This window comes from Homarus americanus, unplaced genomic scaffold (assembly GCF_018991925.1).
Source record: "Homarus americanus isolate GMGI-L3 unplaced genomic scaffold, GMGI_Hamer_2.0 scaffold23578, whole genome shotgun sequence".
NCBI classification, from domain to species: Eukaryota; Metazoa; Arthropoda; class Malacostraca; order Decapoda; family Nephropidae; genus Homarus; species Homarus americanus.
The window spans coordinates 3,284,336-3,356,424 of NW_024733231.1; the positions used below are offsets into that span (position 1 = coordinate 3,284,336).

Consider the following 72,089-nt stretch of genomic DNA (forward strand, 5'->3'; position numbering starts at 1 on the left):
ACATTAACCTCGTATGTTATAGCTTAATACGACTTAGTATGTTAGTGTTACTTAACCTGGGCCACTCACTCTATCTATGTGAACTGACGTATAAATGCGGTGCTCCTTTGCATTGTGTCTCTGTTGTTGCTGGGGTGTTGCAGGCGTGTTACTTGTTGGTGGTGGTGGTGTGTTGCAGGTTTGTTGCTTGTTGGTGGTGGTGGTGTGTTGCAGGCTTGTTACTTGTTGGTGGTGGTGGTGTGTTGCAGACTTGTTACTTGTTGCTGGTGGTGGTGTGTTGCAGACTTGTTACTTGTTGCTGGTGGTAGTGTTGATATGTTGCTTAAACAAGGTCAGATTGGGACTTCTTACTAACTGGGGTCCGTAAGGCTAGACGTCCTCCTAATGTAACTTAGGTTAGATTGGGGCCTATTAATAGGACTTGGGGCTAATGGGACTTCTGAACGGTGGCCTTCCCCTAGTTGTCCATGTCTTACTCTTGATAGTTAGCTAAATTGACCGCCAAATTCATTACGCCCCGGAAGTTTGTCAGGATGTTAAATTGGCCTCTTGGAGAAAATTTTTGTTTTGGTTAATTTTGATAAAGACTTCGTTGTCCTGTGATAAGTTTCTTACAAAGTTATCCCAAATCCGTAGATCCCCAAAAAAAAAAAAAAATTCGAGTTTCTCAGAATTTTTCAAGTTTTTTCCGTACGTTTCTTCCTAAGTTTTCCCCAAATTTTTCCCCAGTTTTCTTCCTAAAGTTCCCCCCTCCCAAGTTTCTTCCCTAGAATTCCTCCTTTAATTTTCTTCACATTCTCCCAAAGTTTTTTTTTTTATAAGTTTCTTCCAGTTCTTCCCTAAATCACAGTTTCTTCCTCAACAAATATTTCTCGCGTGTGTCTGTGTCATCAGGGATAGAATTGGGGACTGTTTCTACCATACCTGACCTAAATTGTGTCCGTGTATTGCCCTGGGTCAACTTTTTCCTTTCTATGACCTAACTTGTCGGGGAGGAAGTTGTTCTGTGGGGATAACAAGCCAGAGAGAGAGAGAGAGAGAGAGAGAGAGAGAGAGAGAGCACGTATCTAGTTAAGGTAGAGTCTCAGTGTTAATTTTGTCTCCTAAATGGTGCTAAGTGAACGTATCTAGTTAAGTGCAAATGTCAAAAAAATATGAGCGGGTCAGCACAGGCAGACGGTGGGCGAACGTTCGTCTGGCGTATAAGGGCAGAGACGTTGGATGAAGGGCAACTGTAGGTAATATTGATCGCTCGTTAGGTTCTGTCTACCTGGTTCAGTCCATAGTATGTGTCGGAAGTCTGTGGGCAGTGCATGATGATGATGATGATGACGATAATGACGATGACGATAATGACGATGACGATAATGACGATGACGATAATGACGATGACGATAATGAAGATGACGTGATTAGTTTAAATAATGATAATAATAATAATTCATAAATCAATGGCGTCAATTTGTAGATGATTCAAACGATGCTTTTTTCTTTTTTTTTCTTTTTTTTGTTTTTTTTTACTGCGTTTCATTCAGGTCAATACTCGGCCTTCCTGACTTGACTGGTATTGTTTATCACTTTCAGGGACTTGGTTCTGTATGCAGTCTAAGATTAACCTCACCTAATCTGACTGCCAGGTTAGGTTATATTTTTTCCTCTTTTCCTCGCCATTTTGTGTGTGTGTGTGTGTGTGTGTGTGTGTGTGTGTGTGTGTGTGTGTGTGTGTGTGTGTGTGTGTGTGTGTGTGTGTGTGTGTGTGTGTGTGTGTGTTATAACAGGGCCACGCTACCGGACGTACACGTTGCACCATGTTTGGCCAATTAGGTGAAGATGAGTTTGATTGGCACTCAGCACGAGGGCCACACCTGGCACCAACCCCTCCCATGGCACCCCAAGAACCACTCACAGTTGTACTCGAGGCAGATATGACTTGGGCAGCACCAGGTGTAAGGAGAGGTGTGCTGGGCTGAGAGAGTCACATGTGCTGTGTACTTGACCTATGGGTATATGATCAGTCCTACGTGGGTGGTGGTGTGACGCATGACTGTGTAGTGTGACGCATGACTGTGTAGTGTGACGCATGACTGTGTAGTGTGACGCAAGACTGTAGTGTGACGCATGACTGTGTAGTGTGACGCATGACTGTGTAGTGTGACGCATGACTGTACTATGACGCATAATTGGGTAATGTAACGAATGGCTGTGATGTGTGACGCATGATTGGGTAGTGTGACGCATGACTGTGTAGTGTGACGCATGACTGTGTAGTGAGGAGTATTATAGTGGAAGGTGGAGCTGTGGTGTATAATATAGTGTGTTGTGGTGGTCACTGTCAGGGAGGAAGAAGGGAGAAGGAGGAAGAAGAAGAGGGAAGAAGGAAGAAGAAGAGGGAAGGAAACAGAAGAGGGAAGGAGGAAGAAGAGGGAAAGTACAGTGATGTATCCCTTACCTGTTAAAGCCCATTCCAAAATTCAGTGACACTCCATAAATCTCTCTCTCTCTCTCTCTCTCTCTCTCTCTCTCTCTCTCTCTCTCTCTCTCTCTCTCTCTCTCTCTCTCTCTCTCTCTCAGCATCTTGCACTTGCCACCTGTTGCTTGGCACGCCGAGACAAGCCGCTGCCTCCAGTTTAATATACTTGAGAGCCGTGTTAGTATTAGCCGACGTGTCCTGGGGTACAGAAATGTGCTCGTAACTCTTGAGAGATGTTCGTCGAAAACCCACAAAATGATATAATGGATGAACTTGTCTGGTTAGGTTAGGTTAGGTTAATGTGTTGGTTAGGTTAGTTTTGGTTTGGTTAGGTTAATGTGTTAGGTTAGGTTAATGTGTTGGTTAGGTTAGTTTTGGTTTGGTTAGGTTAGGTTAATGTGTTAGGTTAGGTTAATGTGTTGGTTAGGTTAGTTTTTGTTTGGTTAGGTTAATGTGTTAGGTTAGGTTAATGTGTTAGGTTAGGTTAGTTTTTGGTTTGGTTGAGTTGGTTTTGGTTTTGGTTAGGTTAATGTGTTAGGTTAGGTTAATGTGTTGGTTAGGTTAGTTTTTGTTTGGTTAGGTTAATGTGTTAGGTTAGGTTAATGTGTTAGGTTAGGTTAATGTGTGTGGTTAAAGTCATCTGTCTGACTGTTGCAATTAATCGTCTTCTGCGAGTATTATATTTGTTCATTTGTTACGTTGTTCATTTGTTCAGATATGTTGTTAATTTTTCCAAGTAAGTTGTTCAAATACGTTGTTCAGTTATTCAAGTTCTGTTGTTCTTGTATCTCGTTCTGGGATGTTATCCAAGGTACGTAATTTGATAACTTCTTGAAGAACTTTTCTTTTATTCAGGGGCCTATTAGGACAGGGACCCATTAACAAAAGAGAAGGACCCATTAGGTTAAGTGAAAAGCCCATTAAGCAAGGTAAGGGCCCATTAGGATAAGGTAAGGGCCCATTAGGATAAGGTAAGGGCCCATTAGGATAAGGTAAGGGCCCATTAGGATAAGGTAAGGGCCCATTAGGATAAGGTAAGGGCCCATTAAGACAGGTTACTACAATGTGGGTTCATTCTACGGGCTACCTGACCCAAGTTTTAGTAGCGGGGTGGAGGGAGGGAGGGAGGAGGTATTGTTTAGACTCTTCTCTTCTCTTCTCTTCTCTTCTCTTCTCTTCTCTTCTCTTCTCTTCTCTTCTCTTCTCTTCACAGACAGACAGACAAGCAGGGTGGTCATCAATATTCCCAAGTCAATCAGTGTTTATTACCATGCCTTGTTCTCCCTCTCTCACTCACTCCCCCCCTCTTACCTGCCCTCTCATCCAGCCCTCTTACCTGCCCTCTCATCCAGCCCTCTTACCTGCCCTTTCATCCAGCCCTCTTACCTGCCCTCTCATCGGCCTCTTACCTGCCCTCTCCATCCAGCCCTCTTACCTGTCCTCTCGGCTCCAGCCCCTCTTACCTGCCCTCTCATCCAGCCCTCTTACCTGCCCCTCTCCTCTCATCCATCTCCCCAACCCTCAACCCTTCCACCTCCTCCTGATCTCATTCCATACCTCCTTTCCCTTCTCTCCAATCCTCCTCCCTCCTCCCTTCTCCCTCCCTCCCCCTTCCCTCACCTCCATCAGGTTATACGCGCGTGTACCTGAGCGCGCGTCCTAGCTAATTACCGTGTGTGCAGGTAGATTCTTTCTTAGTCAGACAGTGGTAGTGGTGGTGCTGTGTGTGTGTGTGTGGTGAGTGAGTGAGTGAGTGAGTGGAGTGTGAAGTGAGTGAAAGGGTGAAATTTTGTGTAGAAGAGAGAGAGAGAGAGACGGTACCCCGTTCGACTCACGTTACAAACTGAGTGTTATAATGGGACGGAAATATCTCTCAATGTTGTCGCCCGCCGTGATTACTTAAGCAGTGCCCCTCTGACGTCACCGGTGTTTAGGTGACGTCACTGTTTCTACGTCAGTGTTTTGTGACGTCAGCGTGGATGTACACAGCGTAAATATATAAAAATATCCTTTTAAACGTGATATTTACAGTTAATTTACATTAGTTATATCGAGTTAAGGTACTGTAAATAGTTTTTCGTTTTATTTTTTCCCGTAGGAAGGATAAAACACACACACACACACACACACACACACACACACACACACACACTTACACACACTTATTGGCTTAAGTTTGTGTCTTGTGATGGGTGGCACTGGCTCCGGGTGTCTTGTGATGGGTGGCACTGGCTCCGGGTGTCTTGTGATGGGTGGTACTGGCTCCGGGTGGCTTGTGATGGGTGGCACTGGCTCCAGGTGGCTTGTGATGGAGTGGTACTGGCTCAGGGGTCTTGTGATGGGTGGCACTGGCTCAGGTGGCTTGTGATGGGTAGTACTGGCTCCAGGTAGCTTGTGATGGGTGGTACTGGCTCAGGGGTCTTGTGATGGGTGCTGGCTCCAGGTGGCTTATGATGGAGTGGTACTGGCTCCGGGTGACATGATGGGTGGTACTGGCTCAGGTGGCTGTGATGGGTGGCACTGGCTCCGGGTGTCTTGTGATGGGTGGTACTGGCTCCGGGTGGCTTGTGATGGGTGGCACTGGCTCCGGGTGTCTTGTGATGGGTGGCACTGGCTCCGGGTGGCTTGTGATGGGTGGCACTGGCTCCGGGTGGCTTGTGATGGGTGGCACTGGCTCCGGGTGGCTTGTTGTGGGTGGTTGTGGCCCCGGGTGGGTGGCTAAGAGGCCGCCCACCCACTAAGGGATGATGGTGGATCATTCACTCTCTCCTCATTTCTTCTCTCTATTCCTCTTTTATCTTCCTCCTCCTCTCTCACCTCTTTTACCTCCCTCTTCCTCCCTCTTCCTCTCTCACCTAACCTAACCTAACCTTCCTCCTCCTTCACTTCGCTCTTACCTCCTCTCGCTATGTTTGTGCTTGGATAGGTTAGGTCAAGGTCACTTAATTGACCTTTTGTTAGGTCAAGTTAGGTCAACGTGGTTAATCTCCAAGTGAAATAAGCTGGGGTGCCTAATCTTCAGGTGATCCTATAATAGCCAAAGTAAGTGTCTCTTGTCCTAGGTCAAGATCACAGCGGAAGGTCAAAGGTCAGATCTGTCAACGGCTGTGGTTGTTGGTGGTGTGTAGTTTACGTTTAGTTTACCTGTAGTTTACCTGTAGTTTACCTGTCGTTTACCTTGGGCCGTATAGGAGGTCACAGTACCCCTGACACACACACACACACACAGACACACACACACACACAGACACACACACACACACACACACACACACACACACACACAGACACACACACACACACACACACACACACACACACACACACACACACAGACACACACACACACACACAGACACACACACACACACACACACACAGAGGAATACCAGTTGTTGATTTTTGTTTAGTTTGTGTCCTGAGGGCGAAGACTGTCCCTCACACTTTGTGATGTATTGTGTGGGACGAATAGTTAACGATATATCTCTCTCTCTCTCATATTAAGGCGGACAGTAACGATGAATCGAATGTCAGGAGTTGAATTAGAAGCTTGAGGCTGTGTGTGTGTGTGTGGAGTGAGAGTGTGTGTGTGTGGGGGGAGGGGGAGCAACAGGTTGTGGCAGTAGTCCAGTACTAATGTGTGGTGCAGTGTGGTGTGTGGTACACCTCCCAGTCCCCCCTTCCTCCCAGTCCCCTTCTCCCCAGTCCCCCCCTCCCAGTCCCCCCTTCTCCCCAGTCCCCCTTCTCCCAGTCCCCCTTTCCTCCCAGCCCTTCCTAGTCCCATTCACACCATCATGACCTCGTAATATAATCTAATACGATTGGTGACTGCTGTAGTGTCACCCGGGATCGCCTTCAGCTGACTGGCCTGCAGCAGTACAGTGCCAACCCTAACCTGTCCTTAAAGCCGACCAACCCATGGCATAATCTCGGGAAAACCTAACCTTAAAGTAATTTTAATCTACCACTCTCGTATTGACCTCTAGTTAATTGACGTGTTCGGGGGATGACAAGTCGATGGCACTTCTCACCTTGGGGTGATGGCACTATGATAGAGAGATGGGATTATGACCTCTTATTGCAGCCTCTTATTAGTACAGGTAGCACAGGTGACATGATGTCCCTCTTAGGCGTCTACTACAACACCATTGTACAGTACCTGATGTGTTTATCTGGGAGCAAGAGGTGGGTACAAGTGACCTCAGTGTCCCCTTGACCTATGACTCGTGACAGACTCGAACTCTCCATGACCTCTGACCTCTTGATGCCACCACCAAACAGGACGTGACCACTTAATCATCTCTGATATAATTACACACATCAACCTAACCTAACCTATCCTATCCTATCCTATCCTAACCTATCCTATCCTATCCTATCCTATCCTATCCTATTCCTCGGTTATCCTGTTGCATTGGGGCATAACAGTCGACTTCTAACAGCAGGATCCGGGTTGGATGTTTTTTTTGTTATTTTCTGCAACCACTGAGCGGATGTTGTGATAATTGGGACAGATATGGCTCTCTCTCTCTCTCTCTCTCTCTCTCCGGTAACTCAACTTTTACTCCAGTAACTGTAACTCCTACTCCGGTAACTCAAACTCGTATTCCGGTAACTCAAACTCGTATTCCGGTAACTCAAACTCGTATTCCGGTAACTCAAACTCGTATTCCGGTAACTCAAACTCAAACTCCAGTAACTAAAACTCAAACTCCGGTAACTCAGGGACTCTTCAGGACCCCAGCGAGCGAAGGTGGATCTCGGAGGCGTTATTGACCAGGAGGACAAACATGAAATTTCTCTATATCTTGAAAACTTGTGGAAATGAAAGACCAGTTTTATTTTTGTTGTGGGTCGCGGGGGAGAAGTTTTATTCCTGTCACTTGTTTGTGTTTGTGAGTCCTGATAGTTTTTTTTTTTTTTTATTCCTGTCACCTGTTTGTGTTTGTTGATTCCTGATTGTTTTTGTTTTTTATTTAGTAGTGTTTTTTTTTATTTTTCGTTTGTTATTTAATGTTTTTTCTTTCTTTGTTTTTCAATTAGTTGTATGTTGAGGTTAGGTTAGGTTTTCAGTTTGTTGTTTTTCGGTCTACTTAACCCAACCTAATCCAGCCAGGTAGCGTTAAGGTGTTTAATTAGTTATCAGGTGAAATAAATTGGGGGTGCTTAATCTTCACGTGATCTAGTTATTTAGTGTTAGGGAACTGAGTGTGAGGAGGGGGGGTGAGGGGCTGAGGGAGAGGGGGATGAGGGGTTGAGGGGATGAGGGGGCTGAGGGGGGGAGGAGGGGTGGGGTAGAGTCTTGTGTAGGGGGGAAAAGAGTTGAATTGTTCTTTTAAGTGGCGAAGTAATGACAGTTACCACGAGAGAAGAGTTGATGGTAATGAAGATCTAACCAGACGTGATGAAGACTGGCAGTGGTGTGGAGGCTGTCAGGGGAGGAGCACCCAGCTGTTGTGTGTTCTGAGGTGCTGCTAAGGTGCTGTTAAGGTGCTGTTCTCTGTGTGTGTTCTGAGGTGCTGTTAAGGTGCTGTTCTCTGTGTGTGTTTTGAGGGGCTGTTAAGGTGCTGTTCTCTGTGTGTGTTCTGAGGTACTGTTAGGTGCGTGTTCTCTGTGTGTGTTCTGAGGGCTGTTAAGGTGCTGTTCTCTGTGTGTGTTCTAAGGGCTGTTAAGGTGCTGTTCTCTGTGTGTGTTCTGAGGGGCTGTTAAGGTGCTGTTCTCTGTGTGTGTTCTGAGGTGCTGTTAAGGTGCTGTTCTCTGTGTGTGTTCTGAGGGGCTGTTAAGGTGCTGTTCTCTGTGTGTGTTCTGAGGGGCTGTTAAGGTAGTAGGCACCTATCAAACAGGGAGGTACTACCGCCTGGGAAGATATTGGAAGCATAATGTGTTGTCTAATGGTAGACCCTGCATATGGCATCACGAAAATTGTGACCAAGTCCCAGGTTGCTGATCTGACTTTCTGCCTCATTTACACTTAATTGCAGGGTCTCAGTTGTTTCTCTTACTATTGACAACACAATATACATACTGTATTTCTCACTCTTGATATTTTTTCATTTTTTCTAAATTGTTATAATTGTTATTTATTTTATTAATTTTATATATATTATTATTATTATTATTATTATTATTATTATTATTATTATTATTATTATTATTATTATTATTATTATTATTATTATTATTATCATATTGTTGTTTTATTATACTTTCGCCCCCAAGGCCTTGATGTGGGTCATTAAAAACGACCTGTGCCTGAGTGGGTTAATGACCGTAAAAAAAAAAATAAAAAAAATCTACAGACTTCAGAAAATTTATTACAAGACCAAGGGCGACCGTACCACTAGGCTAACCGTACATGACAAAACACCCAAATACACAGATGTTACGAAATCAGTGAAATTCGTATTCAGACTCAACCTTAAAGCCTTTGAGAGAGGATATACTTGAATATCCTAGCTGTGGTGGGTCTTCCAATAGGGCTCAGGAACCCACTTAGACGGACAAAGGCAGTGAAGGCTTATCTGTCCTGAGGGAGGTAGAGAGATATTGTACCGGGAATATGAAATAAAAATATTTTGTTAAGGTATTGCATCCAGATTATCTCACGTCTGTTTATTTTTACCTTACGATTAACTCACCTTACCTAACTCAACTCTAACCTAACCTAATTCTTAACTCTAACCTAACCTAACCTGTGTTTTGTCACCGTGTACTGGCCGGGTGTATCGTGTCAACATGATTGGTTGTTGTGACAGGTATAGTTCTGTACCCCCACACTGTCTGCCCAGCTGTTGTCCGTGCCCACCCACCCCACCCCACCCACCCACCACCCCACCCACACCCCGTCTTGCTTCGCCCTCCTCACCCCCCTCCTCCTCCTCCTCAGCCAAAGATCATCCTGGCTGACGGTTCATTAACAAAAGTAAGGACATCACTAATTGGATTCATTACCTGAGATTACTGTCTTACAGGTGAGGGGCTTCTTCTGGGTGTTGTCAGGGGTGGTTTGGTGGTGTCAGGGGTGGTAGTGTCAGGGGTGGTGGTAGTGTTGTCAGGGGTGGTGGTAGTGTTGTCAGGGGTGGTGGTAGTGTTGTCAGGGGTGGTGGTAGTGTTGTCAGGGTGGTGGTAGTGTTGTCAGGGGTGGTGGTAGTGTTGTCAGGGTGGTAGTGTTGTCAGGGGTGGTGGTAGTGTTGTCAGGGGTGGTGGTAGTGTTGTCAGGGGTGGTGGTAGTGTTGTCAGGGGGTGGTGGTAGTGTTGTCAGGGGTGGTGTTAGTGCTGTCACTAATTGGATGGCACCTTCTCCAGCCACACGTAAAGAACAAGAATGTAACAGGTGTTTTAATTAAAGGGTTTGTGTTAACTTTCCTAATTAATATAGAGTGGTTCAACATTTTCTTGTCATTAATGTAGACTGTTGGGGCCACTTCTGTTTGGCTGAGGCGTGGACAAATCTCTCTCTCTCTCTCTCTCTCTCTCTCTCTCTCTCTCTCTCTCTCTCTCTCTCTCTCTCTCGTTGAATTGGATTAGGTTTGGTTTCAGTCAGGGTAGATTAGGTTGAGGTCGATTAGGTTATAGGTTAAGTTGGGTAGATTAGGCTGGGTTAAAGTTAAGTTAGGTTAAGTTAGGTTAGATTAGGTTAGGTTAAAGTTAAGTACATTCTCAACATCACCTATAAATAATATTCACCACAACAGACACTCACTCACTGACAGCTGGACCCTAACAGGAACTCTTCAGTCGTCACAACATCATTGCCACCATAAGCTCTCCCAGCCCCCCCCCCCCCCCCTTGTGTTACTGCAGATATTAACCACAAACCCGTATATGCAAAATCCTTTCATTAACATAATATCTCTTTAATATATTCACATTTTCTGGTAATTGCATCATCAGCATATTTACGGTATTACTGCCTTTTGCATAACATCTTGAGCTAGCCGGAGAGAAGAGGCTGATTTGCATAATAATTCATTACTTTGGGGTATTGTTTTAAAAGCTGCATCAAGCTGTCGTTAGACCCATAAGTACGGTGATTTAATTCTTTGACTACAACGTCGTTTTACTTGGAGGAATGGGTCGTGTTATGGTGTTTATGATGAAGGATTAAGTCATTGTATTCACTGGGTTTAGTTCATCGTACTCAAGGGGTTGTTAGGTGGAGGTGTGTTTGTGTGGTGGTGGTGGGTTGAGGTGTGGTGGTGGTGGGTTGAGATGTAGTGGTGGTGGGTTGAGGTATAGTGGTGGTGGGTTGAGGTGTGTAGTGGTGGTGGTGGTGGTGGGTTGAGGTGTAGTGGTGGTGGTGGGTTGAGGTGTAGTGGTGGTGGGTTGAGGTGTAGTGGTGGTGGGTTGAGGTGTAGTGGTGGTGGTGGCAGTAATGTGTGTGTTTGTGTCGGCTACCATTCAGGCTACTTAGTATTGCGGGGTTCCTTAGTTGGTTAATCTGGTAGCTCCACCCAGCCACTTGCCTCGTCCACCACTCGCACTAAACTCACCACAAGTCTGCCCTGTACCCTAACTCACTCACTCACTCACTCACTCAAGGCCACTTACTCACTCACTCACTCAAGGCCACTACTCACTCACTCACTCACGCCAAAAGTCTATCTGCTTACGAAGGATGGGTGGAGAGACAGGTTACAGCATCACCTGGGGATTCACAGGATTGTCCGAGGAGTCCTAGAGGAATGTTGGGGGTATTAGGAGAGAGTCGGAGATCGTAGGAGGAGAGTGTTGGAGGTCGTAGGAAAGTGTTGGAGATCGTAGGAGGGTGTTGGAGGTCCTAGGAGGGTACTTGAGGTCCTAGGAGGGTATTGGAGGTCCTAGGAGGGTACTTGAGGTCCTAGGAGGGTATTGGAGGTTATGGGAGGTCCTAGAAGAGTATCGGAGGTCTTGGAAGCGCCGAAGAAATCCTTGGAGTGCCACACGGGAAATTAAAGAAACTTGGAGGACTTGAGTTACACTGAGGAAGGATGAGGGAGAGGTGAGGGAGGATGAGGGAGAGGTGAGGGAGGATGAGGGAGAGGTGAGGGAGGATGAGGGAGAGGTTAAGATTAGGTCAGGGTAATTCAGGGAGGGTTAGGTTAGGTCAGGGAGGGTTAGGTTAGGTCAGGGAGGGTTAGGTTAGGTCAGGGAGGGTTAGGTTAGGTCAGGGAGGGTTAGGCTAGGTCAGGGAGGGTCAGGGTATATCAGACTCAGCGGGTGACAATGAAGGTTGGGTGGTGTCAGGATTCATGTTACTTTAACCATGTTTGGCGGGTCGTCTGGCGTGGTCGTGGCAGTGCCCTCTACGACCTCCTGCTGGTGCTGAGGTCACTCCTGCTGGTGCTGTGGTCCTCCTGCTGGTGCTGTGGTCCTCCTGCTGGTGCTGTGGTCCTCCTGCTGGTGCTGTAGTTTTCTCTCTATCACACGTATATATGTATGTGTCTGTCATTCCCTTTAAGTTTATATCTCTCTGTCTCCTCTCTCTCTCTCTCTCTCTCTCTCTCTCTCTCTCTCTCTCTCTCTCTCTCTCTCTCAAGCTATGGCAATACTGGTTTTTTACTGTACGTGTTCTGTTGTAGTAGTGTGTGTGTGTGTGTGTGTGTGTGTGTGTGTGTGTGTGTGTGTGTGTGTGTGTGAGAAAAGAAGAAAGAAGAAGAAGAGAAGAGGAGGGCTGGGTTATGCCTGACTCACCTGACACATACCATTGCTCTCCCTTATCTAAAGGCGTTTCTCTCTCCTAGCCCATCCCTCCCCAACCCCACCACCCCTACCCCTCACCACTCCCCTGCCTCCCCACCACTCCCTGCCTCCCCCCCCACCACCCCTGACCCCCACACTGACCCCCCCACCACCCCCTGACCCCCACCACCCCTGACCCCCCACCACCCCTGACCCCCACCACCCCACGCACATCTCTGTAGTAATATAATAATAATATACACGGTTCTTAACCCTGTGGAGGTGAGGGTCAGTCTATTGTGAGCGAGGGTGTGGCTGTGTTTACATGTGCCCCCTCACTCCCCCCTCCCCTCCCTCCCCAACCCCTCCCCTGTATATCCTCATTTAAAGGCACTACATCACCACAGTAATTCACCCTAAGCTAACTTACGTCTTTACACATTTTTTTATCATAAATTGGCCCGAAATACATTATTCTTCGTGGTGGTAGTAGTAGTGTTAGCGGACTCTTGATATGCCTCGTGGTTTTTCCAGTTCATCTCTTCAACATTCACACCTCCATTCGTACAACAGGTGATTTTTGTTATTTATTAATATATATTTATTTTATCACTGGTAGAGGTTAATATAACGCCTGTGTGGGGGAGTGTTGGAGGAAAGATAACAGGAGTGGGGGAGAAATTGAGGGAGATTGAGGGGGGGGCAGGAGGAGGAGGAGGAGGAGGGGTTAAGAAAAGAGAATAAGGAAAGGATTAAGAACAGGGAGGAAAGGAGAGATGATGGAGAAACAGAAGGGAGGCGATGCAAAGGGGAATAAACCCACTCAGACAAGGGTTGGAAAGGGTTAGCTCATTATGCATACTAACCCTTTGACAACCAGTGTACTCACCTGCTTAATGGCGTCGGCAAGGAGTCCTCACTACCCTATTACCTGAGAGACTTTTTGGGCATCTCTCCCCTCCCTCCCTCCCTCCCTCCCTCCCTCCCTCCCTCTCTCCAGGGTACACAGGGAGGTAGGTTGAGGGCGTTGATGTTTACAGAAGCAATACCTACTGTCTTGTTTAACGAGACCATTCTTCTCTCGGATCACCTGAAGATTAGTTCCTCTCCTTCAGGTTTATTTATCACCCTAGTTACCACTGTTAACCTTATTTGAGCTATTCCTAACCTACCCTACCCTAACCTACCCTACCCTAACCTAACCTAACCTACCCTACCCTACCCTACCCTAACCTACCCTAACCTAACTAACTCCAGTACACAAGATGTAGCTGCTGTGTTGGTAAGACTTTTGTGTGTGTGTGTGTGTGTGTGTGTGTGTGTGTGTGTGTGTGTGTGTGTGTGTGTGTGTGTGTGTGTGTGTGTGTGTGTGTGTGTGTGTGTGTGTGTGTTCTCTCACTATCTCTCTCATCCTTACCCCTCCCGCCGCCTCCTTATCACTTACATTAGTGGAGAATTTATCTGTAAATATTGCTGAGAAATATTTAAAGCTGGGAAAGATGCAGCTTGAAAAGAAAACTGTGGAGGACATTGTGAACATGAGGAAGATTCATGTAAGCTTGTCAGGCATTACAGCTTGATCGTCATTATCTTTATATGGAAACATTAGCTCATAAAAACGACTCATAAACCTGTGTTTTTTTTAATCTTGTTTTTACTGTAGTGATGATTAATACTCTTTTGTTTTTACAGGTGTGTGGAGGTGTCGATGCTGAGGCGTAGGAACGTAGGTAGACCCGAGTTACCTGATTGTATCTAGTTATGAACGTGATTTATACAGGTATGAGGTATAAGAAATTTTTTTTGGGCCAGGAAGACGAATTATAGTCAGGTAGCCTTTATAGACAGGAGCTGAAGATTAGTCACCCTAGCTTCTTTTACCTGATTGAACATCCTAACGCTATTTGGCTTAGGTTAGGTTCTTATGAATTGATATGTGTCGTGTCTCTTGAGGGTTGGTGACTTATATTAGTCATAGTGGTGTTTTGACGCCATTTTTTGTTATTATCGTATGTTATGGCTAAATTATTCAGGTAGAAACGTTCTCTTAATGATAGAACCTTTGAGAATCTATCTTTGTCGTGAGTTCAGACTCTTAAGATGCTTTCCCTAACCTAACCTAACCTAACCTAACCTAACCTAACCTAACCTAACCTAACCTAACCTAACCCCCCCCCTTCCTCAGGTAGCATTATGGTGTTTAATAATCAGGTGAAATAAGCTGCAGGTGTTTTAATTATCAGGTAATCCCCGTTATGCTATGTAGTGACAATTGTTGTTGACTTGTCGTGAGAGATTGAGATTATAATTTACACAGTATTAAGAGTATTGACTTAGATGATACGTTTGATAACTCTCTCTCTCTCTCTCTACCACTTTTTGGATCACAGTGTTTAAACAGGGTGGAAGAGGACAGTGGATTGTGTTGTGTCTAACTATTTGTTGAACATATTCTGAAACTTGACACTAGGGAATAGACGTCATCGTGCTGGTGGGAAAAGTTGGCGCGTTCTCTGGTTTTGGCGCGGATTAAGTGACAATTTTTAGCCCCTCGGTTTCATTTGGCGTTGAATTTTGGCGCCACAGATAGTAAATTCTTGAATATTTGGCGCTTTAGTCGCGAATTCGAGGAAAAAAAATAGCACTATCTTGTCTGAGAGTTGGCGCCATGACTGTGCTTTTGTGAATATGGAATGACTTTGAGACTTTAATGAGAAAAAACTGTTGGTGTGTGTGTGTGTGTGTGTGTGTGTGTGTGTGTGTGTGTGTGTGTGTGTGTGTGATCACCTGCCCTGAGAGTCGCTGACATAATGTTTACCTCTGACGTCATTATAGAGGGAGGGGGGTGGAGGAAAGATGCTAAGAAAGGGGGGTAGGAGGGGGGTACAGATCAAATCCCCCCCCCTGTAGCCATTACTATCAGGGCCCGTTAGAATAAGGGCCCATTAGGATTTGGGGCCCCATTTAATCCCTTTAATTGAAGACTCTGAGGACGCACCACCACTGGGGAAAATGACGTCAGGACTGGACAGAGTTGCGTCACTCGGGTGTTACGAGAAACACAGACTATAGGAATGCTTGAGAATCCGACCTGTGTGTGTGTGTGTGTGTGTGTGTGTGTGTGTGTGTGTGTGTGTGTGTGTGTGTGTGTGTGTCAGAAGGTCACACTGTTGAGTTTAACTTGACCCCTGGGGTGTTGATGATCGTCATGGTGGGGAGAGGTTAGGAGGAATCTACCACAGTTTGCCACTACCACTACACTTCCTTATGTAGAGTCTGTGTGTATGTTTGTATATATGTTTATGTATGTATGTGTGTATAAATTGTATGATTTTATATATATGCCTTTGTATATATATATGTATAGCTGTTTATGAAAGCTCTCTATTCATATCTGACTTTGTATGTACAGTGCCTTTATATACACCTGTCTGTATATATCTATCATTGTTCGCCTCTAGTTATATATATCTTCATTTATATACAATTTTCAACACGCAATAGCTTATTTTACCATTATGATGTGGTGGGTTAGATAATAATAATCATAATCGTAAATAATAATAATGATGATGATGGCGAATACTTTGGCGAATATTTTAAGATGTAAACAAGATAGTGTTGCCAAATTCCACCGCTAGATGTCACGTCAGTAAACAACTAGGGGATACGAACTTACACTATATATATTTTTGTTGTGATAACTTTTACAACAAAATAGAGTAACATTCTTGAAATATTTGTGTAAAGTAGTGATCTATTATTATCAAAAGGCTAATAAATTGTAGATAAATAGATAATGATGTGGAACGAAGTATATGCGATAATTTGTAAAGGGTGAAGTGAGTTGATATACATAAGCTCTTAGTGTTCGTGACTCAAGTGAAGTTTATAAAGGGAAAGATATATTTTTTTACTATATACAACGCGATGCTTATAACGATATATTTTTGTTGTGTAAAAGATATACAAACGAGGCTGTATTTTTCACTGCTCGAGGCGTTAATAAAGAATCTAATTTATTTTGTCATACACGAGAGATTTATAAACAATCATTGAGTAAACAAAGGCGAGGGAGGTAAACACACTGGGGAAAATAAACAAATGAAGAACGACGAGGCTAACGCAAGTGGACACCTGCCACCCCTTGCCCCTGGCCTACCACCACCCCCTGCCCCTGGCCTACCACGTCCTCCTTCGGGCCTACCACCACCCCCTGCCCCTGGCCTACCACCCCTTGCCCCTGGCCTACCACGTCCTCCTTCGGGCCTACCACCACCCCCTGCCCCTGGCCTACCACCCCTTGCCCCTGGCCTACCACTAGTCCCTTGCCCTTGGCCTACCACCCCCTGCCCCTAATGGTTCAGACCCCATGACAACTACCTGGTGACACCCTAATGACCCAGACTATAGCATGAACAGATACTTAAGGATATTGTAGGATACTTAAGGATATTGTAGGATAGTTAAGGATATTGTAGGATAGTTAAGGATATTGTAGGATAGTTAAGGATGTTGTAGGATAGTTAAGGATATTGTAGGATAGTTAAGGATGTTGTAGGATAGTTAAGGATATTGTAGGATAGTTAAGGATATTGTAGGATAGTTAAGGATATTGTAGGATAGTTAAGGATATTGTAGGATAGTTAAGGATATTGTAGGATAGTTAAGGATGTTGTAGGATAGTTAAGGATATTGTAGGATAGTTAAGGATATTGTAGGATAGTTAAGGATATTGTAGGATAGTTAAGGATGTTGTAGGATAGTTAAGGATATTGTAGGATAGTTAAGGATATTGTAGGATAGTTAAGGATATTGTAGGATGAGTTAGGGACATTTGAGACCGTAGAGAGATACTGTTAGGACATTAGTTGGAGCTCCACTAGTACCAAGGGCTTAGATAAGACATATCCAGGTTAGACTAGGGTAGACATACGTCGTTAGGCTCGGCTAGGCACCAGGCTCAGCTAGGCACCAGGCTCAGCTAGGCACCAGGCTCAGCTAGGCACCAGGCTCAGCTAGGCACCAGGCTCAGCTAGGCACCAGGCTCTCAACTAGGGCACCAGGCTCAGCTAGGCACCAGCTCAGCTAGGCACCAGGCTCAGCCAGGCACCAGGCTCAACTAGCACCAGGCTCAACTAGGGCACCAGGTTCAGCTAGGCACCAGGCCTGGGCCAGGCACCAGGCTCAGCTAGGCACCAGGCTCAGCTAGGCACCAGGCCTGCCAGGCACCAGGCTCAAAGGCTAGGCACCAGGCTCAATTCAGGCACCAGGCTCAATCTTAGGCACTCAGGCTCAGTTAGCACCAGGCCTGGCTAGGCACCAGGCTTGGCTAGGGACCAGGCTCAGCTAGGCACCAGGCTCAACTAGGCACCAGGCTTGGCTAGGGACCAGGCTCGTCTAGGCACCAGGCTCAGCTAGGCACCAGGCTCAGCTAGGCACCAGGCTCAGCTAGGCACCAGGCTCAGCTAGGCACCAGGCTCAGCTAGGAGGAACACTCACACCATCTTGACTCCAGCCATTACTACAGAGTATTTTTTACACGAGTTGAGGAATTGTGGCGTGAAATTACCCAAGTAAATGATGCGGTGTAGGTGGTGCTTCCCGGGGTGCTGCTGGCCATGAGGAGGAGGCGGGGGAGGTGAGGAAGGAAGAGGAGGAGGAGTGGAGGGGAGGGGAGAAGGAAGAGGAGGAAGGATGGAGGGGAGAAGGAAGAGGAGGAGGAAGAAGGGGTGGTGGGGAGAAGGAAAGAAGAGAAGGAAAACGAAGTATCGGGGTAGAAGGTGGAGGAGGAGGAGAAGCTTGGGAGTGAAAGAAAGAAAGAAAATAGAATGACAGCAACAGTGACAAGGAAAAAAAAAAGGAGTTTCCCGTCAAAATTAAGCTGCTTATGTTAGGTTACATCAAGTGCTTTCAAGTAATCTTGGGATGATGTCTTTAAGTTTTATGATTTACAGAAATACGTCGCTAAATTGAAAGCTCAACTTTTACTAGATACGTTCACTTAACACATCAGTTAGGAGAGCAAATTAACACTGAGACTCTACCTTAACTAGATACGTTCACTTAACACACCAGTTAGGAGACAAAAATTAATAGAAGTTTTATGCGTTTTAACCCTGACGAGGAAACGCTGCTCCCATGACAAGGTTAGTGTGTGTGTGTTGCTCCCAGCTGTATGTGCATATGTGTGTGGTCTCCAGCTGTGTGTATGTGTGTGTGTGTGTGTGTGTGTGTGTGTGTGTGTGTGTGTGTGTGTGTGTGTGTGTGTGTGTGTGTGTGTGTGTGTGTGTGTGTGTGTGTGTGTGTGTGTGTGTGTGTGTGTGTGTGTGTGTGTGTGTGTGTGTGTGTGTGTGTGTGTGTGTGTGTGTGTGTGTGTGTGTGTGTGTGTGTGTGTGTGTGTGTGTGTGTGTGTGTGTGTGTGTGTGTGTGTGTGTGTGTGTGTGTGTGTGTGTGTGTGTGTGTGTTTAATCGCTGGAGGAGGAGATGAATGTTGACACCCTCACCAAACATTCACACTTAACATTATCCATCACTCAAGTGTCGTCTTAGGCTTGGCTATTGATCTGCCCTTCCTCTGACCTCACCACCATTGACCTTGTTTTTAGAGCTGAAGTTTTCCTCATTTAAGGTCACCTGGAGGATGTTAAATTATGTATCATGTTAAAGTAAAGTTTCTCTCTAACTTTTAATGCTATTTTGTACACCATAATTACTGTTTGTTTTATTTACGTGGCATTAAACGTAGAGTCTCAGTGCAGTTTTGACGTCATTTAAAACGTCATACACTCTACTTTTATGTTACGTTTTTGTATCTTAGTTAACGTAGAGTCTCGGTGCAGTTTTGACGTCATTTAAAACGTCATACACTCTACTTTTATGTTACGTTTTTGTGTCTTAGTTAACGTAGAGTCTCGGTGCAGTTTTGACGTCATTTAAAACGTCATACACTCTACTTTTATGTTACGTTTTTGTGTCTTAGTTAACGTAGAGTCTCGGTGCAGTTTTGACGTCATTTAAAACGTAATACACTCTACTTTTATGTTACGTTTTTGTGTCTTAGTTAACGTAGAGTCTCGGTGCAGTTTTGACGTCATTTAAAACGTAATACACTCTACTTTTATGTTACGTTTTTGTGTCTTAGTTAACGTAGAGTCTTTCGGTACAGTTTGACGTCATTTAAAACGTAATACACTCTACTTTTATGTTACGTTTTTGTGTCTTAGTTAACGTAGAGTCTCAGTGCAGTTTTGACGTCATTTAAAACGTCATACACTCTACTTTTATGTTACGTTTTTGTGTCTTAGTTAACGTAGAGTCTCGGTACAGTTTTGACGTCATTTATGTTACTTCTCATCATTCCTTTTGATTTTGGTGTCATAGCCAGTGTCATAGTATGGATGTGTCATGGCATTGTGTCATGGTACAAATCCAGGACAGTTCACACTTGGCCTTAACGAGGAGTTGGCATTTTATGGCATCAATTTGAATGTTAATGGAGACGATAATACTGCAGTAGTGGTTCATAGTGAGTCTGTCTGTCTGTCTGTCTGTCTGTCTGTCTGTCTGTCTGTCTGTCTGTCTGTCTGTCTGTCTGTCTGTCTGTCTCTGTCTTCTACCTGTCTGTTATTGTTGTGATCTGGGGGGGTGTAATGGGGGTGTTGTTGTAGGGAAGGTGATAGACGGGTTGTAGTGTGAGGGGAAGGTGGGGGATAGGGAGTGTGACAGTGTGGGGAGGTGGGAAGGACAGGGAAACAGTGTGGGGAGTGTGGGGTCAGGAGCAGGTGGGGGAGTCAGGACAGGGACAGGACAGTGGGGAGGGGCAGGGACAGTGTGGGGAGGAGGACAGTGGGACAGGTCAGGTGTGTTGGGAGGTCAAGGACAGTGTGGAGGAGGAGGGTGGGAGGAGGGACAGTGTGGGGAGGTCCAAGGCCAAGGACAGTGAGGTGAGGGGGAGGGGAGGGACAGTGGGAGGGAGGGCAGTGTGGGGAGGTCAAGGGCAGTGTGGGGAGGTCAGGGACAGTGTGGGGAGGTCAGGAACAGGGAGGTCAGAGAACAGGTGGGGGAGGTCAGGGACAGTGTGGGGAGGTCAGGGACAGGGGGGGACAGGGGAGGTGAAGGGAGAGGTGGGAGGCCAGGTTCAGTGTTGGGAGGCCAAGGACAGTGTGGGGGAGGTGGGGAGGGGACAGGTGTGGAGGTGTGGGGAGGCTGGCGGACAGAGGTGAGGAGGTCAGGGAGCAGTGTGGGAGGTCAAGGGCAGTGTGGTGGGAGGTCAAGGGCAGTGTGGGGAGGTCAGGGACAGGAAGGTCAGGCAGTGTGGGGAGGCTGGGGACAGTGTGGGGAGGTCAAGGACAGTGTGGGAGGTCAGGAACAGTGTGGGAAGGAGCAGGGACAGTGTGGGGAGGTCAATGGAGAGGGGAGGTCAGGGGACAGTGTGGGAGGTCAAGGACAGTGTGGGGAGGTCAGGACAGTGTGGGAGGTCAGGAACAGTGTGGGAGGTCAAGGACAGTGTGGGAGGAGGTCAGGAACAGGGGAGGTGTGGGACAGTGTCAGGGACAGTGTGGGGAGGTCAAGGACAGGTGGGGAGGCCAGGCCAGGACAGTGTGGGGAGGTCAGGAACAGGTGGGAAGGTCAGGTTCAGTGTGGGGAGGTCAGGAACAGTGTGGGGGAAGGACAGTGTGGGGAGGTCAGGAACAGTGTGGGGGGTCAGGGACAGTGTGTGGGGAGGCTCAGGACAGTGTGAGGAGGACAAGGACAGGGGGGGGAGGACAGGGACAGTGTGGGGAGGTCAAGGACAGTGTGAGGAGGCCGGGAAGGACAGTGTGGGGGAGGACAGGACAGGGGGAGGTCAGGGGACAGTGTGGGGAGGTCAGGGACAGTGTGAGGAGGTCAAGGACAGTGGGGAGGTCAAGAACAGTGTGGGGAGGTCAGGACAGTGTGGGGAGGTCAGGACAGTGTGGAGGGACAGTGTGGGGAGGCCAGGGACAGTGGGGAGGTCAAGGACAGTGGGGAGGCTGGACAAGGGGACAGTGGGGGAGGGAGGTCAAGGACAGTGTGGGAGGTCAGGGACAGTGGGGAGGTCAGGACAGTGGGGAGGTCAAGGAGAGGTGGACAGTGGGGGGAGGCTCAGGGACAGGAGAGGAGGCTGGGACAGGGGAGGACAGGGACAGGTGGGGAGGTCAAGGACAGTGTGGGGAGGTCAGGGACAGTGTGGAGAGTGTGGGGAGGCTGAAGGACAGGTGGGGAGGGAAGGACAGTGTGGGGAGGTCAGGGGACAGTGTGGGGAGGTCAGGGACAGGGTGTGGGGAGGCCAAGGACAGTGTGGGGGGAAGGTCAAGGAGAGTGTGTGGGAGGTCAGGGACAGTGGGGAGGTCAGGGACAGTGTGGGGAGGTCAGGGAGGTGTGGGGAGGGGACAGGGTGTGGGGGGACAGGACAGTGTGGGGACAGGGTGTGGGGGAGGACAGGGGACAGGTGTGGGGAGGTCAAGGACAGTGTGGGGAGTGTCAGGGACAGTGTGGGGGAGGACAGGGACAGTGTGGGGAGGCCAAGGACGGTGTGGGGAGGTCAGGGACAGTGTAGGGGAGGTCAAGGAGAGTGTGGGGAGGTCAAGGACACTGTGGGGGGAGGTCAGGGACAGTGTGGGGAGGTCAAGGACACTGTGGGAGGTCAGGGACAGTGTGGGGAGGTCAGGGCAGTGTGGGAGGTCAAGGAGAGTGGGGAGGACAGGGACAGTGTGGGGAGGTCAGTAGTCATCCTCTGCCTTCCCTGAGTCACTATACCACCTTGAAGAATCTGGTATTGTCCTGACGATACCTAGATACTCTTCACTTAACACACCAGTTAGGAGACCAAATTAACACTGAGACTCTACCTTAACTAGATACCTTCACTTAGCACTCAGTTAGGAGACAAAAATATTCAATTTTGTCTTGTATCTAAAACAAAAGTCTAAGTATTTTCTGATTTATTTGTCGATTAGAAGACTTTTTTTAGCCTTTAAGTTACGAGAGATATTTATTTTATCTGAGAGTTTGTGAGTAACTGTAGCATGATGGACACTTGTAGCGTTACAGTGTTGGGGTGTGTTGAGTCCCCGACCGTACACCCTTAAACCACAAGTAGATTGGCTGGTATTAGATTTGACACACACACACACACACACACACACACACACACACACACACACACACACCCACACACAGTATGTATCAATAAGCTTGAGTGTTTAATCTTTAGGTGAAATAAGCTTGAGTGTTTAATCTTCAGGTAAAATAAGCTTGAGTGTTTAATCTTCAGGTAAAATAAGCTTGAGTGTTTAATCCTTGTAAGCTGACTTATACTATGCCCCAGACGTAGCCGGAGCCGCTGGGTGTACTGTAGGTGGTAACGGTGAACGCGTCTACTAGGGAGGATGGGGAGAGGGGATCGTCTCTGTGTAGTTTCAACGCTGTTTTCGTCATTATCTTGGATGTCTTAGGTAGCCACTACAGCGAGTCTTGATGCTTTATGTAGATAATTAAACTGTAGAACCTTTTAACAGTAGTGGATATAAGGTTCATATTCACTAGTTCACATTCATTAACATTCTGAGTTCAATTTATGTTCACTTGTTAATTATTTCTCCTTACGGTATTTCGGGGGATTGGTTAGGTTAAGTTTGGTTACATTAGATTAGCATTAGGGTAATTAATGATCAGGTAAATTAAGCTGGGTTGGTTAATCCTCAGGTGACAGCCATTTTATACACTCCAGGTATTATTTCAAGTGTCATTTTGTGGACAAGAACGAAAGTTTTGGAGGGAAATTGATATATTAACTTAAGAGAATCCGGGTGTGAGGTTGGTGCCAGGACTCACGCCGTGCCACACACACACAGAGCTGAAGGGAAACAGGATGTGTACAACTGCAGTGGATGACTCACCGGGTCTTCTCAAAACTGTCTTGATGGCAACTAAAGATAAGGGTGCCAGAGTCTCAAAGGTTCTTACGATACTGTTACTCCTCGTTGTTGGACTTAAACTAAAAATAAAACTCACCAATTACGCCCCAAATACCATAAGAGTTTACTAAAGATTCTATAGAGGATATGTTGACGTATCATTAGTTAGGAGACAGAATTAAGGGAGGGACCAGGGTGTACAGTGCATAGACACAGATACACAAGCACTCGACTCTGCAGGTTTCATTAAGTTAAATCACGTCAGAATATCCTTTACTCGTACCCCACTAGCTGCTAGTACTGGTCTGGTGGCTGTATCTGGTGTAATAGCAAGCTAACACGTTCGTCTATGATGAGAATTTTCTTCTTTTAGGTGGCAGAATGTTTTAGAGTTGATGAGAGTCCCAGGCGGACATGTCCTCACGCTTGCAACTCGCCGACACACTTTACGCTTACTTGGGTTTTCTGGTTAGTTAACTACGTTTAGTTGTGCGGTGTTCTTCCCAAAAGTGTAACTAACCCACGTGCACCACCGCTGGCTGTTCCGGGAGTTGAACCTCTTTCATCTATACAACTTTTGGTCTGTAACGATACTTATATTGTTGTTCTTTTTCGCCGCTGATTTTTGTTTTTCTTCATAAAAGGCAGAAAGTTTATTTTATTTATGTGTGTAATTTTTTTTTCACCAGCCATAATTTAAGAGGGTAATGTCGGTCCCTCGCTAATAATTAGGTGGAGACTTCCGTGGGCGGGGCGACTCAAGATGCTAGATGCTGTGTGTGTGTGGGTGGGTAGTTGGGTGGGCGGCAAAGTCCTTGTGACCAGGAGGGAAGGTCGTGTGTCTGTCTGGGGCAGTAGGGCGGGGCTGGGTGTACGGTGGTGGGTGGATAGGGGGGGCAGAGGGCAGGGCAGGGTGGACAGGTGGGTGGAGGGGGGCAGGTTGCATATATAATTACATCTGTAAGTGGATTATTTACTCCAGTGTCGTGAACATTACGTCTACGAGTCCTTGAGTTAATATCTGAGTGATACTTGTGTAGCCCTTCACCAGAGAGAGAGAGAGAGAGAGAGAGAGAGAGAGAGAGAGAGAGAGAGAGTATCCAGGGGCCGCCGTCGGGTCTCCCTCTAATGCCCTTGAGTTGAATGTTCTCATAATCCTAACCTAAACTACTGGGTCTGGATTCTCAGCTTCTCGGAGATACTTCACATTAAATGACTCTAAATCCTAACTAAAACCGTGTGATTCTTAGATTATCACAGATTCTTACGTTAAATGACCCCAGAACCCTAACCAAAATCATGTGTCTAGATTATCACAGATTTTTACGGTAAATGGCCACAGAATCTTGACTTTAGTCCCTTGGTGTATAGGCCCAAAGGTATCCCACGTTAAATGGCCAATGAAGTCAAGATGTCGTATGTAAAACTCCATGGACGGTGAAGTGTGTGTCAGGTGAAGTGTGTGTCAGGTGAAGTGTGTGTCAGGTGAAGTGTGTGTCAGGTAGATCAGGTAGACTTCTCATTAACTAACATAAACACGAATCTTTTTCAATCTTGTGGAGTCTATTAGTTCCCTTTACATGTCAACTCTCTCGAATAGCTGGTTGGGTCCTATTAGGTCTTGGGGTCCTATTGGGTCTTGGGGTCCTATTGGGTCTTGGGGTCCTATTAGGTCTTGGGGGTTCTATTGGGTCTTGGGGTCCTATTAGGTCTTGGGGTCCTATTGGGTCTTGGGGTCCTATTGGGTCTTGGGGTCCTATTAGGTCTTGGGGGTTCTATTGGGTCTTGGGGTCCTATTAGGTCTTGGGGTCCTATTGGGTCTTGGGGGTTCTATTAGGTCTTGGGGTCCTATTAGGTCTTGGGGTCCTATTAGGTCTTGGGGTTCTATTAGGTCTTGGGGTCCCATTATGTCTGCGGGGCCCATTAGGACAAGGGTCCATTTAACCTGTCAACATAATTCCTTTTTTTGTTGACAAGTACTCATGTGGAAGTTAATCTTGCTATTCAGAGTGTTGTCAGGGTCCACACACACACACACACACACACACACACACACACACACACTTTGAAGAGGTCCTGTTGACTCATTTAAAACAGAGACGCAACTTCCCGTTATATCTCCACCATGTATAAACAGTCATCATAACTCCTGTTTAATCCGTTCAAAAGACACACTGTATCCTGTTAACGCCCATCGTTTATAAACAGTACTGGGGAGCCTGTGTTAACTCCTTTAAACAGACGTGATATAAGAGACTAAGGAACTGTTAACTGGGTCAAGAGTCTTTATTTAACTTTGTGAGACTTGTATTGCTTTAGCCAGCTCACCATCACAGCTGTGTGTGTGTGTGTGTGTGTGTGTGTGTGTGTGTGTGTGATATCTGGTAGTGCTTAGGTCGTGTAGTGTAGGATAATTCAGGATATAATGTTCAATCCTACAGTTCATCCTATAGTCTAGCATACCTGTACACTAATTGAAGGTCTCAGGTGTAATTCACAAAAAATAATGCATAACTAAATTTTGAATTAATCCAGGAAATTAAAATGTGTTTGTAGTGATTAATTATCTCATTAAAAAGTTTTAAGTGACGTTTCATATAACTGTAGTCCCGGATAATGTTCATACGTGTTTTTAATGATTCTTACTGTAGACTCTTCCGGGTGTATGGTCAATCTTTCCCGCCACCCCACCACACTACACTAACGCCGCTATGATGAGAACGAATATGGGTTAAGTCACATCAACAACCTATCCTATCCTATCCTATCCTCTCCTATCAAACACTCGGGGTCACCATTAGTAACTCCCACAGTCACGGAGATGAAGTTTCACCCAGAGATTAAGATATTGCAGCTGTGGCGAAGCGTCCCTCAAGCGACCTCCTCAGTTGACCCCCTCCCACACCCACCTAACCCACTCCCCCACCACATCTCTACCCCCAACCAACCCCCACCACACCCCAACAATCCCACCACATCCCAGTAAAGGTCACCAGTACGATATTAATCCCAAATATCACGAGGTTATTGGTGAATTGAACCTCTGGTGTATGTCTGGGTGGTGAGTAGGTGGGTGGTGGTGAGGAGGGTTAGTGGGTGCGTGAGTGTGGGTGGATGTGGGAATGAGTGAGTGGTGGTGGGTGTAGGATGGTTGTAGGAGGGGGGGGGAGGAAGTATAGATGGGTAGGAGAGGAGGAAAGGTAGTGGTGGGGGGGGTGGGGGTAGGATGGAACATGTTTGGATGGTTGTGTGGGTGTGCTTGTTGTCATAGAGGGCGGAGGAGGAGGAGGAGGAAGGGTGTTGTTCGTGATTATAGGGTGGAGTGTGGAGGAGTTCATTGGGTGTAAGGTGGAGGGTGCTATGGGTGGAGGATAGCAAAGGGGAGGAGGGTGGGTGGAGTATAATGTGGTTAGTGGAGGTAGGAAAAGGGTGGAGGAAGAATGTGGAGGGATGCGAAAGAAGGGTGGAGGCACATTTAGACGGGGTGGACGTAAAAAAAATAGACAGGGTAGGTGTAATAGGTGGGCGGGGTGGGCTTAAGAGGTGGGTAGGGGTGGGCGTGAGGTGAATTAACATGACAATAGAGAGAATGAAAATCTCTTCATATCAAAGGTCACTATAGCAGGTCTTAGGGTACGTCCAGGGAGGGAGGGGGACAGGGAGAGGGGAGAGGGTGAGAGGGGGACGAGGGGAGGGTGAGAGGGGTGAGAGGGGGACGGGGAGAGGGTGAGAGGGGTGAGAGGATTAGCTTGAGGGGGGATGAGGCAGGGAGGAGATGGGGTGAAAAGGTAGAGAGGAAGGATAATGAAGAAAATAAAGAACGAGGAGATAGGGAAGTGAAGAGAGGCAGAATGGGGGAGGAAGGGAGACAAAGATAGACCCAAAACAAAGAATAAGAGACAGACAGACAGACATAAATAATAAAACAAAGAATAAAATATGAGATGAATAAAAGAGAAGGATAAAGAACAGATAATTAGAACCTTGGAGAGTGACAACAAGTGATACTCGACCTTGGACTGGAAGTGATACTCGACCTTAAAGATATTAACCACAACACACAAGTGGGATGATCTACCATAGTAAACAATACCACTACCTCCTCCTCATATCTCTCTCTCTCTCTGTCTCTCTCATCCTCATATCTCTCTCTCTGTCTCTCTCATTGACCTATTTATCTCCCACCATCTCTTTCAGTTGTTTACTTTTCTACAGCATCTTTCAGTCTCTCATATGACGTCCATTGTTGAGCTTTCCATTGCACAAAAGACCCTACTTGACCAGATGTTTCTTTGCAATGTCACTTTCTTGTTTCGTTGTGTTCTCCACCTTGTCATCTTTTACCTGACTATTGACCCTCATTGTGTGTCAGTGATGCAATTGCAATATCTTCCTGCATTGTGTAGTCACTTGTGTATTTTGCGACATCTCCCTGCGCTGTGTGCATTATGCAGTTGCAATACCTTCCTTGCATTGTCGCTTATTCAATTGCAATACCTCCTGTGCATTTCCCCCTGCATTGGGTATTAGACGCGTACTATCGACTGATCATACTTAGGTCCTGTTGCTATTGCTGCTGGGATGGGATGGGATGGGATGGGATGGGATGGGATGGGGTGTGGTGTAACTATTACCAGAGGTTGATGGGGGTTGAATGCAACTGCTGCGTTAAGATGTACACCGTGTCTTAGTGTAATATGAACCCCTATTGTTGGCTGGGACGATGTGGGGATAACACCTTAGAGTCCACAGGTGTTGTATCCAGGTGGTGTGTGGGGAGGAGGTCGTGATACTGGTGGGGGTTGGTCAGGATGCTGGTGAGGGGAGTCGTGGTGTGGTCGGTCATGTTCCTGGTGGTAGTGGTGATTGTCGACCGATGAACAATTATCACTAAATGAAATGGGGTCTGTAATTAGGGCCTCAGTCATTAAAACACCCACCTATCGGACCTTAACTTAACCTAACTAAATTATTTGACTTGTGGGTGGACCTATTAAACCAGTCATTAGATGAATTACTATATGACTTGTGTACATAACAGTGTGTGTGATATAAACACAGTTTGGGTAATTTAGGCCTTGTTAATATTATTGGACAACTATATTGAAATGTTCCTAATTTGTGATGCAGATTCTATTGTAGTTGCACATAGCGCCAGTCAACGCCGTATAAATAGTCTCTTTTGCAAATCACACGCGTGGAGGATGGCCAATTGGTGACAGCTAGTAGTGAGGATGTGTAATGATTGTATGTGTTTTATATGTGACTTTAAACCATATGGAACGTATGGTTGTGACAGGTAGAGAGGTAATGGTTGATGAGGAATATTTTGTTTAAAGCCAACGAGAAGAATTTTGGTAATAGTGATCTAGGAGAAAGAAATGTTACTTAGGCATAACACAGGCACCAGGAGAGTGTGTTCAGCTTCACACAGGCACCAGGAGAGTGTGTTCAGCTTCACACAGGCACCAGGAGAGTGTGTTCAGCTTCACACAGGCACCAGGAGAGTGTGTTCAGCTTCACACAGGCACCAGGAGAGTGTGTTCAGCTTCACACAGGCACCAGGAGAGTGTGTTCAGCTTCACACAGGCACCAGGAGAGTGTGTTCAGCTTCACACAGGCACCAGGAGAGTGTGTTCAGCTTCACACAGGCACCAGGAGAGTGTGTTCAGCTTCACACAGGCACCAGGAGAGTGTGTTCAGCTTCACACAGGCACCAGGAGAGTGTGTTCAGCTTCACACAGGCACCAGGAGAGTGTGTTCAGCTTCACACAGGCACCAGGAGAGTGTGTTCAGCTTCACACAGGCACCAGGAGAGTGTGTTCAGCTTCACACAGTCACCAGGAGAGTGTGTTCAGCTTCACACAGGCACCAGGAGAGTGTGTTCAGCTTCACACAGGCACCAGGAGAGTGTGTTCAGCTTCACACAGGCACCAGGAGAGTGTGTTCAGCTTCACACAGGCACCAGGAGAGTGTGTTCATCGTCAATCAAATGATGTCACCCCCCCCCTCCTCGTCCAGAGTGACCAGACGGCCTACATCATGTTCTCCGTCCCTCCCGTCCAGAGTGGTGACATGGGTGATGACAGTAATGATGATAGTGGTGAGGTGACGAGAGTGGTGATGTCATTACCAGCGCCACTGTCACCAGATCATGTCCTCTCGTTTGCTCTTACTTATGCTTGTTTGTTTACTGATGGCGAGTGTTTTGGTGATCTGTCTTTCTCCTCCTCTTAAATTCATGCTTCATATTCCTCCTACTCTTACCCCTCTTCTTCCTCCCCTCTTCTTCCTCTCCTCCCTCTTCTAATATCTTCAACACAAAGATCACGAATCCTCTATAGGTTATCACGATTACCGCGTCGCTTTTGTCTGTTTTCAGCAAAGCCCCAGAGACGCCACCATGAATAAACAAATGAGCATCAGGAGAAGAAATCAAATCCTGTTTCGCGTTATCAGATACTGTATAGGGAATTTATAGTTTTTTAATAGAGTTTTCAAGGCTTATTGGTATCCGTATGTACTCGATATTGTTTTTTTTTTATTTACCTTATAGTTTTCAGCGCTTATGATTTGAATCCTAAATATGGTCTCTCAGGAGTTTTTGTACGTGTATAGGTAATAAATGAATTTACCTGACGAATTGACGAGGAGGGTTCACTTTTGCGAGTTTACTTTGAGAGTTTATTGGTTTACCTAGAGCGTTTTCATCTGCAAAGGCTGACCTGGTGAATTTACCTGCAAAGTTTACCTGGTGATGGAAGTTATGGAATGAGAATGGGCAGTGAAAAGGAATGCCTCAGTGTGGGTTGAAGCCAGGGGTGTAAGGTCCGCTACACACACACACACATACACACACACATCTGGCTCACAAGACACTCGTTACAATACTCAAGGCACTGTACTGTAGTAGTGGCGGTGTTATTAATGATGTTCATGTTAACGGAAGTGCAGAAGAAACGAAACGCGTTCACCAGACAGCCTTCGTCAGCTACCCTGGTCCTCTGTGATGGGTATTCGTCCGTGTGTGTGTGTGTGTGTGTGTGTGTGTGTGTGTAATATATAACCACCAGCAGGAAATTAACCGTGACTCAGTATGGTCGGCGGGGCAGTACAATGTTATCAAGACGGTGTGTGTGTGTGTGTAGTGGGGTAGTTGATTACTATGAATGATGATGATTGGCTGTTGCTCACGTCCACGACTTGCCTGCACGCCTACCACGCTTCTCTCAGGTTAGATCGGGTCGAGTTAGGTTAGGTTAGGTTTGGCCTTCACCTACAACGTCTACTAGTCCACCTATTCCACCTTCGCTCCACATCCCCTCCACATAGTTATACCCTCACCGCCCCTGTTCTCTCCCCCCCCCCCTTTCCTCCCCTCTCCGCACTCTTATTACTGCTGTTATTTATATCCATCATCATCATCCTTCGACTTGCCTCTTGCTCCCCACAACATATTTGATCTTAAGAGGACAATCGGAATTACGCATTTCTGAGAATCCATCCTTGTAGCTTGAATCAGTGCGTCAGTTAGATACGCTTTGTGAGCTTGAAGAGGGAGAGTTAGGTGTGCTGAGAATCTACCGCTGTGTCGTAGGTTCTGTGAGTCTGGTTGTGACTATGATTCAACCTACGTCTATTCCTTGAAGAAATATCTACATGTAGTCGCCAGTTATTGGATCATCTCTCTACTAAATACAACCATTGAAGACTTGTTTTTCTTCTGAATAATAAATTTCTCTCAAGGGATTAGAATTGTTACGTTAATGATTGATAAGACTTTAAGCCCCTAGAAGCCTTAAGGATTAGTGGAGGTTTGATTTAAAAGTTTTGTGAGGGAAAATATTGTGTGTTAATGTCTCCTGAGTGTTGGTGAGGCAGCAGTCTATCAATGAGGCTTTGTGGAGGTGAGGGGGAAGTGTGTGTGTGTGTGTGTGTGTGTGTGTGTGTGTGTGTGCGTGCGTGCCACCAAACCAAACATCACCATCACCCCCCACCTACCACAAACAACCTATACCCCCCCCCCACGCTACCCTACCACATAAGGGTATAGAGAAGGAACTGTGGTAATGACTTCTCGACTTAACAGTAGGTACTCCTGAATGTGCTGCTTAAGGATCTGTTAACCAAAATTTTATATCTTGATTATAACTTGTTCAAATGGCTTTTAGAAAATGTTCAAATGATTTTTAGAATATTTTAATTACTTTTGCAATGCTAATTACTCGCCACTTATGGGTTTTCGAGGTCATTTCTTGGTGCTTGTGTATTATTCTGGATGTACTTAAATAGTTAGGCACATTAAATTTTAGTTCAGAGAGAAAAAGTATTTTTGGCCAAAAATCCTTTAAGGCTATAGACTTACAATTTTTGTCATTTCGGCCAAAAAATGGATTTTGTTCAAAATTTCAGTATAGGTAGTTAACACACCTATACAGCGTGTCTACTGGTCTGGAAAATCTGAAAAAAAAATCAAGGAATTTTATTTTGTCTGGCCAGTAGACACCTTGTTGCAATACACTTCACCTTTATCTCATCTCTCACTTTGCAGGTAGAGAGACCAGTCAGTTAGGAGACCCTTAGATACCTCACTGAGAGAAGGCGTAGGGAGGGGAGGGGGGAGATTAGGGGTCGGGGTGTTGGAGGGGGGTGAGGAGGGGGCCATCCAGTCGTGATCTTCTTTTGGCTATCTAAAAGACCGAAGGCTGTCTGGTACATAGACGTTTGTGTTTGTGTACAGTGCAGACAGGAGACGACTGTCGCCCATCTGTCATTTAGTTATCAGGACTTGAGGAAGATTCATCGTGTGAGTAGGTTGTTCTTCTTCCTCCTCCTCCCCCTTCTTCTCCTACTCTTCTTTACTCTTCTTTTTTATTCCTCTTCTCTTTCCTCCTCCTCCTTCGGTACAGCTTGATAGCATCCACAGTAAAATCTTGACGACTTGTGCAGTGATAAATAATACCAGTGTGACCTTTATGGTAGTCCGTCATCACAATAGATTCACGGCTGTCGGAGTATACGTGTTCCTGGGTCAGTTCTTGCTGGTTAGTACTCAGAAAGGTGTTGCTGGAACTGTAACTTCTTGATACTATATGAGATTGGTGTTGAGAATCCTAGTTTATGATCTCACTCCCTCCCTCACTCTCTCCCTCCTTCCCTCCCTGTCTCCCTCTCTCCCTCCCTCCCTCTCTCCCTCCCTCTCTCCCAGTACCAGAGAACTGACTTGATGAGGTCGCCAGTATTTTATGGGTAATCGTCTGCCAGAAAAGTTTACATAATTTCCTCTTCATCAGATAACTTTACTTTTCTCTTGTGTTATCTTTTGTTAAATCACCTTATTTGGTAACGTGGCCATTTTGTTGTTTTGTTATTGTTTTTGTTTATTTTTTGTGGCGTGAAGGTTACTACATCCTCTTACTTCTTCTCCTCTTTTTTTTTCCTTCTCTTCTTTTTACTCTTTCTCCTCCACCTTTTTCCCTTCATCTTCCTACCTCCTCCTCCTCCTCCTCCCATTTCGTCTTTTCGTTTTTTTTTCTCCTCCGTTTCTTAGTGTTTCTATTCGTTCCTCTTCCTTCTGCTCTTCCCCCCTTCCTCCTCCTCCTCCTCTTCATTACCATTCCATTACACCCGTTCCTTTACCAGTCAGTCAGTCTCCTACTCAGCCAGTCACCCAGTCAGTTAGCAGTAGGCGTGGCAGAAGTGTTGGCGATGGCTCCACCTCCCCTGTATATGGTGGGCGGCTCCAGCTCCAGCCGCCCATAGTAGGAAGGACCCACGCCATTATCCCCCCTCCCCAACCCACCCACCCCCATGGTCGCTTACCTGGGTGTTTACCGTGGGAGTTTGGGTCTTATGTAGGCGGGATGATGTGCTTGCTTGCTTGTGGTGGTGGGGGCAAGATGGGCTATCAGTCACGTGGGGTGTGTGGGTTGGAATCCCCTGTTTGCTTTTGTGTTTTTTTTTTTGTATTGTCTTGTGTAAATAATGAAGTTTCTTGTTGTTGCTCTATTCTCAGTAAATAATAATAATAATAAATAGTTGTATTATCATTTATTATTATTATTATTATATTAAAACAAATAAACACCTAAGTTTAATATATTCACAAACTCATTAAATAACTCAAGTGTCTATATAAAGTGACAAAATGTATTACTGCCAGGTTTAATTTAGTTAGTCCTCTCTATTCTCGCTTGGGAACGTTTTCTTTGTTGGCCAATAAAATGGTTGTGAAATACGTCTTTTACCGCGCCTTGTATGGGGTAGGGGTCAGCCAAGCCTAGGGTCCTGTCACAGATATTCGTAGGGATGGTTTTTTGTCGTTACCTGAGGATGTAAAATGTTCCTAAGAGGTTAATTTGAGGTTAAAATATAAAAGTATGAGAAATATAACATTGAGATTTGGTTAGGTTAGTGTTTGGTTAAGTTGCGTTGGGGTAGGTTAGGTTACACAAAATATGACTGAAAATATTTTGCCTCGCTGACCAACGTACACATTTACTATTTCAGTGCATATATGAATAATTATTAAATGATTTTAGTATCGAAAATAGTTATTTGATTTTGGTGTTTTTATTTAGTGAGCTTTAAGTCTTAATTTTCTTTCACGATAATTGTATTATAAATAAAATCCAACGCCACTCAGTATTCTTTCCCACGTCTCTCTGGCTGGTGAATTAGCCAATCAGAAGCCGTTGTTGTGCTGATCCATACCAGGTGTGTGTGTGTGTGTGTGACTACAGGGAACCAGTTTACCATGGGTCCAGGATCTTGGACAATCTTACGTTAAATTTCTCTCTTAACTTACGGTGATGTGACAAGACATCTAATTGGCTCATCCAATTAGAGACAACGATAACAGGCAAAATGTTGACGAAGTTGAACAGAACATCACTAACTAGAGACGTTCTCTCTTCCTGTGTGAGGGAGAAGAAAAACGAGTATCTAAGAATCAGAGTCGGGAATGCGTCAAGTTAACTGCCTGCAATTTTTCAGCACAAGGCAGTGCTTGGAGCTTAATTTCGTGTCGTGAGTGCTTGCTTGCCTTCAGGGCCGGATGGTGGAGGGAGGGAGGGCAAGGGTGGTGTCGGATTGATCCTGATGACGTCACAGGCGCCACTGGTGAACTTACATTTATTCAAACAGTTTTATCCCCCGTCGTCCTCCCCCTCCTGTTGTGTGTTGTTTCTCACACCTCGTGTATATTCTAGGGTCCTGATTATTAAGAGATGATAAACACAGCACGGTAGTATCTCAGTGTAAGGGTCGAAGCCTTTTTGGCGGCCATAGTTTTCACATATGAACAATTAATATACGTATTTACAACCTAAATTATGTGAGAACAATATTAACATTCGTATCTCCGTGAATCCTGGCCTAGTTAGTCGGTCCGTAGATATGGACAAGGACTGTTGTTTAAAGACGAGAAATCTGAGTTAATCACGGACGCAGTGACTTGAGGGGGGAGGGGTTGACGCTCCCTCACTGTGACAACTTGAGGCTAGAAATTTAGTGGAGGAATATGTTGATGACGCGCCTTAATGTGATGATTTAGTGGTTAAACTCTCCTGTGTGAAGCTTCGAGTCCATCCATTTTATCACTGTCAGGCTGCGAAGGAAGGAGGGAGGGAGGGAGAGGAGGAGGAGTACTTCCATAACGCAAAACACCAACCAGTCACCTCGGGAACCAATAGTTGGGGTGGTAGTGTAAGGTCAGGTGGTGGTGATGCGAGGTCAGGTGGTGGTGGTGGTGCAAGGTTAACCCATAACATGATGGTGCAGCTTATAATGGTGATAGCATCAATACTGGTCAATAGTGGTGCAACCAGCGTACAGCCACGCATCCCACCAGCCACCGACACCTGACTCCTAACTCAGTACCCTAAACGATAAATTACCCTCGTTAATAAAGACCCATGTACCAGTCCTAAGTCGTTAACTGAAAAGATAAACAACTAAATTATCCTCCTTAAGTGTAAGTCTTTCTTAACGCCATAAAACCGACTTTGAGAATCTTTCCGAAGAGTTTGTCGAGTGATTGTGTCTCCTGTGGCCGGTGAACACATCTAGTTACGGTGGTGCCTGAGAGATATTTTGGTGCTGTCTTGTGTGTGAGGGAGCAAGGATGGGGGAGGGGGTGGATGATCATGCGTGGTGACCTTGGATTGGTGAGTCATCTGGGGTTGTCTTTGTCTGCTGTGAGTCTCTCGGTGTTAATGGTGACCTCTCTCTCTCTCTCTCTCTCTCTCTCTCTCTCTCGAGTATTATATCGATGTCTGTCTAACAGTATATCTTTCCTTCTGTCTGTCTGTCTGTCTGTCTCTGTGTACGTCAAAACAGGACTTTAATCATCAAATTCTCTGTATTTTATTTCCTTTGTTATTTTGTGTTTGATTCTTTTTCCTTAATTCATATATGTCTCACGAATGTCTCCTTATACCTGTCTCGCACACACTGTCGCACACCTTTCCCTCTCACACACCTGCCTCTCACACACCTGTTCCTCCATACCTGCAGAGACACGAAGGAAAGAAGAGAGAGAGAGAGAGAGAGTGAGAGAGAGAGAGAGACCTACTTGACAGCTATTTAACCACCTGCCTGTAAATGTTTTTAATGGCTCTTTGTCCATCACCACTGATTGGTTAAATTGATGACGTCATTGTTACACGTCATTTGTGATTGGTTGGATCGCTAATGACGTTATTGTTATGTGGCTTCGTTGGTGATTGGTTGGATCGTTGATGATGTTCTGGTGACGTTTGGTCTGGGCGATACCTCGGGCACCATATGATCAAGGAAGCTGAAATATGGATGCAATAGTGACCAAGTGTAAAAAAAGAAAGAGGTCATATTCATACATTGGCCCACTGAACGTACCATTACATGTGCGTGTGTGAGCGTGCGTGGGTAGAGTATGTAGGTCATGTGAGTGTCTTATGTTTAAATATCTGGGCTTTGCTTACTGTGGGTATTTTTTTTTTGTGTTGTGGCGCTTGTAATACAAACACTCAAAGACAATGATGCTCTCCTTGTATGTTTATTTGTTATATTGTCATAATAAACTTGGCCTGGTTTATGAAATATTGTTGGAAGATGATGGTCAAGAATATGAGAGAAAGAGGGGGGGAGAGGGGAGACTGATAAGCAATAATCAGCATGCAGGTTGAAGAGAAAAACAAATGAATCAATTGGAAAAAAAATCATTGCCAGAGTGTTTTCAGTTCAGGAAGTTAAGGATAAACGTATCAAAATAAACCTACAATAACTGTAAGATAAAGAATAGATCCAAGAATTAAAGAAAAACAAATACAAACTTGCGATAGGATGGGAGGACAGAATACAAGGGGAAGTATAAACAGCAAGAACAAGAGAGAATGTGAAGTGGAGGAAGAATGAGAGTAGTCGGCGTTAAAGAGAAGTAAGTGGGCCCTGACATTCGACAATAAAAGAATCAAGAGCGTGAGGAAGTCCCATCCAACAGCGTGAGATAAGTGAGGTGGTTTTGTTTGGTGACCTTGCAAAGTGTGTCTGCTGCCTGCAAAATATGTCGTGTTTGGAAAGTGCTGTTGTTGTTTTTTTAGATTTTGTGTTTATTTTAGTCGTGTATTATTTATTTCACCTACCAAGATGCTAATGTTTAATCTTTAATTTTAGATACGACTACGAGGTCCTGATGCGGAATTCCACCTTCTGCCTGGTGCCCCGCGGTCGACGTCTCGGCTCTTTCCGATTCTTGGAGGTGCTGCAGGCAGGTTGTATCCCCGTCCTGCTGGCTAATGGATGGGAGCTACCCTTCAGTGAGGTCATCGACTGGAGTCAGTCAACTATACGTGCAGATGAGAGACTGCTCCTGCAGGTAAGCAGAAAAACCCAACTGGATGTATAGGCATGGTAGTTTGTTGAAAGGCCATGAAAATACTTTAATCGGTGTGGTCGGAATTTTGATAATTAATACTGATTGTGTCCTCATATCAGTTAGGATAATTATCAAAACTTCATAATCTTAGGGTACTATTAAGACAATTAATTATCAAATTTTCAGCATTTCGACCACAGATCCTTAATCAGCATGTCAAGGACGACCTACTGTATACTGAGATTTGGGCAAATTTTATTTTTTTTTGGAACCCTTGAATATTTTTGGGTCGAAAAAATAATTTTAGCTCAAAATCTTAGTATCGGTCATCCTCAACATACTGGTTTGTGATCTGTGGTCGAAATGTTGAAATTTAGATAATTAATTCTAATTATTAAGTGTCCTCATATCAATTCAATTTTTTATATATCATTTGGACGAGTAATTACTGTACTGTGAGCCCAGAAGCTGATTATATTTTAGTGGGTAACTTCTGGACCCCACCATCAGCTCACTGGTTCATAGACCCTGAGAGTTTTTCAGTAGTTAATAGATGGAACAAGGACTGAGTGTGTCAGTGCTTTATCCCAGAGCAATAAGACTCAAAAGTGTGATGGCACTTACCTGTTTCAAGATGGTGACTACAAAAATAATCCATCCTCTGTTTGAACTGTTGTGCATGTATCCTTGGGTAAGGAAGGAGGGAGGGTATTGGTTCCTCAGTCTGTCCTCGGTTACAGATGAAAGATATATCCAGGGCCGGCGCTACCCACTAGGCGAACTAGGCGATCGCCTAGGGCGCCAACATCTGGGGGCGCCACAAATTCAGGGCAAACTTGGATAAAATTAAAAATGAAGGGAAAACTGTGGTGGACACTGTGGTGGAGCCGTGGAGGGTCGGGGCAGGATGTTAGAAGGGGGGGTGGTCGGAGGGAGGCGAGGGTAGGTAGACGGTAGCCGACTGTGTTTTCTTTTTTAATATTATTCGTTAACCCCCCGGAGGGACTAACCCGGGTCCTTATCTTTGGCGGCCTGGAGAACTGTCGAGCAGTGACCTGAAGGCTGACATCTGAGGAACCCTTCTCCCAACCCCACCATCCCCTCCCCTCCCTTACTGCCAGGGCGGCTGAGCCGTCCCTTCCCTGCCTTTGTCGGGATGAGGCAAGGTTACCTGACCTCTGAAGTTTACGTCAAGGATTTATTGACTTAATGTAATAACAATAATTGGTTATTTGCATGGGTGAAGTAATAAAGCCACAAGATGAAAACAATGTAGTCATGGGTTACTGTACCTACATTAGCTTATCAAAACTTTCAAGGGGGCGCACATCTAAAGGCTTGCCTAGGGCGCCAAATCATCTTGCACCGGCCCTGGATATATCCCGGGTTCCTCATTCCAGTAGAGTTCAATACTAGGTGTTACTCATCATACAGGGTCACTACTTGCTGGGTGACTAGGGATTATTTTCTGTCCTCCTTAAGTTAAAGCCAGGAGGATATGTCGACTCATTTTGGGTGTACCATTCAAACTGTTGATCTTATTTATAAGGGGGACTTAAGTGCAACAGTTTCCTGCAGAGTCTTGGTGTGTAAGTTTAGGGGGAACGCCTATTACTGGTCCCAACCCTCTCTTATATATTGTATCTTTTTTATACCTTCTGTTGTACCTGAATGTCTTTGTTATTCTTTTTCTCTCCACTAATATTGTCAAACTGTAACAGGTGCCAGACATGGTGCGGTCAGTAAATGCTTCACAGATGTTGCACATGAGGCAACAAACACAACTCATGTGGAATCAGTACTTTTCTTCCATACAAAAGATTGTCCATTCTACCATGGAGGTGAGAATTTTGTTGTTTTGGGGTAAAGTCCTATTGTTTAAGTGTCCTCTATACTATATTTCTAAACTGTTCTTTTAAGTTACGCAATCATCATATTCCCATTGTTTTATTACAGTACAGTAATAGAGAAAATCTTTTAGTGACAGTCTCATCTAAAATGGAATCGACATTGTTATGAAAGGCTACTAGATGATGCTTTAAACACTCACAGATTGTTGCGGACAGAGTGAGAAGACACACGGCTCGTCCACTGACCGTTTGGAACTCCAGCCCAGGAGCTTTGGCCGTCAACTTCACTTTCTCCGACTATTTACCGCATTTCCCCTTCTACCTGACATCTCTTGGCACGACTCCAAGCACAAGGTATGGCTGATCTTATTTGTCACACATGTATAGTAAAGTTAAGTATTATGTTGTTCATCTCAAGTTCTCTCATATTTAGTTTATACAGATTAATCTCTAAGGTACAGCAGTTAATTATTGCAGCTGTACAAGTTTTGTCTGTGTTATGTACACCTCAAAAGATCAGCATTCAATACTATAGATTATTTCTTGTACTATAAAAAAAATACACAATCATTGGAATGCACTTGTAGACTTGGAGGGTGCTGTAGGTGGATTACCAGACACTACAGCAGGGATCTGTGTCATTTAAAGTTCAGGAAGACTATCGTAGGAGAGTGACACACACACACACACACACACCACCCACCCACCCACCCACCCACCCACCCACCCACCCACCCCACCCACCCACCCACCCACCCACCCACACCCACCCACCCACACACACAAACCCACCCACCCACCCACCCACCCACACACACACACACACACACCCACCCACCCACCCACCCACCCACACACACACACACACACACACACCCACCCACCCACCCACCCACCCACCCACCCACCCACCCACCCACCCACACACACACACACCCACACACACACCACCCACCCACCCACCCACCCACCCACCCACCCACCCACCCACCCACCCACCCACCCACCCACCCACCCACACACACACACCCACCCACCCACCCACCCACCCACACACACACACACACACACCCACCCACCCACCCACTCACACACACATCACCACACACACACACACACACACACACACACACTCACTCACTCACTCACTCACTCACTCACTCACACACTCACTCACTCACTCACTCTCTCTCTTTAATAAAGAACAATTACAGTGCAGTACATACCTACATTATGCAGTATAGTATTGTTGAGCAACAGTTACAAAATAGAAATCACAGTACAGTGTGTAATTACAGTACAGTTTAGTCATTATTTAAATGCTCCAGCACAGTACAGTTAACAGTTATGTAAAGTTTGATTACAGTGAACAGAAGAATGGAGGAAAATGCAGCGGGCCTATTGGCCCATACTGGGCAGTCGCGTTTACACCCTACCCCTATCGCTGTTATATCCATCCAACCTATATTTGAAGCTATCCAGCCTAATTCATTTATTTAAACTACAGGGCATTACTAAATTCATCCTGTGGTTGTCATTTGGTGTTTTGTATACTGTACTGTAATAGGTTATGGCAGTGGTTAATAGTTTTACTTTCTTCCTTAGGTATACAGCAGTGATATCTGTAAGCCACGGTGGTAGTGGTCCAATGCACACTACCCCTCTCTACAAGCTGGTCAAGAACATTGCTCGCAGCAAGTTTGTTGAAAGGGTAAGTGTGTTAGAAAAATCTTATTGCAGATAGTTGAGGGAATATTTGATAGTGTTTCTCTTGATACCAAATAACTTTTATGTTTGTTTTTGTGTTGAGGAACATAAGTCTCTCTGTCACAGAAGAGATGTTAGAGATTAATGGTCAGCATAGTGAGAAAAGTGTTCAGAGGGAGAATCACTACATTGTGTCATGCCATTAAATGCAAGGATGAACTCTGAGTGAAGGAAACACAGTGGGAAGTAGTTTTATTATTATCACATACAGAACAGTGCTTTTTATAATTCCTTTATGTTTTGCAAATTGAAAGTGTCATAGTGTGGTGTATCCCCTCCCAAACACACGTCATAAAACAGCTTTGTATGTGTGCTGAGACGGTTTCTGTGACATTAATGTTTCCCTGTCATGCCAAAGGCAAGTGGTGAAGGACATCAAGATAGTCTCCATATGTGCTTGTGGGCAAATAACAGTCCAGTGAGCTTGTGAAAACAGTATATATATATATATATATATAACTTTCAACAAGCAGAAATGAATATCAACTAAACTGGTGCAATATATTTGCGTATGGTAACTCAGCTGAATCATATTAGAAATTGATTATAATCAATATTTTCCCTCCCTTTTATCTGTGAGGCAACGGGGAACTGTGGATCTTTGTGGTAAAATATGTATTATGAGGTGTACACAGCTGGTCTCTGTTATACCAGAACTTCAACAAAAACAAACTCCTGTACCATGATGGCCACCACCTTACTAAAGTATGGCAGATGAATTACAGGATTTGAGCTTTTAATTCTTAAGAACATTACTATGCATTACACTTATTAAATAAAAGCCATTCATAGATAGCTACAGATTTTACCCATTACTACAGATTTTGACTTTCCTCTACAGATTGTAGTAGTGTGGACCAGCAGTCAAGCTGCACCCACAGAGAGTCGTCTTCCAGGAGGCAACGTTCCAGTACACGTCGTGGCGTCGGCCGAGCGCTCCATCTCTCTCCGACATTACCCGCACCCTCACATTACCACCGATGCCGTGTTCTCCCTCGACGAGGATGTTTCACTCACAACAGATGAACTCGACTTTGCCTTCACCGTATGGCGAACATTCCCCGACCGAATCGTAGGGTATCCGGCTCGCTCACATCACTGGGACGATTCTAAGGTAGGACTTGTGCAGCACAATACCTCAGTCAGAAATCACCTTTGAAAGTTTGAATGTTTACTCCTGAACTTTAAATACATACAAGGTTTTTGGGATTGTACAGTGCAGTTGGTTGTTACATCATTTTCAATATTTGATGGAAATTGTATGTGTACAAATACTGATGTGCACATACCCAGCACCCTAACACATAGCCAAGCTGTCACACACTCCTGCACAGTGAGTGTTGAGTGATAGCACTAACTTGAATCACCATTTGCTCTTGATATTTAACCTACGAGATGAATGATAAGATTTAGCTAGCACGGCAAAAAGGATGTGTCGGTGTATTTCGTTGTTTGAATTTGTGTTCATTTTTACATTTACGTTACTTGATAGTAATTGTCTTGTCACTTTACCAAATATCTCCACATTCGTAGTTTTCACGTTACCACGCACGGTTGCGGAAATGCGTTTCTACTCCCCCTGTCGTAACTCGTGTCTCCAAACGGCCAACCTATATGACCTATAGCAAACCCATCCACCGATCACGTCCGTCGTTACACGACCAATACCCATTCATTCATAAATAGTGATACAGTTTTGCTACTACTGTGATGTTGCCGTTTGGAGACACGGGCTACCACAGTGGTGTAGGAACACATTTCTACAACTGTGCAGTACAAGACCAGCAACCTAATGTTACTACAGATAATTAAATCTTTCCCTATGTTTACAGCACAAACTACCATAATTTTATACACAAACAAATTCATAGGATGTTGAGGATTTATGCATGCCACTTTATTTGCTTCTTGATAAGGCTTGCAGATTTACTTGACACTTGGGTGGGCCATTAGTCCACACAAGAACTCAGATAAGGTCAATAATAGGTATGATCCAGAAGACTGAAGGTGTTCAGGGATTATCACATGTTCAGCTTTAGGTGAACATGTAGACACAACTACTACTGAGTAATTGTTTTATATAAAGGAAGATCTACCAGTAAGAATGTCTAAAAGTCTTGTTAATGGTATTTTTGTGAATGACAAATATGTACAGTATATATCTATGGTAATATACGAGTGAAAAAATGTAATGAATCTCCTTTTATTACGTGTTGTTATAACCTTTGTTGTCTTTAGTAATAGCTACACGAAAAAGTTTGAAATCGTATACTGTAGCTGCATCCCTGCACAGTGGAATGGTTTTGTAACAAATTAAGTTTTTTCAGGCGGGATGGAGTTACACAAGTAGATGGACCAATTCGTATTCTATGGTGTTGACGGGCGCTGCCGTGTATCACCGGTACTGGCAGCACGTGTTCACCCACCACGCCCCCTCAGGTCTGCTCTCCACGGTCAAGACCACCTCAAACTGCGACGACATCTTAATGAACTTCCTGGTTTCTTCCATTACCAGACGACCGCCCATCAAGCTCACCCAGCGTAAACAGTACAAGGACAACGCTTCGGAAGCGAGGTACTGGGTCGTGTGGAGTCACTTGGCACGAAGATGAGGAATAGTAGGATAGCATGAGGGAGACAGTATATGGGGTTGGGTACTATAGACATGAAGTAAGTAGCAATGTACAGCCAGGGTCAGAAGTTTGCTCTCTCCCAGACTGACGCCGTATCGACCTCAAATGAAAAAAAAACCTGTAAACTCTCACCAAATGAAAGTCGGGGTAAGTAAACTCAGAGACTCATTCCCGTGACTCGGTTTCACCACCAGGAGGGAACTTTTGCCTGTGACTGTACCTGAATGACTGGCATGTATAATTTAGAGCAGTGTTTAGGGATGGACGTACTGCCGATGCGTGATATATAGAATGATTGACACACCGCACGATCAGCAGGAGATGTGTTGCGAAAGGGGAACATCATAGCAGTCCATTATATAGAGGTTTTACTGTATTAGAGAAAATGAATGAGAGTAAATAGGGAAGAATTTGTCTTTTCTCTATCACATCTTAGAATAGGAAACCAGAATGCATAGACTGGTAAAGAGATTGTGCTTGTTTCTTTGTTTTAGGTAATAAATTCAGTAATTAGTTCTGAGGGTGTGAAGTAATGGTTGTTTTAACATCTCGATGACATGGGTTAACTGGGGTAAATTTAGGAAGATGCAGCTTCATGTGTTTTGTGTGTAGTTTAATATTGCTCAGAAATACCAGAGAAGGCCCTTTTTTTTTGTGGAATAGAAGTGCACTGAAAATTGCTGTCTGTGCATCTGTCTATCCATTTAAGTTTCTTATTTAATAGTCCCTTCTTAATTAGGTGTTATGACCAAATTTGTTTATGTGTGAGGATGAATGACCAGCAGGTCCCTCTGGATTTAGTACGGTAGGTCTCTTTAATGTGAATTGTTCAAATTATGTTTTGTATAAGTGATTAAATTTAACTGGGAACTTATCTAATTTCTGTGCAACTTTTGTCAGTTAAATATCTTTTGATTACCTTATTATATTTATAAGTGCTTGAGTTTTGTTTTATATTACTACAGTTTTTTTGTTTCTTTTTGTACTTTAACATTTTACAGACAATCAAGGCATAAGTGATATACAGGCACAGCTTTAATTATATCTGTAATGCCATAAAAACACTACTAAGTCTTGAGGTATGGAGTACACAGTATTGTAAGTCTTTTGAGGTGCTGGTAGATGGGTGAGAATGTTGTGAGGTGTGCAGTTATTATAATATTCATTTAGTAAAATTGTTCTTCAGGTTTATAATTTGATAGGTATGTTCATAAACTATGCTGGTACTGTATATAGTTCAGCATGAATATAGACAATGTAGGGATACGGTGCATGTAGGCTGTGGGAGTATACAGAGCAGGCAAACAACAATGTAAACAGGAAGGCAACTTGACCAAAGATAGCCAACAAAGCTGTCAGGTGCTTATTTCCAGGAAGGTACACCCGCTAGAAAATTATTCGCGACCCTCACGGCACGACGCAATACGACACGGGTGCCGAATAATTTTTTAGTGGGCGTACATTACATCAAGTATTTGGAGATTTTCCTTTAAGAAATTAGATATGCATAGATCCAGTAAACTATAGGTGTATGAAAATAATGTTTGGAGGAAGAGCAAGAGTTTCAGTTGAATAACAACAGAAAAAACTAACAAGTGACATGAGTGTGTGTTTGTGAGCGTGTGTTTGTGTTAATATTCTGTTGGGTGTGATGTAATGTATGTGAGCTACAGCTTTAGTAAAGGTATATGTTTTGAAGCAGTTTGATGACCCATATTTATATTAATAGGGGATTTCTCTTCCTTTTCAGATGGATATGGACAGACCCGAGTCATTTCCACCAGCGCACCGTCTGCTTAAATACATTCGTGTCACTCATGGGTCACATGCCACTACGGCATTCAAACCTCCGCCTGGACCCCGTGCTCTTTAAGGACAAAGTTTCAATGCAGAGGAAAAAATATCGGCAAATTGAAAAAATAGGGAGCTAACGACAGCTTATGTTTAGGTTTTATAGTAAATTAGTTTTTGGGGGGTATTTTGTTCTGAGTGAGAATTATTTTCACACCAAGCTTAATTCAATGGAGTATAGGTAAAGCATTTGGACTGAGCTTTTACAGATTGCCTTCATCTTCTCATTATGTGTTGAGAAGAGACAGAGCAGTTAGACTGGGCCTTTTCCACCAAATTGTCTTTGCTTTGTGCATACAATTTTACTCCAAGTTACCACTATTTTACAGTACAGAAGCGACTTAAATTTTAGACGTCTCGGTATCCGTCGTCGTTTTCCTCCGTTACAGGAATATCGGATATTATTTGCTAAAATAACTGGTGTAACCCAGAAAAATGTTATGCTCTTTAAAAGAGCTTTATTCCATTCAATTTTGGAATGTATCTCCAAATTTGTTTGCAAGTGTGGATAGCGTAGAACATATCAAATGTGCGACATTCTCATAAGTGTAAATTCCTACGTCATTTTATACGCAAGATAGTGCAGGTTTTATTATAAATTATTTGTCTTTTGGGGGACAAATTTTAGTGATTTGCAACAATTCACATGCAATAGCATGGACAGTCTTGTATAGGTTTTAGATTCATGTGTTCTGAGAAAGTTGTGCTGATCTCTACACAGATTGGTATTAAGAGAAGTCCCAAGAATGTCAGTAGTCATTTAATGAATAAAGTGTCATTCATTATTCACGGTGCCATCTGTTACAGCTGCGCATGTCTACGACGAGGACGCAGTCGTAGCTCTTTTAAGTTTTCCCTCCGTCAGGAAATTGTGCTCAAAGGTTCTTTTTATATCGTACGTTTAGTCTCCCGCCGTGGAATTGGAGGAAAATGAAAAATGGTTATGGTGAAAGATGGTGACATCCTTCATACTCTCTGGGTGGCTTCCAGTGACCATCTTCCATGCTCTTAACCTTAAAGCCAATGTTGTGTGTCCTTGTCTCTCACCAAACCAGACTTTTTTTTAATGTGGGAGTGTTGTGCATTACTCTTTTTTGCCACAGTCATTCCAAAGTTCCTGTAAACTCATAGATTAAGGAATGGACGTAGAAGAGGAGACAGCCTCGAGTCCACCATTACAATACACTCAACTCAACTAGCGTTCTAAATATTTCTCCGGCATCAAAAGTTCGGTACGTTACCGGAATCGACACGGAATTTGACAATGCGTCGGTACCGGAGGTGCTCCCGTACAGCAGCCGTAGATTTATAAGTTGACGAGTGTGAATGTTCTGATGATGTGTGTGGAGTTTTGAAAATTGGAATTCATATTATATGAAATGTCTGGAAAAAAGTGATACCAAAATATAAGCAAGGATCACCGCAGAGTATAAAACTAACGACACCTACGCTTAGTTGCGCCGTCGCGTCGATTTGCGTAAACGGGATTACGCAGACCGTCACTCGTTAATTACTAGATAATTGAACGCGACGGCTAACAAATGGCAAATATTCATATACTGTATTAATAAATTTGCAGAGTCTGTTATCAACATCTAATCTACAGAACGCCTTAAACACTAAAAAATCCACGTTTTCTATAAATTTCTAAATGGTCGACAAGAATTTTACCTCGGTGATCCAAAATCGAGAAAGATAAGATGGAAATACCGTAAAGTGTTTTTGCTCCACATGCCTAACCTCATTGTGGCGTTGTCTGACAAGTAACGATACATTTCTTGAAAAATATACAATATGGTACAGGTCTTTTTCTGGGTTTCTACTTAATAAGCAGAAAGCACAGTACAGTACATGGAGAGAATTTTTAATTTCCTTTTTTAATTGCTTGAATAAGTTTGTTAGAAAATTTTGTTGGGGACATTAAAGTACTCATGAAACACCAAGATGTATATTGATCACATGTAGTACGTACTCATTTTTGTTGTCTGGGGATACAGTGGTGCTTCTTTGTACATTATACCGTATAGCGAAAATATGTCACAACTTGCGAGTGGTCCTCCTAAAATACAAAAATTAACTAAGTGAACTGAACCAGCATGATGAACCTCATTTTACAATAGTTTATCATGTTTTGATTATATATTTCTTACCTGTTTTTTCCCTTCTGAAGTTTAATATCAATGTTTTATCTTTTGATTATCTAGAAAAAAAATTACTTAACACAGATGAACTACAGGTTAGATGAGTTTCTTGATGCACTTTTGTTTTAGTTGGTTTTTGTATTTGAGGAGGATCGCTCGGATGTCATTTTTCTGCGTGTATATAATTTGACTGAAATTATTTGATTGTATTTTGTTAAGTTTCTTGTACAGTATTTTGTACGGTAACGGCGAAAATTTCCACGAAGCGATCGGGTATGTGGATTTTGGACGGGAGGTCAGTTTTGGGTTGCCGTACAGTATAGTATATATTTTTCAACATTTCCATTTTAAATATGTTTTGTTCAAAATTCAGCTTTATGTATGATACCCAAGCTAAATCAGCAAAACTTGCATTTTTACAGCATTTTTATTTTGAATGCAAATTTTGCAGTACAGCTTCACAAACGTATATGAAGAAAAAAGTCATCAAAACAGATTTATTTAATGTTGGTAAAGTTATAATTATGATATCAAATAACGATTGCCAGAGTGGAAACACCTTTTATCAACGGGAAATCAACAAAATCATTTTTTTATATGACGAACTAGAATAATCCCACAAAAACCATCAGTAACTGCATGAACTTGAGGAGAACCACTTAGATGCTATTTAAAAAGTGCATCAAGGATTTAAATAAACATGATAATACTGTACTACAGGACAGACACTTCCAAGGTATTATTTCATGACTTGGATGTGATATGTCCCATGACCTGACAGGATGCTTAGAAAGATAATTGTGCTTTGTGTTTTTCATAGTTTCATTCAGGATTAAGTTCATAGAATGTAAAAATTCATAAGTTAAACTGAACTAGTCTCTTAATTAATGCAGAATTTGCATATTAGTTAACCTGCCTTTATTACCAAACTCATATGGATCAATAAGCCAACCTGCCACACTATACAATTACCACTTGTGGCCAACATTCGGGACTTACTCTCATCTTCGTCCTTCAACCGTTTATTAGAAATTTTGGATTACAAACCATACATTTAATCACTCAAAATCTACTTCCGAGAATGCTGGTACGGCATTAACCCATTTCGTAAACGTTATAAATTGTTATATAATTTAATGTATTGGGTACTTAATTTCACGATGCCTCCAGCGTAGCAGTTCATGTGAGGTCGTAAACTCGAGCTGTAAACTAGTAGATGTAAAGGTAATTGCAATTTTTTCCTCCTTCAGAATAACCAACTGAGGTATTGCATTCCTCACTGATATTATTTGAGATAGCTACTTGCTCTCATGTCCTTTAAAGCCGGCGTACAGGCATCGTTCGCTCTAACAAGACTCCGACCATTTTCTGTCAGTTCTGTTTGCTGTTGATGACTGAAACATGTTCCTTATGGTAGCCAGACAAAGGGGGGGGGGTAGAGCATCATTCTAGCTGATATGAGAGACTAACACACACTGGTTACAGGCAGCCATGGGAAGTAACCAGAATCACCATTGGGTCATCTCTAATGATCCATGGTCCTATTTTAATATGAGAGAGATCACAGCAAGAATGGGCTTAAGTAATTTTGCAGCCATTGTGTGGCAATTGTGGCCAAAACTTTAGTTATATTATACTCTTTAAATTTATGACATAGTTGGTATGTACAGTGTATATGAAGGTTTGGCATTAAAGTGGGGTGGTTGTAAAAGTTCTGATGGATGGTATGCAGCTTTCAGTTTGGGAGTGCGTGAGGAAAGGATTACGATGAAATTTTACAGTACAGGTACACGTTTTTTGTTGTGTATTAAGACTTAGGTGGATGATTACTTTAAATATGAGAAATTTGGCTTTAAAAATGAACACTAGAAGTTTACACATATATATCAACATAGCAGTTCAGTATAAGACAAAAGCAAATAGATATCACAGTTAAAGTTAATCATTATTGAAGCAATGCTTTGTGTACATACTGTAGATAACTGTTTAAAATGTACGGCAACAAAGTTCAAGACATTGGCAATACACGCTGCAGTACTATTGTTATTACCACTAGTTAGTTTTAAGGAAAGTGCAGTTTTAAGCGAACAACTTTACTACTGATAAATTATGCTGGTTTGTATGTGAGAATGTTATTCTTGTACACTGGAGTATGACTGTGTTTCTATTCTACTGATTTTTTTCCTTAATGCTCATTCGAATTGTATTTTCCACAATAATTGGTAATCCAGGGTGTATTTTTATAGCTAGAAAATCCACAGAAGTTGTAAATATTGTACAGCTTGTGTACTGTGTTGTCCACAGAGCATAGTAGGAATGAACTGTTTAATGAATGTATCATGCCAATTACTGTTTACCTACAGTTTAGCTTCATGTCCAGTAAACAGTACTATACTTTTTTGTTCTTTTTATGGTTAAAGATATTCTTTAATACAAATGTATTCCAGCTTTCATCTCCCCTTAGCTGCTTTTGCATATTTATTTAGTTTTAAACTACTTCACTGTGAGAACCTGCAGCATAGGAGAGGTCAGTTTAATCTGAATCTGGCTTATAACTGGTCAGTTTTATCCTGTGGTGGTGACTTTGATGACCATTGCCTAAAATACATAAAGGGAAAACCATAGCAGTAAGAAAAATGAATGATGGGAGAGTGTGTGTTTGCACTCAGTTCTGGTCAACTGCATTATAGTAAGGAGTTGCAGGAGTGGAGGGAATTAGAGGCAGGGAAAACCAAGGAAGAGATGGAGGGAAGGGGCGTGGACATCCAGGAAGGCACGGCGTGTTTGAATGACCGGAGAAGTTTGTGGTCGGATGTCCCGCGAATGGTATCGGGTCGTACGAAGTAATACGGACGAACTCGACAGACATTCGAAGCTTCCGAACATTTGGGATTTAGGGTTTTTCCACAACCCACAATTACACGGGACAATGTTTTTCTTTCGTTGCCGAGTATACGGGGGCTAATGGTTTGTTGAGTGATAAATGTCTGTTTAGTATGTAATGGCCAATGTAGTAAGTGACTTATTTGTTTCATTGATATATAGAGTGGAAAATTGGTAACTGTGTGCCCAGTTTTGACACTGAGATCAATTAATATCTGAAGATGCCTATAGATTTAGTGACAAAGGAATGCACTCAACCTTTAGCATCATGGGTTATCAGCTTTCACAATTTTATGTGGTCAGTGGATAAGTTGCCATCTGTCATTTCCAGTCAGGTTGAAGACAGAGAAAATTTATTTGCAGTGCCTGTGGCTACCACCGACACGTATAGACACGACTGATAATCGACCAATAAACAGACGGTCTCCCGCCGGCCTCGCAGATCTTTTAATCTTTACGTTAATATTTCCCGCAACCCTCGACATCGGGCGAACCTCTCGCTCCAATCCCCTGCCCTCCTGTACTGCTTGCTGGCTTTCTCCTCTGTAATTGAGTGAGTAAGTTGTTTATAAGGTTAGAGTCACTGACATAGAACATGCATATTGATATTAAAGTGGATGATGAATTACTTGGTTAAAGAATCAAGTTGTGATGTGGTAAATGATTTGTAAGAAACAGAAAAGTAACTTGTAATCTCCACCTCAGTGGAGTGCAGGTAAATACAGATAAGTTAATGACTTGTTATGAGGTTTATACCTCGTATGTACAGTAGTGTAAGTTAGCTTGAGGAATCATATACAGTGCTGTATATACTGTACAGTATGTGAGAAGTGTTGTAAAGTAAAGACATGAATACAAGGAATTATTGTCAAGTTACTGAAGGAGGATTCTGTGTTATACACAGTATTGAAATGTGTTCATTATGTTAAAATGATAGTTTCTGTTTTACCATTTACTTGTTTTACATAAGGTAATTCCATTATTTTAAGATTCTAATAAATGTCATGTGATGTTTTTTTTAATTCTTAATATCAGCTCTTTGGATGGATTTCGCGATTTGAGGAATAGCTTTAACGTTTCGCGAAGAGCGCAACGCCTCGGACCGGTTCGGCGTCGCGTAAAATTGATCCCATTCCGTGCAGAGTCGATCATTTTTCATGCCAAGCCGATGCTGTATCGTCTAAAGCCGATTCTGTCGTATGCACAGCCGGTACCGCATCGAGCCGAGCCGAACCGGCGTAGAGGAAAGCCAATCCTATATCACGAAATCCAGACTCGCGCAGAGGCGATCGCGCGTCGTGCAAAGATAATCGCGTAACGCGCACGATCGATTTTTGTCGCGCAAAGCCGACCCTGTACCTCGCCCGACCTCTCGCGTCATTATTACCAGGTTGCCATTGTGCCATCTCACCTCAAAGGATTTTAAGCCCTTCATTGCGACAAACTAAAACCACGGTACAGTACGTGCAGTTCACCCCCAACAATGTAGCGATACCGCATTCTCGTTTTACAGTAAGGACAAGGTACGGGGGGTTTAAATCTCCACACACACACACACACACAAAAAAAAAATCTATCTGCTCATCCGGATCTGATGCATTTGGAAAGGAACACGACGTACAGCAGTTTCAGCTCGGTCGTCGAGCATTCGCAAACGGTGTTCCGAATTGTTTTTCAATCGTGTCGTACCGTATTGCGTCGACGAGAAAAGGGCAGATACGTATTTTTTTTTTGTGCGCGCGTACCATTGACGGAGGAAATATAACACCTCGGTAGTACGAATCACTCGAACGAAACTGTGCCATTGTAAATCCATTCACGAATTCAGCGTCTCGCAGTCAGAGAATGAGTCGAGCAATGAATAGATAAGGTGTAAATACTAAATGTTTATATGATTAGTTTGTTGTGTCAAGTGTGTTTTATACTACTGACAGCTACTAAGAGTCGAACGGATCGGTATTATGGAATTACCGTAGTATGCGGTTTTACGAACCGAGTTTCTTTGTTCGGGAGAATATTTTTGTTAAAACCTCCTAACAAACAATGCATCTGATAATGAAGTTGACACTGCATCTTTTTGTTAATGTGAAAATGTTGAATAGTGTACTGTAGGTGACTTTCAGACAGTGGCATGTGCAGGAAGCTACCAAGGAATTATTATGAATACTGTATAAGTGGAGTAATGGCTGAGAACTAAATACTTGTACAGGTATTTGGTTTATGATCCAAGTGTAGTCATATTCGGCTGTGTTACGTCATTAGTTTTCGGCGATCTCTCGTCGACGTTACGATAATTCGCGGCAAGTACGTGACGCGTCGGAGAGGAGGGAATTTCGGGATATTACACGGAAGAAAATAATTTGACCGAAAGTTTAACGCAAATACAAACCAAAAAATGTTATTGGCGATGCCCGAGTGATGGGGGAATTTACCCAGAAGAAGGCACCGTTAAATATTGTTACGGAATATTGTAGTATTACCGTTTTATAATGTGAAATTTAGGTTTAATGGACAAATATATTTTAAGGGGTAAGAGAGTCAAATATTAGAAGAGTTATTAAGGGTACCCATTTTACTTAGTGCAATGCAGAAATAATTGTAGACAAATGTTATTTTGTAATTATGGAAAAGGCCTTAGGAGGGAAAGGTGCAGCCTTATTCAATGTATGCTAGTCAAACAGAGGTGGGCAAGTGCATTTTTTTTATATTAGAAGGAAATGATGTACAGTATATGTTGAGAGAGAAAGGAGCTAATTAATTAAGGGAACTATGAGAGGAAATAAATTGGTTGGTCGGGATGTAGTGTTTAAAAGTTGTCACGGTTATATACGAAATTGTAATTAGATATGTAGTTAGAGTAAGCAGCGAGGCGGGAGTAGACTCGATGGCGAGACAAGACATAAACACAGCAGGGAGGAGAGCTAATATACGATCCATTCCACGACCGGCGGCGTTTTAAGAGTCGGCATACGAATGACCGACTCCCACCCGCAGCACCGAAGAAAATGGCGACGACGGCCAACGGGGTCTAGAGCGCCGAGAACTTCTCGACGGTCGTCGGAACTAACGCGTTCTAATATGCGAAGGGAAGAAATTTTCAAGACCTCCACGGTGTCGACGCTTACACGGACCGGGTCACTTTTACTTTTCCAATGATATTTCTTAATATAGTATCTAACACTAAATCCTGTTTGCTCACAGGTTAATAATACAGGTGAAAACAATTATGATATTCCTTTATTGCAATGACATGTTTTTTAGCTTTTGTATTATTTTTCACTGTCGATTGTACAGTATCTTATAAGTTACAAAATTTTCACAAAAGTAATATTGTTTAAACTGGGTATACATTCTGTGTAATGTGCGGCAAAGGTACCACGCATCCGGGTTTCTTATTTGTAGGAACACGGGCATTGGAATTCGGTGTCTCCCTCCCCTCAATGACACGTATGTCCCAATGTCTGCGGAGCTACAGGTAACAGTTCATCACAGGGCAATATATTGAAATGTAAAATGGAAATTGTATTTAAAGACATACAATGACTGTTTTATTGTGTTCTTTTCTATTTTTAAGAGGTAACAAACTAGGAAACTTCTTGTATCAAGATAACTTTTTAATGTACAGTATTCTTTTAATGAATGTATACCGTACCGGCGGGGTACCGGGGGCTCTCAAACATTTAAAAGACTGCAGTTGAATGCTGCCAGCCCTCCCTTAAAGATATAAAGAATGTAGGAATTTTTTCCCTCATTAACAGATACAGTTTCTATGCCTACGACCCAACAGTCGGTATTCTTCCCCCTTTTCCCGGAGTACCGTTCGTTTACGCACGTCATGGCATACGATCTCACTACTGTACCAGATTAGATATTTAATAATGAAACCAACAACTTTTTCCTTCTCTTTTATTTTTTATTTTTAGTATTTAATAATAAACGAAACCGACGACCGTTTGCTTCCGTTTTATTACTATTTTATTTTATTTTTAGGATGGGTTACAGTCATCATGCTTGTTGGGGATTTCAGTGCATTGCCTTAATGTTTTCACATTTAATGGATCTAAATGCTAGGCCGGTTCTTTTAGGAAACACTGTTTATATGAATTGCTTGATATTAACATAGCATAATATTGTCTTAGGAAAATGTTAATGTACGAATGAATATTTGAGTGACAACAGCTTGTACGGGGAATGTCTTCTAGCGAGGCGATGCCAATTATGAAAACGATTAAATTTTTTGTACATATTTTGTACCCAAAGCTTGTACAGGTGCATTCCTCAGCAATAAATAAAAAAGGTGGATTTATGTTTTATCTTCAGTTATCCTTCTTATATAGGTTAAAGAACTGCCCCGGCGTAATACGGGGAGCGCACGCGGTCGACTCCTCGCCGTTCACGAATATCGAGTTCGGAACGCTACTGCATTCGCCGCAACCGCGTACCGTACGGCGCGACGTCAAACTCGAAACGGAGTCGACGTCCGCCACGCACAATCGACATTCTATACGGCGTACGGCACAGACGGGACAAATGTCGGTCGAGAGCGAGCTATTTCTGTTTTTGCTTATGAAGGTAATTACAGTAATTTTATTGCATAATATATTTGTTATAGCCTATAATTTCTGCACTACGTACCCCTTCTACGTCGTCGGTCAATTTATTCCGTCGCCCGATTTATGGTCGCGCTCGAGTCGTCGGCGGCATCCGCATTTTTTTTATCCGTTTCCCGAGCCACCCGAGTACCGTACATGGGTCACTCGGCGCCGCGCACGTCCGGAACGTAGAGCATGACGTACCGTACGGCGTTATTTATACGGAGTACAACACGGCGTGCCCCGACAATTCGCGGATTTTTAATTTCCGGAAAGCTTCAAAATTTTTACAAAAATTTGATTGTCATTTATTTGAATAGATAATTTTCTGCTCTATAATTTCAACTCTATGCTGAAAACCTTGCACAAGTACAGTGAGTTCTGCTATAACGCGTGTTTTGATAACGCGAATTTGCTCTAACGCGATTTATGAATTCGGAACAATATTTGTATAACGCGATCGCTTGTTTGCTATAACGCGATTTTTGCTTACTATTTCTCCAATTTTGTGGTATTAACTGTGAATATGGTAAAGAAGAATATCTCCAAAAAGCATTCTGATGATAGAATTCCCGGTGATTATCGTAAAAGAAAGGATATAACACTTGAAGAGAAGCTTGATGTTATCAACCTCAAAATCACCCTTCTCCCCATCAAGTTACATTCATATTTTTTCAAGGTAAAGTGTTAAATTTACTGTATGATTTCATTATTAGATATGAATGTAACATTTATTTAGACTGTGCTATCCTTTGTGTTAGGCTAACTACTAAATTTTTTCGATTTCGAGTAATCTGCACCTAACCCTATTTTCTCCATAAGCCCTGTTATTTCTATTACGCGATTTTCTATAACACGATATTTTACAAGAACACAATTATCGCGTTATAGCAGAACTACCTGTACACCTCTGAAACTCCCAGGTACACCTCAGACACTGCCAGGTACACCACAGACACTCTCAGGTTCACCTCAGACACTCCAAGGTGCACCTCTGACACTCCCAAGTGCACCTCTGACACTCCCAGGCACACCTCTGACACTCCCAGGTACACCTCAGACACTCCCAGGTACACCACTGACACTCCCAGGTACAGTGAGTTCTGCTATAACGCGTGTTTTGATAACGCGAATTTGCTCTGACGCGATTTATGAATTCGGAACAATATTTGTATAACGCGATCGCTTGTTTGCTATAACGCGATTTTTGCTTACTATTTCTCCAATTTTGTGGTATTAACTGTGAATATGGTAAAGAAGAATATCTCCAAAAAGCATTCTGATGATAGAATTCCCGGTGATTATCGTAAAAGAAAGGATATAACACTTGAAGAGAAGCTTGATGTTATCAACCTCAAAATCACCCTTCTCCCCATCAAGTTACATTCATATTTTTTCAAGGTAAAGTGTTAAATTTACTGTATGATTTCATTATTAGATATGAATGTAACATTTATTTAGACTGCTATCCTTTGTGTTAGGCTAACTACTAAATTTTTTCGATTTCGAGTAATCTGCACCTAACCCTATTTTCTCCATAAGCCCTGTTATTTCTATTACGCGATTTTCTATAACACGATATTTTACAAGAACACAATTATCGCGTTATAGCAGAACTACCTGTATCAATTTTTTTCACTTGACACAGTTTCCCCCAAATTCAGACTCTGATTACACAAAAACTGTAACACCTATGGGAAAAATGAATAGAGACAATGTTGTTTAAAATCACATTTCCATTATTTTTGCGTACGTACGAAATATTATCGTCCAATGCACGGTTCAACCGGAAAGTGCGAAAAAGTAATCGGCATCCCCTTTCGGGGGAGGCATTCGGGGCCCAAAAAGGGGGATGCTGCCCTCCCCGGATGGAAGGAAACTCTTTTGATCTTGATTTCTATAGCCTTCAAGAGTATGTATGCCAAATTTCATCTCGATATAAATTTTTTTCCAAGTGGCTTCACTTTCTCATGCTTCAATAACAAAATCTTCTGTGCACGATGAGGGTGGCTTACACACTTTAGAGTCGATAGGCTATGGTCCATACTAATGCCAGCTCCAGATCCAAAACTTGTGCGAAGTGCAGTGTATCCTGGAAGTTTGGGTAATGTGTGCGTGTGTGACACTCCTAGTCTCCTCAGAAATAGGTACGTATAATGAACTATCTAGGAATGTTAAGAAAAATGTAAGGAAAGCAAAGAGAGACTACAAAATCAGGATAGCAAGAGAATCCAAGGCGAATCCCAAGGGCTTTTTCCAGGTATATAGAACAAAGGTCAAGGACAAAGTTGGTCCTTTAAAGTCAGGAGGGGGTGGGGGGGGAAGTTATCGATGGCAGTGAAGAAATAAGCAAAGCATTGAACAGCTACTTATTATCAGTATTCACAGAAGAAATTCACGAGGAAATTCCAGAGGTGGAACTGATATTTAGGGGAAAGGAAGAAGAGAAATTTAAGAATATCACTATCAGAAAAGAGGATAAATAAATTAAAGAAGACAAAATCCACAGGGCCGGATGAAATTTTTCCTCGAGTCTCGAAAGAGCGTAGGGAACAGATTAGCGTAAATTTATTTACAAAATCACGAGACACGGGACAAATGTAGTACCCATATTCAAAAAGAGAGAGAGAGCACCGGTGTCAAATTACCGGCCGATCGGTTTGACGTCGGTAGTGGGGAAATTTCTTGAATCAATTATAGCAAATAGCATCCGATCGCATTTAGAGAAAAGCAAATTAATCTACGACTCTCAACGTGGGTTTACAGAGGGAAAATCTCATCTAACAAATCTGCCGACGTTTTTTAGGAAAGTCTTCGAGGTAGTAGATAACGAAGAAAATTACGATGTTATTTACTTAGACTTTAGCAAAGCATTTGACAGAGTACCGCATCAGAGGCTTCTGAGAAAAGTTAAGGCTCATGGCATCGAGGGGAAAGTTTCAAATTGGATAAAATCGTGGCTCACCGATAGAACGCGGAGGGTCGGCGTAGACGGCGTTAAATCCGAGTGGGGTTCCCCAGGGGTCAGTGCTAGTGCCAACTCTTGTTCATAATCTACATAAACGATCTAGATACTGGGATCAGCAGTGACATAAGCAAGTTTGCCGATGACACCAAAATAGGGCGGCAGATTAACTCTGGGCAGGATGCAAATGCACTACAGGAGGATTTAAATAAACTGCAGGAGTGGTCAGAAAAATGGCAAATGAAATTCGACACCAGCAAGTGCAGCGTACTTAATATTGGAAGAACAAATACTGTCGATGTATACGGCCTTAACAACCAGGGCTGGATTCAGGAGTGGGCAAAGTGGGCAGCTGCCCATGGGCCTCCACAATCTGGGGGCTTCCACATGTGCGGTAGTAGCTATATCAGGGCTGGTTCGACTTGAAACCACATGAATGACTCCAGTCATGTCTCACTTTTGTGTATATGTGTGTGTTGTGAATTTGTACACTATCAATAAATATACAGTTAATTAAAAATTTCTCAATGTTCTAATTTCCTCAATATAACTGCATATGGTTTCAAAATTCTCCAAAGAAGTGTTCAAATTTCCAAATTTTCCGGGGCTTAGCACCCCCCGGAACTCCCAGATGTTTAGGCTCGCTTCACTCGCCACTCCACCCTCTTGGGTAGTTATGATGAGGGTGGCCTCCACAGGTCTAAATCCGGTACTGTTAACAATAACCTAGAGAAGTCGACTTGTGAAAGAGACTTAGGGGTACTTGTACGCCCGGACCTACGGCCCAGGAAACCGAGTTAATGTTCGAAATAAGGCAAACAGAGTATTAGGTTTTATATCTAGAAGTGTAAGTAATAAAGAGTGCAGAGGTCTTATTGCAACTATATCTTGCGCCAGTCAAGCTGCACCTCGATTATGCGGTACAGTGGTGGTGCCCTTATTATAGAATGGATATCAATTCACTGGAGTCGGTGCAGGGAAGAATGACGAAAATGATTCCGGGACTTAGAAACCTTCCATGTCAAGATAGGTTAAAGAAACTAAACTTGCATTCCCTAGAAAGACGAAGAGTGCGGGGACATATGATAGAAGTATTTAAGTGGGTGAAAGGAATCAATAAAGGGGATATAAAGTTCTTATAATATCCGAGCAGGATAGGACTCGTAGCAACGGATTTAAGTTGGATAAGTTTAGGAGGGAACTGGTTCACAAATGGGGTGGTGGAACAAGCTTAGCAACTTTGTAGTAAGTGCTGGAATGCTGGAAAGTTTTAAAAGGAGGCTAGATAGATTCATGGATGATAGAAACTCTCGACAGGAGCTGCCATGCACAGGCCAACCGGCCTATTGCAGACTCCTTATTTTCTTAAACAATCCTCTACTCATTTCTCACATGGTATGTATTTATTGTGCCAGGTGGTTTCTTACTGGCCACAAATAAATCTTAATTTGTGATATTATGGAGTTGAAAAAAAATACGAAGTGAATTTATGTGGCAGATGCTTTAGCCATTGTATTCTCAATTTTTGCAAGTTTGGATTTGGAAACGTTAGGCATTTGGGCCTCAGTTGTCGAGTGGAAGAAATTGGACAGCGTTTACAAAATATCAAGATCAAGATCTTAGTAGTGTGAAAGTGTAAATCGATGTAGGAGAATTTTAGTGCTAGACGGGATTGTATATTTGAAAACCCAATCTCCACCGAGTTTGAGGTACAGCCCAGGTCAAGAGGCCTTCAACCTTAAAATCATTGCCATACGACAAAACTTTTATTAAATTTTTTATGGAGTTGTGGTCACGGCTGTGTTAAAGGCCAACCAGGGAGTGTAATACTTGGTCTTTAGTTAAATCGGTTCATATTGTCATCATTGACTGCGTTAGAGGTTATCAATAACTTAAAGTGAAGAACAAATTCAAGCAAGCTGGTAAGGCACCACTGTCAGCTGAAACCAAGTCGTATTGTAGGTGCGAAAGACATTTTATTTTTTTGTTGTGCTTTCTCAAGGACAAACTCCTTACAATACACCATTCAAAGGGAGATAGATAGTGGGTTTTTTTGTACACAGTGATAGCACAAAGAAATATAAGTCATTGATCAGAACTGGAAAGGAAGGTATAAGGAAATAGTTAATAAAACAGCTTGCTTGGGTATCTTAATGGGCATTCTATTACCACCCCTAAGAATTATTTTGGCTTCCGTTTCTAAAGTACTGAGTGGGCGTATAAAATCAGTTATTCATAGCAAAATGCAGTGTACATAGATACCAACAAACCGCGTGAGTGAACAGGAAAAAAGAAAAAAAGACAACTCAAAATGCATCACGGGTCATTTTGTATGAGCTCAAGGTTTTGATTGAGTGAAGTAGGAAATTTGCATTTTAAGAAAACATAAAACCAATATAAAATAATTTTATTAAATTTTGATTGGTTACATATATTTCACATATACTTAATCCGTACACATAACTTTACTTTCACAGAGTATAGTGCAACACATCTCTTTTTACGGGGAATAACCCACCTGGGCACAGGTCAGGACCCACAAACTAGGCCTTGGGGGTTAAGATATACATGTATATGCTGGAAAAATAGTTTGCGCTTTTTTTTTTTTAAGAGAAACTGCTTGTAGTTAAACCTCTGGTTCACTATGAAACAAGAATCCCACTATGAAGAGGTGGGAAGGATTCACCTCCCACTGACCGCGGTGATTACTCTGTAGCATCTCCCAATTGTTATCCAAAAGGGTGTTGATCACACTGCAGCTTTTTTGGGCAACTGCAAAGGTCTCACGTTCGTCTAACCAGCGTATTCTGAAATATAATAAAAATCAAGATACTGTAGTTTGGGCCTGGTGGAATAGTGCAACATAAGGATTCAATTAAAAGTTGGTTTTAGTTTTAATATTCGAAAACTAATAAAAAAGAACATTTTCCTCTAGTGAAATTTTAAATTATGACTTGGTCTTCACAATCGAATAACTCGTGACCTAAATATTTCATGAAACTCTCACAAGAATGAACAAAGCTTAACATTCAAGCACTACCACAGACAATACCTTCACCAGATGTTGAGTCACCGTCGTGTACCAGTGTTCTGAACACACGCCCGTGTACCTGGCCTTATATACAGGCGGCCCACACTCCCTGACCAATCACAAGTTGCTTTTTAAGGGTTAAGTTTTAGCCAATGAGAACATTACTTTCTCGTGACGTCAAGGTCGCACTATGCCGGGATGACCCAACGATGACAAATGACTGTTTGATAACAAGTAAACGATTTCAACTTTATTGTGACATAAAGGAAGTATATAACGCGAAAACCAAATATTACGAAAACAATTTACAGCCATTCATAGTTACAGGTCTCAAAATGTATTCACTGTCTTACTTATCTTGGTAAAGAAATTGTGAATGTATTACAACAACAATAGTTTGCTCACTTTAAGTGTCTGTCCATTGTTAAGAGACATATACATGAAATTAGTACTGTTGTAATATCCAAATGTTATATAAAATGAAATAGAAAAGCATAAAAAATTAATATGACGAATAAAATAAAATGAAAAGATCACTAAGTACATTGATAGAGAGAAAAAGAATGACCATTAAACCACTGAGTTATTATTATCCTTTACTTCACATTAATCCTACAGCAGAAATACTAAAATTAACACAAGCTGTTAAATCCTGCAGGTGAGTACAGAAAGATACACACGTTACAACAATGAAGAAGAGAACATGGTGGTGATTGTAGTCGGCGGATGAATACAATACATGTATACTCTTAAGCTTCCCCTGAGGTGAGTCAATTGCATCGGGTATAGATTATGGCCATACTGTTAACTCCTTCACTTACATACACCAGTTTCGAGTTAACATAGAGAGATATTTACTCTAACTGATAAAGCTCAAACACGTGCAATTTGATAATGGTTCATTTGGTCAGGTCTCACACGTAAGTACCTTGGAGAGTAAATGTGGTACCTTAATATTGATGTAATTGATCTGAAATTCATGATGAGCAAAGAAACCTTAGCTTAAAGTGCCACTTTGTTCAGTGTTCTTATGAATGCAGCAGATGAGAGCTAACAGGCATTAGTCGATCCATAGTTTATAAAAAAAAAAATTTTTATAAATTTTTTTTTTTAATCATAGAAAACGGGAAATTTGTATCATAAAAAATGGGAAATATCTACTTTCCGGGAAAGTTGGTTATCTACTTTCCCGGAAAGTAGATAGATTTTCTACTTTTCGGGATAGTAGATTATCGACTTTTCGTGGAAGTAGATTTTCGAATTTTGGGGGAAATATTACCAAATTTTGCGAAGTAGATTATTATAGAAAACGGGAAATTTGTATCATAAAAAACGGGAAATATCTACTTTCCGGGAAAGTTGGTTATCTACTTTTCCGAAAAGTAGATAGATTTTCTACTTTTCGGGAAAGTAGATTATCGACTTTTCGGGGAAGTAGATTTTCGAATTTTGGGGGAAATATTACCTAATTTTGCGAAGTAGATTATCATAGAAAACGGGAAATTTGTATCATAAAAAATGGGAAATATCTACTTTCCGGGAAAGTTGGTTATCTACTTTCCCGAAAAGTAGATAGATTTTCTACTTTTCGGGAAAGTAGATTATCGACTTTTCGGGGAATAGATTTTCGAATTTTGGGGGAAATATTACCTAATTTTGCGAAGTAGATTATCATAGAAAACGGGAAATTTGTATCATAAAAAATGGGAAATATCTACTTTCCGGGAAAGTTGGTTATCTACTTTCCCGAAAAGTAGATAGATTTTCTACTTTTCAGGAAAGTAGATTATCGACTTTTCGGGGAAGTAGATTTTCGAATTTTGGGGGAAATATTACCTAATTTTGCGAAGTAGATTATCATAGAAAACGGGAAATTTGTATCATAAAAAATGGGAAATATCTACTTTCCGGGAAAGTTGGTTATCTACTTTCCCGAAAAGTAGATAGATTTTCTACTTTTCGGGAAAGTAGATTATCGACTTTTCGGGGAAGTAGATTTTCGAATTTTTGGGGAAATATTACCTAATTTTGCGAAGTAGATTATCATAGAAAACGGGAAATTTGTATCATAAAAAATGGGAAATATCTACTTTCCGGGAAAGTTGGTTATCTCTCAATAATAAACCCTACTTTCAGGAAAGTAGATTATCGACTTTTTCGAAATGGAATTTTTCAATTTTGGGGAAATATTACTAATTTTTGCGAAGTAGATTATCATAGAAAACGGGAAATTTGTATCATAAAAAATGGGAAATATCTACTTTCCGGGAAAGATGGTTATCTACTTTCCCGAAATATAGATAGATTTTCTACTTTTCGGGAAAGTAGATTATCGATTTTTCGGGGGAATAGATTTTCGAATTTTGGTGGAAATATTACCTAATTTTGCGAAGTAGATTATCATAGAAAACGGGAAATTTGTATCATAAAAAATGGGAAATATCTACTTTCCGGGAAAATTGGTTATCTACTTTCCCGAAAAGTAGAAAATCTATCTACTTTTCGGGAAAGTAGATTATCGACTTTTCGGGGAAGTAGATTTTCGAATTTTGGGGGAAATATTACCTAATTTTGCGAAGTAGATTATCATAGCTTTGTATCATAAAAATGGGATCTCTTTCCAAAGGTTGGTTACTTCTCCCAATAGAGAAGTGGGTTAGACTTTTCGGGAAGTAGATTTTCAATTTTGAAATATTACCTAATTTTGCGAAGTAGATTATCATAGAAAACGAAATTTGTATCATAAAATAGGATATCTACTTTCCGGGAAGTTGGTTATCTACTGAAAAATAGATAATCTACTTTTCGGGAAGTAGATTATCGACTTTTCGGGAAGTAGATTTTCGAATTTGGAATATTACCTAATTTGCAAGTAGATTATCATAGAAAACGGGAATTTGTATCATAAAATGGGAAATATCTACTTTCCGGGAAGTTGGTTATACTTTCCCGAAAAAATAATTTTCTACTTTCGGGGAAAGTAGATTATCGACTTTTCAGGGAATGATTTTTCGAATTTTGGAAATATTACCTAATTTTGCGAAGTAGATTATCATAGAAACTGGAAATTTGTATCATAAAAATGGGAAATATCTACTTTCCGGGAAGGTGTATCTACTTTCCGAAAAATGAATAATTTTCACTGGGAAGTAGATTATCGACTTTCGGGGAAGTAGATTTTCAATTTTGGGGAAATATTACCTAATTTTGGTAGATTATCATAGAAACGGGAAATTTGTATCATAAAAATAGGAAATATCTACTCGGGAAAGTTGGTTATCCTTGAAAAGTAGATGAATTTTCTACTTTTCGGGAAAGTAGATTATCGATTTTGGGAAATGGGTTAGAATTTTGGAAATATTACCTAATTTTGCAGAAGTAGATTATCATAGAAAACGGAAATTTGTATCATAAAAATGGAAATATCTACTTTCCGGAAAGTTGGTTATCTACTTTCCCGAAGTAGATAAATCTACTTTTCGGGAAAGTAGATTATCGACTTTTCGGGAAGTAGTTTTCGAATTTTGGAAATATTACTAATTTGCGAAGTAGTTATCATAGAAAACGGGATGAATATCAAAAATGAGGATCTACTGGGAAAGTTGGTTATCACTTTCCGAAAATGAAATGAATTATCGACTTTTCGGGAAATAGATTTTTCGAATTTTGGGGAAATATTACCTAATTTTGCGAAGTAGATTATCAGAAAACAGGAAATTTGTATCATAAAAATGAAATATCTACTTTCTGGAAAGTTGGTTATCTACTCAATAGATAGACCTACTACTAAAGTAGATCCTTTCAGGGAAGTAGATTTTCAATTTTAGGGGAAATATTACCTAATTTTGCGAAGTAGATTATCATAGAAAACGGGAAATTTGTATCATAAAAATGGGAAATATCTACTTTCAGGAAAGTTGGTTATCTACTTTCGAAAATGAATAGATTTTCTACTTTCGGGAAAGTAGATTATCGACTCGATAGTTTCGAATTTTGGGAAATATTACTAATTTTGCAGTAGATTATCATAGAAACAGGAAATTTGTATCATAAAAATGGAAATATCTACTTTCCGGAAAGTTGGTTATCTCACCGAAAGTAGATAGAATTTACTACTTTTCGGGAAAGTAGATTATCGACTTTTCGGGAAGTAGATTTTCGAATTTTGAAATATTACTAATTTGCAAGTAGATTATCATAGAAAACGCGGGAAATTTGTATCATAAAAATGAAATATCTACTTTCCGGAAAGTTGGTTATCTACTTTCAGTAAATAAATTTTCTACTTTTCGGGAAAGTAGATTATCGACTTTTCGGAGATAGATTTTCGAATTTTGGGGAAATATTAACTAATTTTGCGAAGTAGATGTCATAGAAAACGGGAAATTTGTATCATAAAAAATGGGAAATATCTACTTTCCGGGAAAGTTGGTTATCTACTTTCCCGAAAATGAATAATTTTCTACTTTTCAGAGGAAATGATTATCGACTTTTCGGAAGTAGATTTTCAATTTTGGGGAAATATTACTAATTTTGCGAAGTAGATTATCATAAAACAGAAATTTGTATCATAAAATGGGAAATATCTACTTTCCGGGAAAGTTGGTTATCTACTTTCGAAAAAATGAATAGATTCTACTTTTCGGGAAAGTAGATTATCGATTTTCGAGGAAGTAGATTTTCGAAGGAAATATTACCTAGTTTTGCGAAGTAGATTATCATAAAGCAAATTTGTATCATAAAAATGGGAAATATCTACTTTCCGGGAAAGTTGAGTTATACAATAGATACTACTACTTTCGGGGAAAGTAGATTATCGACTTTTCAGGAAGTAGATTTTTCTTTCGGAAATATTACCTAATTTTGATTATCATAGAAACGGGAAATTTGTATCTAAAGGAAATATCTACTTTCCGGAAAGTTGGTTATCTACTTTCGAAAATAGATAGATTTCTACTTTCGAAATTAATTATCGACTTTTCGAGGGAAGTAGATTTTCGAATTTTGGAAATATACCTAATTTTGCGAAGTAGATTATCATAAACGGGAAATTTGTATCATAAAAATGGGAAATATCTACTTTCAGGAAGAAATTGGTATCTACTTTCGAAAAATAGAAATAGACCTACTTTTCGGGAAAGTAGATTATCGACTTTTCGGGAAGTAGATTTTCGGACGGAAATATTACCTAATTTTGCAGTAGATTATCATAGAAACGGGAAATTTGTATCATAAAATGGGAAATATCTACTTTCCGGGAAAGTTGGTTATCTTAAATTCTACTTTTCGGGAAAGTAGATTATCGACTTTTCGAGAGTGAATTTTTCAATTTTAAATATTACCTAATTTTGCAGTAGATTATCATATAAACGGAATTTGTATCATAAAAATGGGAAATATCTACTTTCTACAGGAAGTTGTCTACTGAAAATAATAAATTCTACTTTTCGGGATGAATTATCGACTTTTCATGGATTTTCAATTTTGGGAAATATTACCTAATTTTGCGAAGTAGATTATCATAGAAAACGAAATTTGTATCATAAAAATGGGAAATATCTACTTTCGGAAAGTTGGTTATCTACTTTCCCGAAAAATGAATTCTACTTTTCGAGTAGATTATCGACTTTTCGGGAAGTAGATTTTCGAATTTTGAAATATTACTAATTTTGCGAGTAGATTATCATAGAAAACGGAAATTTGTATCATAAATGAAATATCTACTTTCGGGAAAGTTGGTTATCTACTTTCGAAATAGATAATTTTCTACTTTTCGGGAAAGTAGATTATCGACTTTTCGAAGTAGTTTTCGAATTTTTGGAAATATTACCTAATTTTGAAGTAGATTATCATAGAAACGGGAAATTTGTATCATAAAAATGGGAAATATCTACTTTCCGGGAAGAGTTGGTTATCTACTTGAAAAATAAATAACATTTTCGGGAAGTAGATTATCGACTTTCGGGGAAGTGAATTTTTCGAATTTTGGGGAAATATTACCTAATTTTGCGGAAGTAGATTATCATAGAAAACGGGAGGTATCATAAAATGGAAATATCACACTGGAGAGTTATCTACTTTCGAAAATAGATAATTCTACTTTTCGGAAAGTAGATTATCGACTTTTCGGGAAGTAGATTTTCGAATTTTGGAAATATTTTATGTTTGCAAATAGATTATCATAGAAACAGGAAATTTGTATCATAAAATGGGAAATATCTTTCCGGGAAAGTTGGTTATCTACTTTCAAAGTAATGAATACTTTCGGGAAATAGATTATCGACTTTTCGGGGAAGTAGATTTTCGAATTTTTGGAAATATTACCTAATTTTGCAAGTAGATTATCATAGAAAACAGGAAATTTGTATCATAAAATGGAAATATCTACTTTCCGGAAAGTTGGTTATCTACTTTCCCGAAAATAGATAGATACTTTTCGGGAAAGTAGATTATCGACTTTTCGGAGTAGATTTTTCAATTTTGGAAATATTACCTAATTTTGCGAAGTAGATTATCATAGAAATTGTATCATAAAAAAGGAATATCTACTTTCGGGAAAGTTGGTTATCTACTTTCGAGAAAATAGATAATTTTCACTGGGAAGTTAGTTATCGACTTTTCGGGAAGTAGATTTTCAATTTGGAAATATTACCTAATTTTGCGAAGTAGATTATCATAGAAAACGGGAAATTTGTATCAAATGGGAAATATCTACTTTCGGGAAAGTTGGTTATCTACTTTCGAAAAGTGAATAATTTTCTACTTTCGGGAAGTAGATTATCGACTTTTCGGGAAGTAGATTTTTCGAATTTTGGGAAATATTACCTAATTTTGCGAAGTAGATTATCATAGAAAACAGGAAATTCGCAAAACAGGAAATTTGTATCATAAAAAATGAAATATCTACTTTCCGGGAAAGTTGATTATCTACTTTCGAAAAGTAGATGAATTTTCTACTTTTCGGGAAAGTAGATTAACTATCAATTTCGGGGAATGAATTTTCGAATTTTGAAATAATACCCTAATTTTGCGAAGTAGATTATCATAAACAGGAAATTTGTATCACAAAAATGGAAATATCTACTTTCCGGGAAAGTTGGTTAGATAACAAATTTTTTCGAAAATAGATATCATAGAAAAACAGGAAATTTGTATCTTAAAAATAGAAATATCTACTTTCCGAAAGTTGGTTAGATAACAAATTTGCCGAAAATAGATTATCATAAACTATGAGAAATTTATCCATAAAAAATAGAAATATCTACTTTCCGCGAAAGTTGGTTAGATAAACAACTTTCCCGAAAATAGATTATCATAGAAACGGGAAATTTGTATCATAAAAATAGAAATATCTACTTTCCGGGAAAGAAGTTGGTTGAATAACCAAATTTGCCGAAAATAGATATCATAGAAACAGGAAATTTGTATCATAAAAAATAAATATCTACTTTCCGCGAAAGTTGGGTGAATAAACAACTTTCCCGAAAATAGATTATCATAGAAACAGAAATTTGTATCATAAAAATGAAATATCTGCCAGGAAAGTTGATTTATCTACTTTTCGTAAATGAATTTTCTACTTTTCAGGAAAAGTAGATTATCATTTTCAGAGATAGATTTTTTCAATTTTGGGGGAAATATTACCTAATTTGCAAAAGTAGATTATCGCAAAGCAGAAATTTGTATCACAAAAAATGGGAAATATCTACTTTCAGGAAAGTTGGATTTAGATAACCAAATTTGGCCAAATTATATCATAGAAACAGGAAATTTGTATCGCAAAAATGGGAAATATCTACTTTCGCGAAAGTTGGTTAGATAAACAACTTTCCGAAAATAGATTATCATAGAAAACAGGAAATTTGTATCCTGTAAAAAATGGAAAATATCACTTTCAGGAAGTTGGTTGAAATAACCAAATTGCCAGCGAATATCATAAGAAAACAGGAAATTTGTATCATAAAAAATGGGAAATATCTACTTTCCGCGAAAGTTAGTTGGACGCTTAACTTTCGAAAATAGATTATCATAGAAACAGAGACACAGCGTAAAAATACGATATCTACTTTCCGGGAGAAAGTTGATTTATCTACTTTCGAAAGTGAATAGATTTTCTTTTCGGGAAAGTAGATTATCGATTTTCAGAGGGAATAGATTTTTCGAATTTTGAAATATTACCTAATTTGCAAGTAGATTATCAAAACGAAATTTGTATCACAAAAATGAAATATCTACTTTTCCGGGAAGAAGTTGGTTGAATAACTAAATTTGCGAAAATAGATATTATCATAGAAAACGAAATTTGTATCATAAAAAATGAAATATCTACTTTCCGCGAAAGTTGGTTAGATAAACAACTTTCCCGAAAATAGATTATCATAGAAACGAAATTTGTATCATAAAATGGGAAATATCTACTTTCAGGAAAGTTGGTTTGATAACCGTTGCCGAAAATGGAGTTATCATAGAAAACAGGAAATTTGTATCATAAAAAATGGGAAATATCTACTTTCCGCGAAAGTTGGTTAGATAAACAACTTTCCCGAAAATAGATTATCATAAAACAGGAAATTTGTATCATAAAAAAATAGAAATATCTTTTTCCGGGAGAGATTGATTATCTACTTTCGAAAGTAGATAGATTTTCTACTACTTTTCGGGAAGTAGATTATCGATTTTTAGAGAATAGATTTTCCGAATTTTGGAAATATTACTAATTTTGCGAAGTAGATTATCATAGAAAACGGGAAATTTGTATGTCACAAAAATGAAATATCTACTTTCAGGAGAGTTGGTTAGATAACAACCAAATTTGCCGAGAAATAGATTATCATAGAAAACGGGAAATTTGTATCATAAAAAATGGAAATATCTACTTTCCGCGAAAGTTGGTTAGATAAACAACTTTCCCGAAAATGAATTATCATAGAAAACGAAATTTGTATCATAAAAAATGGGAAATATCTACTTTCCAGGAAATTGGTTTGATAACCAATTTGCCAATAATTATCATAAAACTTAGGAAATTTGTATCATAAAATAGAAATATCTGCTTTCGCGAAAGTTGGTTAGATAAACAACTTTTCCGAAAGAAATAAAATTATCCATAGAAAACGGAAATTTATCATAAAATAGGAAATATATCTACTTTTCCGAAATAACCAACTTTCCAAAATAGATTATCATAGAAAACAGGAAATTTGTATGCATAAAAATGGGAAATATCTACTTTCCGCGAAAGTTTCTTAGATAACCAACTTTCCGAAATTGATTATCATAAACAGGAAATTTGTATCATAAAAATGAAATATCGACTTTCCGGGAAAGTTTCTTAGATAACCAACTTTCCGAAAATAGATTATCATGAAAACAGGAAATTTGTATCGTAAAAATGGAAATATCGACTTTCGGGAAAGTTGGTTAGATAACCAAATTTCCGAAAATGATTATCATAAAACAGGAAATTTGTATCATAAAATAGGAAATATCTACTTTCCGGAAAGTTGGTTAGATTACCAAATTTGCCGAAAATAGAATATCTAAAACGGAATTTGTATCATAAAAATGAAATATCTACTTTCCGGGAAAGTTGGTTAGATAACAAATTTGCCGAAAATAGATTATCATAAAAGCAGAAATTTGTATCATAAAAATGGGAAATATCTACTTTCCGGGAAGGTTAGTTAGATTACCAAATTTAAAATAGATTATCATAAAACAGGAAATTTGTATCATAAAAATGGGAAATATCTACTTTCCGGAAAGTTTCTTAGATAACCAACTTTTCCGAAATAAGTTTATCATAGAAAACAGGAAATTTGTATCATAAAAATGGAAATATCGACTTTCAGGGAAAGTTGGTTAGATAACCAACTTTTCGAAAATAGATATCATAGAAAACAGGAAATTTGTATCATAAAAATATGGGAAATATCTACTTTCCGGGAAGTTGGTTAGATAACAAATTTCGAAATAGATTATATCATAGAAAACAGGAAATTTGTATCTTAAAAAATGGGAAAATATTTCTACTTTGAAAGTTGGTTAGATTACCAAATTTGAAAATTTTTAATCCATAGAAACAGGAAATTTGTATCATAAAAATAGGAAATATCTACTTTCCGGGAAAGTTTGTTAGATAACCAAATTGCCGAAAATTGATTATCTGAAAATGGGAAATTTTATCATAAAATGGGAAATATCTACTTTCAGGAAAGTTTCTTGGATAACAATTCGAAATATATCATAGAAAACGGAAATTTGTATCATAAAAATTGAAATATCTACTTTCCGGGAAAGTTGGTTTGATTACAAATTTGCCGAAAATAGGTTATCATAGAAACGGAAATTTGTATCATAAAAATTGGAAATATCTACTTTGGAAAGTTGGTTAGATTACCAAATTTACTTAATGAATATCATAAAGCAAATTTGTATCATAAAAATGGGAAATATCTACTTTGGGAAAGTTGGTTAGATAACCAAATTTGCGGAAAATAGATATCATAAGGAATTGTATCATAAAAAATGGGAAATATCTACTTTCCGGGAAGTTGGTTAGATTACCAAATTTGCCGAAAATAGATTATCATAGAAGAAATTTGTATCATAAAAATGGGAAATATCTACTTTCCGGGAAAGTTGGTTAGATAAATTTGCGAATTATCATAGAAAAGGGAAATTTGTATCATAAAAATAGAAATATCTACTTTCCGGAAAGTTAGTTAGATTACCAAATTTGAAATAGATTATCATAAACAGGAAATTGTTCATAAAAATGGGAATATATCGACTTTCCGGGAAAGTTGGTTATACCAAATTTCCGAAAATAGATATCATAAAAACAGGAAATTTGTATCATAAAATAGGAAATATCTACTTTCCGGGAAAGTTTGTTAGATAACCAAATTTGCCGAAAATAGATTATCATAGAACAGGAAATTTGTATCATAAAAATGGGAAATATCTACTTTCCGCGAAAGTTTCTTAGATAACCAACTTTCGAAAATTGATTATCATAGACAGAAATTTGTATCATAAAATAGAATATCGACTTTGGGAAAGTTTCTTAGATAACTTTCGAAAATAGATTATCATAGAAACAGGAAATTTGTATCATAAAAATGGAAATATCGACTTTCCGGGAAAGTTGGTTTGAATAACCAATTGCCGAAAATAGATTATCATAGAAACGGAAATTTGTTCATAAAAATGGGAAATATCTACTTTCCGGGAAAGTTGGTTAGATTACAATTGCCGAAAATAGATTATCATAGAAAACAGGAAATTTGTATCATAAAAATGGGAATATCTACTTTCAGGAAAGTTGGTTAGATAACCAAATTTGCCGAAAATAGATTATATAGAAACAGGAAATTTGTATCATGAAAATGGGAAATATCTACTTTCCGGGAAAAGTTAGTTAGATTCAAATTGCCAAAATAGATTATC

General features: G+C 41.3%; 1 protein-coding gene across 1 annotated transcript; it reads left to right on the forward strand.

Annotated features, from left to right (window-relative positions):
• The first annotated feature begins 13,629 nt into the window (after positions 1-13,629).
• Positions 13,630-54,356, forward strand: LOC121869478 (exostosin-1-like). Its single transcript, XM_042370831.1, has 9 exons — positions 13,630-13,683; positions 28,474-29,234; positions 36,724-36,925; positions 38,647-38,766; positions 38,978-39,129; positions 40,381-40,486; positions 41,384-41,656; positions 42,870-43,117; positions 44,926-54,356. Exons 1-9 carry the CDS (start codon positions 13,630-13,632, stop codon positions 45,104-45,106), a joined length of 2,097 nt encoding a protein of 698 aa, XP_042226765.1. The 3' UTR covers positions 45,107-54,356.
• The last annotated feature ends 17,733 nt before the right edge of the window (positions 54,357-72,089 follow it).

Excerpts from the sequence above, each read along its gene's own strand:
- LOC121869478 (XM_042370831.1), top strand. The coding sequence starts at position 13,630 with ATGCAGCTTGAAAAGAAAACTGTGGAGGACATTGTGAACATGAGGAAG. Across the intron at positions 13,684-28,473 it reads TGAACATGAGGAAGATTCAT|GCACCAGGAGAGTGTGTTCA; the intron begins GTAAGCTTGTCA and ends GGCATAACACAG. Across the intron at positions 41,657-42,869 it reads ATCACTGGGACGATTCTAAG|GCGGGATGGAGTTACACAAG; the intron begins GTAGGACTTGTG and ends AAGTTTTTTCAG.